The 72,089-nt window shown below is 52.8% G+C and overlaps 1 protein-coding gene and 3 non-coding genes across 4 annotated transcripts; all 4 read right to left on the reverse strand.

The window, feature by feature from the left end:
* Window positions 1-16,205: 16,205 nt before the first annotated feature.
* Window positions 16,206-38,071, reverse strand: LOC119090934 (transcription factor SOX-10-like). Its single transcript, XM_037213663.1, has 5 exons — window positions 37,948-38,071; window positions 19,036-19,206; window positions 18,194-18,324; window positions 16,954-17,157; window positions 16,206-16,303 (listed from the first exon to the last, which is right to left on the reverse strand). Exons 1-5 carry the CDS (start codon window positions 38,052-38,054, stop codon window positions 16,206-16,208), a joined length of 711 nt encoding a protein of 236 aa, XP_037069558.1. The 5' UTR covers window positions 38,055-38,071.
* TRNAT-AGU (transfer RNA threonine (anticodon AGU)) lies at window positions 28,925-28,998 on the reverse strand. Its single transcript has one exon. It is a non-coding gene; the product is annotated as a tRNA-Thr (tRNA).
* TRNAT-AGU (transfer RNA threonine (anticodon AGU)) lies at window positions 35,101-35,174 on the reverse strand. The gene has a single exon. It is a non-coding gene; the product is annotated as a tRNA-Thr (tRNA).
* On the reverse strand, window positions 36,920-36,994 carry TRNAT-AGU (transfer RNA threonine (anticodon AGU)). The gene has a single exon. It is a non-coding gene; the product is annotated as a tRNA-Thr (tRNA).
* Window positions 38,072-72,089: the final 34,018 nt, after the last annotated feature.

A 72,089-nucleotide genomic window follows, 5' to 3' on the forward strand; every position in this document is an offset into this window, starting at 1 on the left:
AACGGATGCAGGATGATGCGTTCAAACGACGCATGTCTCGGAGGAATGCCAGCTATTGAGGCAGCTGGGGAAGGAGCGCGCGCCGGGTGACGGGTCCGTCTGCCTGCGGCCGCCGCTCGTGTCACGCGGGGCTGGCTCAGGGGCGGCGCGTCAGCTGGCGGCGATGTGCTGTGTCAGCCGCGTTATTTACGCCTCAGCCAGCCTCAAACGTGGCCGGCCACGATGACAGACGGCGCCTGAGAGATGGCCGCCGCCGCCGCTGCGGCCGCGTCCGTCACCGGCGGCGAGTGGCGTCTAACGAGGGCGACCCCCCCACCTGAGGTCGGCTGCCGGGCGGCCGCCGCCGCCGCCGCCACCGACGCCGCCTTGGCCGGCGCACCTGTGACCAGAATAGGGCTCATCGGCATTCCGGGGCCGAGCAAACACGCTGAGCGGCCCCGACTCCGCACACTGGAGGCGCCCGCCCCGCCCCGCCCCGTGACGGGACGGACGTGAGCGCGCGCCGGCAGCGCCTTGGGGCGTACACAGGTCACTCCGGGGTCATAGCGTACGGACGGCCACATCTGAGGCAGACAGCGCCACATCTGAGGAGTTCGTAACCTCGGGGTCGCCGGCCGTGAGCGCAGCTAGGTGTCATACGAGATTGGAGGCGCCGTTGGTGTTTGGCTTTCATGGCATTATCGTCGTCTGTCGTGAGGTCCGCGTCTTGACTCGCTGGCGCGCGGCCGCGTGTCACGGGCGGCGGCCGGGGCTATGCAGCTTGCCAAACCGCTGAGTGGCTTGCAAAATGTCGCCGCCGGAAGCGCCGGCCCCTGGCGTCGCCACGCCGCGGTGTTACGAATGGCCCCGCCCTGGATGAGATCCTCGCTCGTTCTGGCGGAAAATGGCGTCATTTGTTCAAGTCTTGTCCCGCTTTGAAGCCCAGTCGTCGCGATATTAATTGCCTGCCGCCTGGCCTACCGTGCCGGCTGTTAATCCCGCTAGCTTTCAGCTGTGGCGACGGATGGGCGCGGTCCTCTGAAAGCCGCATCTGACCGAGGCGCGCCAGTGGCTGCTGGGCGGGCCCGGCCGGATGCGCCGCTGGCCTCGCGGAATCGCGCTGAAGTCGTGTCTGCAGCGCCCCATCACGTCTGAGCCGCCGCGCGGGGCGAAACTGACGCGTCTGGCACGCTTCAGTCGGCCTCGGGCGTGAACGCCGACACAGATCGCTGGTTGTTTGTTGACGAGAACGCGGCTTTTTGTTGCAGCGTGGGATTTTTGCGCCATTTGCAAATCCTGCGGGAACTGGAACGATCGCGTTGGTCTCGTTTATGGTGGTTGATTTGGGTTATTTGTTTTCGCTTGTCCAGCGGGCACAAGCCGCTGCCGTTCGCCAGTGAACGGAGGATTGAGAGCGCGGTGATCAGGGATTCCCTCGTCCATGGAGTCCTCCGTAACCAATACAGATGTCCGGCCGGGTTTATACACACGGCCACCGCGGCACGTACAAGCACCGCCACCGCCCGCCAGGCTGGTCCCCGGCCCCGCCGCCGTTTACCGGCGGTCCTCGCCGTCCATCACGCCATTCAATCTGCCACCTGTTCGCCATCGGCTCGCCATACAGGTCGTGAGCGGCGATAACAAACGGTCCGCGCCGTCCACGCCGGCCGCAGCGGCTCGGCAGCTCTGTGTATGCGCGGCCGACCCCCGCCGCTCACGGCCGCAAACATGGCGCCCGTAACGACCTCGGCCATCATTTGGGCCCTGATTGAGTTATTTGTGCAGGCCACGACGCGAGCCTCAAATAATCAGCGGCCGCGCCCGTCTTCAAACATTTGCCTTTCTGTGGTTGTTTTTTCGCAGCCGGCGGCCGCGCGTCGTCGCATCTGGCAGCCGGCGGCGCGGTGAGCGGGCGCTGCCAGATCGGGGCCGGGCCCTGCGCCGCGGGCGCAGCTCGGACGGCGGCGGCTCGGACAGCTGCGAGGTATCGCGCCAAACAGGATGATCGCCTCCCCTATGTTTATATATTTCCTGGGAAGATCTCTGGCCGGGCCTAGCCTCCAGGGCATGCGTTGATTAACGGTACACCTTAGAGCGTTTATGAGGATCGGCTTTTGAGCACTCACCGAGGACGGAGAAGCGACCGCTACATGTCATTCGGATCGTTGCTGGCCGGTGTTATAGCCATAGGTCCGCGTGTATTTACTGCGGAAAAAACAACGGCGAGTAAACATGAAAGCAACATAGGAGTGGCGACGGGATGCTGCAGTTAGTAACATTTTTATACGAAAGCTTTATGCATTTTGCTTCTCTGGATTTTTCGAACGCAAAGTATGAAATAGTACCGGTAGGAAGTACCGTGTGTGTGTGTGTACTGTGTGTTCGGGCGGTGTTACGTTGGGTGCCTTCAACGCGCTCAATCGTTGACAATTTGTCTTGCTGGCGCAGCGAGTGACGTGCGCGTGGCGTACCGGCGACCAGTGACGGGTGTATGGCGTGCCGGCGACCAGTGACGGGTGTATCGCGTACCGGCGACCAGTGACGGGTGTATGGCGTACCGGGGACCAGTGACGGGTGTATGGCGTGCCGGCGACCAGTGACGGGTGTATGGCGTACAGGTGCTCAGCAAGATGTCCGGTGATATGATAGCTCGCGTGACGGAGCTTTTGGCCTTGTATTGATGCTAGCCTAAAAGCACAAGCTTTCATTAGCTAGCAATAGGTGGCTTCAACCTTGGAGACAGCACGTCTGAACAAAACTGGTTTTCACAGTGATTTGCAGAATATTTGACTCTGAGATCATTGTGAAAGCTGATTTTGTGAGGGCAGCCAGCGAGACCCGGCTGTGAGACCAGCCAGCGAGACCAGCCAGCGAGACCCACCTGGGAGGGCAGCCAGCGAGACCCTGCTGTGAGATCAGCCAGCGAGACCCGGCTGTGAGACCAGCCAGCGAGACCAGCCAGCGAGACCCGGCTGTGAGGCCAGCCAGCGAGACCCGGCTGTGAGATCAACCCGTGAGACCAGCCAGCGAGACCCACCTGGGAGGCCAGCCAGCGAGACCAGCCGGTGAGACCCGCCTGGGAGACTTGCCTGGGAGACCTGCCAGCGGGACCCGCCTGTGAGGCCAGCGGGGAACGTCTGTGGCCAGCGTCTGCGGGGAACACAGAAGGCCTGCTGTTGACGATGTGGAGCGTTCGGCTGCCGAGAAGCTCTGACGCCCGAAATGTCCAGAGCTCTCTCTGCTGCAGCCCACAGCCCTGGCGCAAGCTCGCAAACCGGTGAATGGCCCAGGGGGAAGGTGGTAGGAGGGCACAGATGGGAACAGGCGCAACATACGACTGTCGGAGGTCGATGGCATTCAGGAGTGTCACTGCATATTTTTGGGGGGCCCAGGGACCCGGTAGCATCGAGTTTTAACACCAGGCTCATGGTGACGCATGGAAAACATGACTGAAAACGCATAGCAGTTTGGTTGGAGCCCATGCTATATTTTTTGACAGCTTATTGACGAGAAAGTTTGGTGAGTGGAGAAGTTTTTGATGATGATTTTTAACTCCTTGATCACAAAGACGTCAACATATTTCTGATGTTTCTATGACGGCCAGAGGAGGTCACTGACCTCAAATGAGCCTTGCTGATAAGCAAGAAAGTCTTCAGCTCTTGGTTTTCCGGCATCATAAGGTCAGAGTTCACATGCTGAGCCATCGACGCTCCATGTAAAAAACGGTGCTTCCATATAGCTTCCATATGGGGGGGGGGGGCTGGTTAATAAATGTTACAGGGCGATCATTGCCAATGTTATTGACGGATTATCACGAGTGCTGAGGCCGTGCTTCTGATTACCGCAGCCGTGCCGCAGCCGTACTGTGCTGATTATCACGAGTGCTGAGGCCGTGCCTCTGATTACCGCAGCCGTGCCGCAGCCGTGCTGTGCTGGTTATCACGAGTACTGAGGCCGTGCTCTGATTACCGCAGCCGTGCCGCAGCCGTACTGTGCTGATTATCACGAGTACTGAGGCCGTGCCTCTGATTACCGCAGCCGTGCCGCAGCCGTGCTGTGCTGATAATCACGAGTACTGAGGCCGCGCCTCTGATTACCGCAGCCGTGCGCAGCGTGCTGCTGATATCACGTGCCTGCCTCTGATTACACGCAGTGCCGTGCGCAGCCGTGCTGTCTGATTATCATACCTGCAGGCCGTGCCTTCTGATTACCGCAGCCGTGCCTCCGTGCTGTGCTGATTATCACGAGTGCTGAGGCCGTGCCTCTGATTACCGCAGCCGTGCCGCAGCCGTGCTGTGCTGGTTATCACGAGTACTGAGGCCGTGCCTCTGACTACCGCAGCCGTGCCGCAGCCGTGCTGTGCTGATTATCACGAGTACTGAGGCCGTGCCTCTGATTACCGCAGCCGTACCGCAGCCATGCTGCAGCCGTGACATACCGCACCACTGAATGCACGTAAAACACTCCACACTTCTGTCTGGCGAAAGGACTGGGACAAAATTAATCGTGGAACTGGACGGCATGGCTTGGGAAGTGGGTTCAGGGTATACACGATAAGATGTACGTAGCAGGCACTTAGAACCCAAGCCACCCTTGAAAACCATTCGGAATGAATTTATGGAAGGCGTTAAACCAGAACCTCATGGCTTCTAGTATGTCGTTAACTCAGCGAGACTCTGAAGTCATAAGGACTTGCCGCCAAGGGAGTTCTTGACGTTTGTTTCAAAGTGAAAGACCCAAGTGGTCTCAAAACACGTCGCGGAACTTAAATCTTTAAAAGTTCAGGTGATGCTACTCACCTAAAGTGACCTGGACTGACATTCCACGTGAGAAGCAAGTTCAAGTTGGTTGTGTGAGTAGGTAGGAGCAGGATACTGATGGTGTAGTGGTTAACGCATCCGCATCAACCACGAAATGTCTTGGAAGCCAGGCTTCAGGTTTCTGTTCCCTCGGGCCCCCCCCCCCGCCCCCCCTCCTTCCAGCCAGGTTGAGGGGCAGGCGACGCCCTATAGCCTCAGCAGCTGAGTGCGTCGTAAAGCCCCAAGGACGACGAGTGGTTCGGAGAGCATGTCCGACAACGATTCCGAGTTCGAACTTGCTTGATCTTGTTAACCCGAAGGTCACCACAAAAGCATACAGAATTTCACATAAGCGTGGAGAATTTCACATCATGGAGTTTATACAGTGTCCTCCATGCCATGTGGATTTTTTCCCTCTACCTTTTTTTAGCTCTCGATATCCCAGGGGATGGGGACAAACTGGTCCGCACCTCTAGGTGGGCTCGTCATATGTAACTGATCCCCCCCCCCCCCGGACGTGCGTTAGCCATTTTGAGCCAGAATGTTGCGAAGATTTATGGCACTGGAAGCAGACTTCGTCCACTTCTATCACATCTTGTAATGAACGATCGGCCGCTGTATGAACAGAGTGCCACGTCAGTTGACCAGTATCTTTGCAGGTACTGAGAACCTCGTGCAAGGGGCATTTAGTGGTAATTGTAAAATACTGCCTGTCTCCTTACTCAACGCACCGAAACCATATTTGATATGACTACTGCAGAGTAGTTTTAGACAATGAATTCTCACATGTAAGGTATCAAAATATGGGCTATATTTTATTTACGTAAAGGTGCTGCAGCAAGTACCAGATATGATGAAACAAACTAACTTATAGATATTGGTATACTTTTAAGTAGAAAGGATTGCTTTAGACGACACAAGCTGGCTGTTTGGCAAACATGCTCCTTAATGCGTCATCGTTTGTCTCCGTCACCATCTTTTTTAGATTTGATCCGAAACCTTTGCATAGATGAATTTCTGGGATCAGAGCTCACGCTAAGCAGCACTTGTTGTGTGAGCCCTGACTCCTACCATCCGATCGCGCAATTCCAGGCAACGGCAGAATTTAATGGCGAAAGTTAAACGCGCCACCATGTTCGGCTCCGTCGGTGCTGCCCTCTGACGTCAACTGGCCTTTAACGCGACCGCTGCCACCGGCCGCAGGCCATGCCTGTCAAGGGCAGATAGCGAGGGTCTAAGGCGACTCGAGCTCGCCCCGCCACGGGTGGGTGAATTGGAAGGCGGACGCTTTAACCAACCGAGCCACCGGGACGGACAGACGGATCACACCTTGCACAACATTGGTTGAGACCCAATTGACAGCCGTTATATGTGAAAATCGTGCTCATGAGCGCCGGATCTGAACAACTCGATCATGACTTTTTTGCTCGGCCTTGATCGCCGCATGATATGGAATGGTAGGATTTCAGTGACGTCATTATGCCGTCGTGACTGCCAAGGTGACCTTAAAATACTTTCCCCGAAATACTCTCCCCACTTTTGCAAGCGTGTAGCTCATGAACTAGAGGGGCTGAGTTTACTAAGAAGGACAGGGTTGTTAAATGCACCGAGAGGTCTTCAGGATAGCTATTTCACTTCAGAACCACATATGAATCTGGAACACGCCATTTAGGCTGCATTTAATTGGGGTGACAATGACAACTAAGTCCAGGTTATTACTGTAAGCAATGACGATTAATTTTTTAGTCTCCACTCACCGCGTCGTTCGAGCAGGTTTATAAATGAGTTGTAGTGACAGCCATATTACTTTACGGATACAGATCGGTGAGCTGCGTGATGAATGATGAATCAAGTTCTGCATTTGTATGCCTTCCATGTTGCTTTTTGTTAATCTGCCGAACGTTACCAGCCCTCTTCAAGTTAATGCTTTATTTGAAGTGAACATGAAGCTCATTCTGAAAGGAGCACGTTGTGTGGAAAAATGTGGGCGACACACACCCCCAAATTGAAGGTGACGTCTCACATCTACTCACCACGGTGTGTCACAAGACTGAGGTTGCAAACACCAATGCGCAGATTTAAACACCAGAAAACCCCTGCCCAGAACACATTTTAATTCGAAGTGGTAATGGAACTATGCAGCAAAAGGTACGTTATGAGTCGCTCACGTTGGCCTTCACTGTTTCAGGATAAATTTCGGTTCAAATTAAGTTTCGAAGAAATGTGATTAAGGGATCTTGACCATTACATTTTATATCTTAAGAACACCAAGCACATACGCAAACAAACGCAAACACAAAAACGAAAAAGTTGCAGAGTGGCTTAGATAGATTGAAAGAAACCATGGCGCAGTGTTAACGCGCTGCTCAGCGTTCTTAGAATCGGCCCATTTTTGCACTGTGACCCAAATCGGTTGGTTTTTGGTCAGAATGTGAGCGAGCAAACCGGCATAGAATTGAACAATATTTTGGAATTGGTCGAACGATCTGGTATCACTAGATGACATGGCAAATCAGGCACGGGAATAAGTCGCTTGCGGTGGGTATCTGCAGTTGACCGGTATACTTAACTGTCCGCCCATTGGCAGGCGTGTCTGACGTAAAAGTGCTCCCTCGACCCGTCCTTACCCTCCCCCTAACAAGAAATCTGAACCCCTCGCCAGGATATCCCGGATTGGTTTTCTGTTGAACGCCTGCTGTTGCGTCAGCGACCGGTTTTCAGAATCGGCTGTTGCCTGCTGGTGGAACAAATCTCACCAACAGCAAGACAAATAATCTATGCTAAACGTTTGTACGCTATGGCTTTGCCAAACGATCCTCCAAAAGACTTCTGACGTCGGCTTCATTGATGTCCGCATTCAGTTTGATGACCATTTAAGATCGTCGTCATCCCGTGTTGAGGCGCCAGAAACATCAATAAATACTCTGTCGGCATTGCTCTCCAACGTGAGGAGTTCTGATCATGGCACACAGGAGTGAGGTTGGAACAAAAGACAGCTGGATTCAATACGTTCAAGACTAACGTGGCCCGTATTTGGTTTGGAAGAGCAGATATAGGGCAAAACATCACCGTGTGTACTCCCATTGCCAAACCATTGCCAGACGATGCCGTACAGCCTCAGCAGCTGGGTGTTTTGTACAGCCTCAACGACGCACACATTTCTGATGACAGGAAGCTACGCTGCCCTCTTCACGCGAGATCTTTTCGCGAGATTCCAATCCCGCACGCACCGACTCTGATCCCGAACCGTAGCCAAATAGACTTGTAGGGACGCAGCAGCCTGGCCGTGGGAATGTACCACGTGAAGAAAGCTCGTAATCGCAAAATTCGCCAGATTGCAAATTCGTTAATTCCATCATCTCCGGGTGGACAAGATGTGTATATGTGAGCCAATCTACACACATTTCCTCCACCACCCCGATGTTTGGCTGTTGTATGTTCCCAGTTTTTGTTTGAGAGCCTCTGCGTCACTTCTTGCGCACTATATCGCGTTAAGCTTTACCTTTCCCAGGACTGCAGATCCGCTTATTGTGTAACATTGGCTGCTTTCCACATCAGTTAGAACCTGTTCAGCTCCGGACTTCTCTTCGCTCGTACATCTGCTGTCCGACGCGAGCTTGCCCTGTTCGACGGGACCGCTGTGACGACACTACAGGTCACAAACGTCCGAGCTTGGGGGAAGCCTGCCCTCTACTCCCCGCTGTGACGACACTACAGGTCACGAGCGTCCCAGCTTGGGGGAAGCCTGCCCTATACTCCCCGCTGTGACGACACTACAGGTCACGAGCGTCCCAGCTTGGGGGAAGCCTGCCCTCTACTCCCCGCTGTGGCAACACTACAGGTCACGAGCGTCCCAGCCTGGCGGAAGCCTGCCCTATACTCCCCGCTGTGACGACACTACAGGTCACAAACGTCCGAGTCTGGGAAGCTTGCCCTATACTCCCCGATAAAAGGCGGTTCGTGAAAGCTGTCTTACGGAGCCAGTTTGGAGGTAACGTAAAATAAGGGGAATATTCACACTGGTAAATGGTGTCAGCCTTTCTAAAAGACGCGTCAAATACATCCTATCGTCACTAGGTATAAGAAGCCGACATTTATACTTAAGTGCCCGGCATTACCCGATCTGCCCCTGCCCCACATAGCAGGGACCAGCTCTGGTCACAAGTGAGGTCACTGCCCCGCGGCCTCGCACCCGTCCACATGACATGGACCAGAGGGGCGGCCCGTCAGGCGGGAGGCTGCAGCGGCCCACGGCTGTCTCTGGTGCAGGGGACGGCGGCGTCCGGACGGTGCAGCAGCCGTCAGCACGTGAGACCGATGACGTCATTGACCTCCGCCGGCGACGGACGAGCATCGGCTGCCGCTGCCGGCGCTCAAACAGACCTCCGACCTTAAACAGACCTCGGACCTCAAACAGACCTCAGACCTCCGACCTCAGAACTCCGACCTCAGACCTCAGACCACTGACCTCAACCAGACCCCCGACCTCAAACAGACCTCCAACCTCAAACAGACCTCCGACCTCAAACAAACCTCAAATCTCCGACCTCCGACCTCTGACCTCAAACGGATCCCGACCTCAAACAGAATTCAGACCCTCGCCCTCAGACCTCCGACCTCAAACAGATACGCGACGTCAAACAGATCTCCTCAAATAGATGCCAGACCTCTGAAGTCAGACCTCTGACCTTAGACCTCTGACCTCAAACAGACCCTCGACCTCAAACAGGCCTCCGACCTCAAACAGACCTCTAACCTCAAGCAGACCTTGCACCTCAAACAGACCTCCGACCTCAAACAGTTTTCTGACCTCAAACAGACACCGAGCGGGCCGCGCGGCGCTGGGTGCGTCCTCTGCAGCACTGCCAGCACCACAGCATGATATTGCCATACCCCACCCCACTACAGCACCACCAGCCGATTCGCATCCCCCAGCTACACCTCGTCTCGTAAGGCCTGATGTCGATGGGAATTAGCCATGCTTTGATAACGGAAGCGAAGAGTGCTTCCATCAAAGCGGAGTCGGTTGAACATAGCAGATATTGTCAGGCCAAAATGTCGAAACATATTCCACCGAAGCTGGTTTACTCTGCTATTATAAATGCCTTTGTTCATGCCATTTTGTTTGGTTAAGTCCATAGCACGCGATATAAGCGCGCTGAATTGCCTTAAGTCCCGGAAGTAAAGCCGCTTCTCCGTCACACCAGGATCCCTCTTGAGTTCTTAAGGGCTTCCTATCGCTCTCAGCTCTCAGAGACGGATCCAGAGCGCCACTCTGATCACACCAAGATCCCTCTTGAGTTCTAAAGGGCTTCCATCGCTCTCAGTTCTCAGAGACGGATCCAGAGCGCCACTCTGATCACACCAGGATCCTTCTTGAGTTCTAAAGGGCTTCCATCGCCCTGAGCTCTCAGGGACGGATCCAGAGCTCCACTCTGAGGGGGGACGGGGAGAGGAAAGACAACCTGCGCAAGGGAAAGCAGCATCTAAAAACTTGTCCTGATTTTCAAAGCCCGATCGGGGTTCGGTCCCCTTTACCCAAAAGCTTGTTCTAAAACAAACTCTTGCTCAATCACAGTGAATTAATCAGTCACGGCGGGATCTTACAACTTCTTTTTCAAAGTGCAGTGGTGTGCCACTTTCGCCCAACTCGAGGTAGCTTCTGGCAGTGGGGCCGGTCTGACTGCTCCTCGGATCCGTCGCTGCCGGCTCGCCTTCATCATGACCTGCCGCGGCGTCGCAGTGGCCATTCTTCAGTAGCGCGCCGGTCACGACTGGACGAGATAGGAAGCATGGACCGTGTCAGGTTTCGGTAGCGGCGAGCGGCCTCGGTCCGTTTCTCCGTGACGGAGGTGTGGACGGATGCCGCCCAGCTGGCAGCGACGCTGCTCACTATCTGCCGCACCGTAACGCGACACGTGCAAAGATAGCCACTTCACCGCAATGCTCATGCAAGTCTGGCTTTGACCACGTGGGCACTATATTACGGCGGAGGGCTCAGGTTCTCCAGCTATTTTTGGTCAGTGTCTTCTTCAGCATGCGCGTTGAAAGCATTGCACTGCGCCGTAGGCGAAGTGATTGCTGTTTGAACGCGTAATGACTGCATTTTAGCGACCTTGACCCTGACAATCTTAATATTAAAAAATCTCTGGATCATTAGGAGCTATCCGGCATCAGGTTTTCTGCCACTGATACCACTGATTGTCGTGACTGGTAGCCAATGAGCTTCAAAGGCCGCTGAGCTGCCGGCTGCCGCTCGCATAATTTCGGCAGCAGAGTAGCTGCTGCGGCGCGCCCCGAACAGGAACAGGTATGCCATCATGGTGTCGGCACCGCCATCGTGGAAAAGCGGGCCAAGGCGCCCACCCTTGTAGCGTGGGGCTCATGGAGTCGATTGTGAGCCTGGCAGCCGTGGAACCCATGTACGTACGCTTGTTAACGCTCGGTGACGGATGTTAAAAATATGGGTATGGAAAAGCCACCGAAATAATTATCTCTCTATGATAAAAAGTGCTCATGCAGTACGGCCATCCAGCAAGGCTGCTGTGGTTCCGTGACGTCACCACCAGCTGACGACAGGGGCGACGGCGTACAATTTAAGGATATTGAAGGCGTTCCAGGTCCGTTCTTTCTACATGAAGCCATCGATGTCGTCAAACAATTTAGATAATGGGAGGACACCTCCCCTCGCCAATAGCCGCGGTAGTCCCGCCAGCATTGATGGTGGATACCCTCTCAAAAGGCAGCCCCAGGACAGTAACCAGACCTCCCAGTGCATCAAGGTGTCGCTAATGCCTCTGACTTCTTTGTGATGCAATACCTGATTATGCATATATACATTTCCTAGGAGTACTGGCCGCGGCGAATTAAGACACGTTTCCTCGTGCTCAAAGTCGTCTGCCACTTCTAAAAAAACAGGCAAGGCAGGTGCCACTTTGTGTTGTGTCTTTGGAAAGGAATGTGGGAACATGGTTGGGCGCGCATCGGATCCCACGATTGCAGTACGACCCCAGATTTCATATAGTTCCATAAAACGCCGCTCTGATCTCCTAATGCATTTGGATGTCTTCCTCTTGTCAGGAGTTTGCTTCGCAGTACGATAAATATGCAAAGTTTTGACCTTTGCGTAGGCCCATTTTAGGACGAAAGCGCGTTAGCGGCACTACAGTGATGACAGTGTTTTAAATACTAGGGCCAAAATCAAAGTGCATTTAGAGATGAGACTTCAACTGAGGTGTGAGATGTAAAAGATTCATTGAAACTCTTTTTTTCTGGTGGGAAAATAAAACCAGGGAGCTTTTCTGTAAGCCCGATTCCTGTGAGGATCATTTCGAAAAAAAACAGATTGTACGAAAAAACGTTTGTCCGGCCGGCCGTCTGACGCCCAGAATCGTCACAGATCACGTGATCTGGACTACCCATTGTTCGTCAAAGCTTAAGTGCCTTTGTCCCCAGCTTTCCCATTCAGATGGTGCTTCTGTCCCCCCCCCCCCCGCTTGGGCTGTCGAGCTTGAGAAGGAAATTGGCTAAAATTCTAGGGAGAACTTGCCTGCTGGTGCATTTCTGGAGGATTTTTCACTGCTTGGTCCCTCCCCCCCCCCCCCCACACACACCGACTCATGCTGTGAAACTACGCCCCTGCACGCAGGGACCTCGTGCCTCTCCGTGGTGAATACAGGACACCGGGACATTGGAGACAGCATGGAAGAGGAGAGTCAGAAGAGCGCCATACTCACTACAACATACGTAAACGTCAGATCAGACGAGAAACGCCTGACAAGTTTCCCTATCTTTCGCTCTCTGAGACGAACGTACTCAGCTGTTGGCCGGACCGCACGAGGGCAGGCGGACACCCTCCCCACAGCAATCCCGCGTGACCGGCTGGACGTGCACCTGACGCGCAGCCTCGCGCCGCCGCCGCGCCGCCGTCGCCGCCGCCGGCCCCGTGTTTTCGTAGCGCGCGGCTGTTTAGGCGGTCCATCGTCGTCTTGTTAGCGATGTCGACCCGATACAGTGCAGCCAGACCGGTGACAGGTACGGCCCGGCGCCGGCTACCGACGCGCCGCCGTCGACACCCTATCGGCCTCATTAGGTCATCGTTTACGCCCCGAGCGCCGTCGTCCCGGTGACGGGAGTGAGGGGCGCGGACGGGGGCCGTGAAGGTCGGCTTGCGTGTGTCGCCGGCTTTGCTGCCGCCTCCAGCCGGGCTGGGCGGCGAGGCCTCGGTTCGGTGGTGGTTAGAGGGCAAAGGACGGCAAGATTCGCCCGACGAACGGGCCAGTCGAGTCGAGCGGGAGTGACCGACGGCGCCGGGAGGAAGCCTACTGCTCGATAGGGCCTGCCGTGTGCACGAATGACAGAAATTGCACGCACAGCAGCAACTGCAGCTCACAGTCGCGGCTACTGCTGTGAGTAAGAGCGGTTGAACCTGGCTAAACGGGGAGCTGGAAGCGAAAGTTTCTTCCGTGTGCCTGTGTGCCGGCGTATGGACGGTGACGGTGTGTGTGTCTGTGTGCCGGCGTATGGACGGTGACGGTGCGTGTATATCTGTGTGCCGCCGCACGGATGGTGACGGTGTGTGTGTCTGTGTGCCGGCGTATGGACGCTGACGGTGCGTGTGCCTGTGTGCCGGCGCATGGACGGTGACGGTGCGTGTGCCTGTGTGCCAGCGCATGGACGGTGACGGTGCGTGTGCTTGTGTGCCGGCGTATGGACGGTGACGGTGCGTGTGCCTGTGTGCCAGCGCATGGACGGTGACGGTGCGTGTGCTTGTGTGCCGGCGTATGGACGGTGACGGTGCGTGTATATCTGTGTGCCGCCACATGGATGGTGACGGTGCGTGTGTCTGTGTGCCGCCGCATGGATGGTAACTATGCGTGTGTCTGTGTGCCGGCGTATGGACGGTGACGGTGCGTGTGCCTGTGTGCCGGCGAATGGACGGTGACGGTGCCAGCGCATGGATGGCGACGGTGCGTGTGTCTGTGTGGCGGCATATGGACGGTGAATGTCGAGGGACCACGATGTTGCTCGCAGGAAGAAATCAGTAGAAAGCGCTCCAAGATTGATGATAATCTGACTGCGAAAAATGGAGCTGGCTGCTTGGATGACCCGGTGGTGAAACATCAATGATTAAATTATCTCTGGGGCGTCCACTGGTGCTCAACTGACCGTAACTGTAACCCATACTGACAGCTCACTGGATGAATGGCTGGTATGTGTGTTTGCTAGACATGACATTCACTCACCAAAGAATGCCGCCTGCGGTACAAAAACGACGTAGCTCTCGCTGATATAAGTTCGATACGCCTAAGCTTATCACGCAGGTAGCGTTCACTCTTGCTTCGAGTGAGTAGCAAGTTTTTATTCGTACAGCAATAAACCTAATATAGTGGATTTTAAACGAAATATCCCGTGTCCCCAGCTCGGGACCGTCTATAGTCGATTAGCCGGCACGCTATTCTTTAAAGAAATTGAGCGATAAAAAGCTTATACACACTCCACTGGTTACACAGGGTCAGGCTGGCCAGGGCAGGAGAACAAGATTAGTTTGCACCGGTTGTCTTCATCTCTGCATTAAAAAACTATGCGAACTTAGGTCTGGGACAGCTTTGCGTACGACGTTTAGTTATATTAAAGGGATCAACAACAAAAAAATCTGAGCTATTTTCCTAGAACGAGCAATACGTTATGATTTTAGCATGCAGGTTCTCATAACCAACTGATCACGAATGGCTGAAATATTGCACCTTTCGTGCTCCGTACTCCACAGTGGCGATATGGACTAAAACGCCCCGTAGCGGAGGTAGCGCCTGGTCGTTTTCATTTTCCATTTGGGCCGCATGAAGACCTTAACATTGCAGAAGTTCTGTGCCGTAATGAGAAATCTTCTAGCAAAACTAAGGATACTCTGGGAGCACGATGTGATGTCGTGGCGTTTACCTGCTCAACTCAGTTTTACATGCTTATAACTGAAGGAACATCTCAGAAAGTGATGTGGTGGAAATGCTTGAGTCGATTCTATTTTAAGTATCACCACAGCCTAATGCTTGACATCTACGAGAACTTGGGGGATACGCCCCACCACCACCCGGACTTGCCTTTCTCTCCGTTTCTACGCCTACGCCTGCGGGTACCTCCCATGGCGAAGCTGTGCCCTGCAGTAAGTGGCGGCTGCACAGCCCTAGCCGGGGCTCACGTGTATTTGTGCGGGAGAGAAGACACCTGACAGGTGACAGAAACACCACCGGACGGACCCAGTCAGCGTCTACAGAAGCGGAGGTGCGAACAGCCGTCATCCACACGAACTGAGCATCACAGCTTGACGACACTGTATACAGGCACGTGGCGCGGATCAGCTGAGCGGCGGAGCGAGACTTAGAGCGCGGCTGACACAACCGGAGCAAGCGGCTAGCAATCATAAACGTAGGGCGCCGGTCTGAGTTCCTGTTCCTTGCTACCTGGAGTCGCAATTGTTCCAGATGGGAATGCAGCACACACACGAAACGCTTTCAGGGGCAACAGAAGAAGTACCTGCTTACAAGCTAAATGCGATGGCAACACGCGAGTGAAATTATAATGTAACGCATTACGCAGAGTCGTTGATGTCCAGGCGATAGCAGAGCACACGTGCACAGCAAACCAGCTTGACGTCGAAGGCCAGCCATTGGATGCGCCGTGGTGCGCTAAGGCAGTCGAAACTTGAAACGAGGAGGCAAAACATTAAATATTACGCTTGCTAAAAGCAATTTATCCGAGAAACGTTGCCCGCGAACGAATCGTCGGAATGATAAAACGGCTGAACTAAGAATACACTGATAAAAAACGATCCCACGGGGTTATTTTATCGCTTCATTTTGTTAGCCTTGACCGCGTGCAGACTGAAACTCCAAGGAGGGAAGCATATTTTTATAAATATTATACACGATGCTTGGATGGCAAACTTAACGGTCAAATGCGGCGAAAATATGCCTAAATACTCTGGCCAGCTCGAATCGGTTCTAGTTAACAAACACCAACAGGAGTCCGTCGCAACTTTATGTGGAGTCGAATTTAATCCTTAAAAACCATTTGCTCGCGCACAAATGGAGGCATCAAAGCCGTGGCGCTCAGCGTTAGCACACGTCTTCAAGGCACCAACGTATCACTTCCATCTGGGCCGTCCACACCAAACTTCTCCACTGCGCGCAACCTCTCCTTGTGACGTGTTTTACGGCCTTCAACACGCGCACCCGCCAGCGAGTCCATAAAACACATGATCACTCCGAAAACGCACCGCGCTGTCATTGTCTGCTTGTTGCTTGCGCAAAGGCGCCATAGCAAGCACCAGCGAAGCACAAAATACAACTGTTCTTTGTTGTGCCACTTCACAGTTCACCGACAGAACACCGAAAATGTGTTCTCGGTTGCGTAGAAACTCGCATGCCGTCACTACATAAATGTCCACGGGTCGTTGGCGTCGTACGGCCTCTGGCTGGGGTACTGATATAAATTCTGGTAGTACGCCATGTTCTCGGCCGTGTAGCCAGCTGACGGCGCAATCAGCTGACCACCGAACGGCTGGCCACGGTACACTCGCTCCTCGTGACTTCTGTAGAGGCGCTCCTCCTCCGGCTTGAACGCCGCCTGGTTATAGAAGCCATCGCAGGCCATCGGCTGCGGCAGCTGCGCCAGCTGGCCCGCGACGCTGCTGCTGCCGCTGCTGCTGCTGCCGCCGCTGCTGCCGGCTGCCGAGGTATCGCGGCTGTCACATACTGGCTTCAGATCTTATAGTGCCCGGCGCCGCAAGCAGTGGGCGGTGTAAGCTGTGCCTCACATTGGAATAGGCTATCTTTTTATGCAGGCACAGTCAATATTATTTTCATACATTTATGTGGTTCAGAGTCATGAATGGGGTAGCAACACTTAAAGCACGACAACTGCATGTTTCTTGCATGACAATGCCCGTAGTTATAAAATTATCAGCGTACAGAACAGCCGGCTGCAACTCTGCGCATGTTGCCTCGTAATGCAAACATTTCGGAACGTTTACGTCCCATGCTACATGAACACTGTGTCAATGGCGTTCTGTATGAGTTGCAAGAAAAATTAATCACATAATGTGTAGCGGCGAGCTATTTTAAGTAAGCTGCCATTGTCTCAGCCTATGTTCAAACGGCGCCCGCGAGCCTCCACTTACCGCCGGCGGCGGCCGCGTGCGCGCGGAATGCCTCGTCCCTGGCCCAAGAGACCTTGGCCGTGTCCTCCGGCGAGGGCTGACCCATGACGGAGCGACCGAGGGCGGCGCAGGCGGCCGGCGCCGAGGCGGCCGTGCACTGACTTCGGGTCAGACCGGCAGCCCGCTGCGGGTAACATCCCAGCCCGCCGCTGCCCTGCAAGAAACCTGGCGACACAGACCACCACCAGCGTCAAACGCGCTGGCGACACGCGTGGAAGGGGCAGGGGGCTCCGAGGGGACATAACCTGAGTGGAAGTAGTGGCAGATGGGGGGGGGGGGGGGGGGGGAGATAGAGTAGCGCTGCCTTCGCATATGGTTGCAAATCATGAAATCTTTAAAAAAAACTTTTTTATTTTAAAATCGTGCTGCTAGAAGGTACCATTTGGCTTTCAGTCATAGCAAGCACGCCCGTGTTTGTGTCGCATCCAAGTTCAATCAGGGGTCAAGGGAACACCTCTAAACTTTTTTTCCGGACATTACTCTTAACGCCGTGGGAATGGGATTGTCTTCAAAATAACCAGTGCATAAACAGGGGAATGGGGCTCAAAATAGCCAAACGTGCATGCGTTATTGATGGAAGTCCCGCAAGTGAGCTGCCGTTATTGATGGACGGTTCTGAAGGTGGCTGCCGCATCCACGCCATCTGCCGGACGCTTGGCTGCCATTAATCTGGCGCTTGGTGCGGCGTTTGACGTAAGCGACAGGCAGGCTATGGAGGTAACAAGCCAACCAAAAGCGAACCGATACAGCTCAAAACTAGCCATATGCTCACTGCCCACATAAAGTGATTAAGACCTGGACCATGTATCCGCCTCTATCACTTTGAGTAAAAGCACTGAAGCTTTTTCATTTGCTTTCAAGCCGGTGAAGCCTAAAAGCCAAATGCATTCGGTACCTTTCATCACTTTATGCGCACTCTGAACAGAGGGCGTCTTCTAAACTGAAGTATATAGCTCTGCTCCTATTCATTTCCGCGTCTTCAGTGCAAAATCAGATGAAAGCCATCCCACAAACAAGTACTTGATTCGTGAGCGAAACACTCATTTTCTTTGTCGGAGCTAACCGGCATGTTTTGGGAACATAATTCAGCGATGGATCGCAATAATAATAGATTCCACGATGCAAATGACGATACCTATAGGGCAAGCAGGCACCGGCTGCTGCTGGTGACAGCCCGTGAGGAGGCTGAACATTGACCTACCCATGGCCTGCTTGTTGTCCCTCATCAGCTCCCCCTGTGGCGTAGTTGGCGGGGTGGGGGGACCGTGACCTTGCCCCTGACCTTGCGATGACAGCAGCCGAGCGGCTTCCGCACCATCGCCGAGCTGGCGACTGGAACACAACACAGCTCACTACAACACGACGGAGCGACGAGCGTGCACAAATATTCGTACCCTGTCATTTGGAGGCTTAGAGTCTTACTTACATGTTTGAAACCTTTGCTTACCAGTAAAAGGAGCGATTTCAAAAGGAAAAAATTAGAAACAGCCAAATTACTTCACGCAAATATGCCTTACAGTTGTGGTGCTGAGCCGTAATAATGTAACGCATGCATGACCGATACACATGGCGGCGATCACCATTTCCAACTGGATATATCGCAAGTACTATACACTAAAGCTCCAATAGCAGTACCATTTCCCAATACTTTCGATGAGGTAGCACCTGCAGTTTTGTATTGCCTATCATCAGTTGCAAGGGCACAAACATGGGGAGTTGCAACATGTCGTTATCAGTACCCCCCCCCCCCAAAAAAAAAAAAGAAGTTGCCGTATTCTCATAGGTCTCTCCAAATGGCACACATCAGCAAGGCCCCAACCACTTACACCTGACCACCAAGACTCATTACACAACCATCAGCAATATTTTGCACTTGTAAGTTATGTGCTTGCAAGCAAGTTCTTGTACATGAGAGGGGAGGGGCGCCAAATAATCAGACGCACACCTTAACAGGCTGGCGCGATCGGGAGTCGAACCCCAAACCTCCCATTTCCTGCACCGATGCACTGTCCAGCCGTCAGCGGTGCAGTGCCGCCGACTGACCTGCTGTTGAAGACGACTGTGTTGCCCTGCTGGCTGGCGGCGCCGGTGGGACCCTTCAGTGCCTTCCTACGGCGTGGCTGGTACTTGTAGTCGGGGTGGTCCTTCTTGTGCTGACGCCGAAGCTTCTCGGCCTCCTCGATGAACGGCCGCTTGTCGGCGTCACTCAGGAGCCTGCCAGAGAGGTCAGGGGTCACCTCGGGAGTCTGCCTGAGAGGTCAGGGGTCACTTCAGGAGTCTGCCAGAGAGGTCAGGGGTTATTTCAGGAGTCTGCCAGAGAGGTCAGGAGTCATAAGAGGTCCCCGGGAGAGGTCCCGTCATGGGCTCCTCGGAGTTCGTGGAGCAGATCAGGATTCACGCAGAGGCTTGTGGGGGGGGGGGGGGGGGGGGTCAGAGACAACGAAGGTGTCTGTGGGGAACATCAGAAGTCATATCAGGATACTGTGAAAGAGGTTAGATGTCATCCTAGAGTCTATGTGATTTGTCAGGGATCACCCCGAGAGCTCACAATATTGCGCACCGCTCGTCTCGGTGTCACGCAGCGTCGATCAACAGTCGCCACCGTGTTCGCAGCGTCGGTCAACAGTCGCCACCGTGCTCGCCGACACGCAGCGTCGGTCAACAGTCGCCACCGTGCTCGCCGACAGAACAGTGCAGAGAAAGCTCGAAACGGACTACCCAGTCAAAACTCAACTGAGCGCAAGTAAATCATTAAATGTATATTTTCAACCTCGATAAATCGACATCTAATCTAGTTTCAAAAGAGACAAAAAGAGTTTTTAGAGAATGTAAATGCTGGAACATCGAACTAAAGAAGTGGAAAGTTACGACACCTTCGCCTGATCCATTTGCGACATATTTTGACCATGAGGTCGCTCTTAACGCTGCAGTACTTCTGCAATATCTGGCATTAGTATCGGCCGTATGCTGAGATAATGGTACTTTCAGGTAATGACAGCCGCATAAGTGGCATCCTGAACAGCACTGATACTCGTAAGTGTACCGCATGGTGGTTACTAGCTGATTACAAAGATGATTGTCTGTCCTGTTTTACATCTGTTCAGGCTCAAAACGCCTGGTTAAAGTCACATTTTGGAAAAAAGTAGCGAGCAAAATCCTTTTGCAGCAATTTTCGATGGGCAAGTTGCTTTAAACTGAAAGAGCTGTGGTTAAACGACAGCCGATGGTAGATAATGCATCGAGAGGACACTGAAAGGGCACTGAAAGTGCGAGTTTCTTTCTCCGCAGTGTGTTGGTACGACAGAGCTTAGTCGGCTGAACTGTCTGCCCAGTCCACGAGAGATCTAGAGTTGCAATATCGACGGTCCGAAAGCGGTACTACAGAGAAGCTCGGGCCTCTCCAGCGGTGAGACGGCGGACTTAGGCATTGCTGTTATCCTGTTCCTTCAGTTCTGTCTGAAAATCACACACAGCCCGCTTGGGAACTTTGCATTAAGCATTACAGAAAATCCCTGGATGTGACGTTGAAAAGGCAAATGACGTCACTTTGGATCAATATGTTTGAAGTGACAAACAAAACTGACTATGCCCTCAAGAACATTGGTCACACATCTATCCAGTTTGCATGTCAATGTATATCTTTATGACATTCCGACCGTCGCAAGCAATATACTGCACATTGTAGTGATGTTCTCCTCATGCCGCGCGTGTTCCGTTCAGGACCACTTACATTCCGTCCAGGATCACAAGAGGACAGGACATACAGGGCAAACAGGCGGACAGGTTTATTTAAATCGGACTTTCATGACATATATATCAAATGCAAGATTTGCAGGAATATCAACATCTATTAATAACGCTCATTTCCCGAGTCATTTTTACATTATCTTCCTATATGGACATATATCTTCCATTATCTTCCCAGTTCTAACAAGAAAACGATTGGAGCGGAAATGCCTATTCTGTGTCTGGCTCCCTGTGAGTCTGGCCCGAACTTGCGTCATTATCCGGCTGTATCCTGCTTAGCTATCGTGGTCGGAACAAGCGCCGTTATCCGGCTGTGGCCTGCCTAGCTGTCGTGTTCAGAGCAAGCATCATTATCCGGCTGTATCCTGCTTAGCTATCGTGGTCGGAACAAGCGCCGTTGTCCGGCTGTGGCCTGTTTAGCTGTCGTGTTCAGAACAAGTGCCATTATCCGGCTGTGGCCTGTTTAGCTGTCGTGTTCAGAACAAGTGTCATTATCCGGCTGTGGCCTGTTTAACTGTCGTGGTCGGAACAAGTACCATTATCCGGATATGGTCTGCTTAGCTATCGTGGTCAGAGCAAGTGCCACTATCCGGCTGTGGTCTGCTTAGCTGTCGTGGTCGGAACAAGCCCCATTATCCGGCTTTGTCCTGCTTAGCTGTCGTGTTCAGAACAAGCCCCATTATCCGGCTGTGGTCTGCTTAACTGTCGGCAAGCATTGATGCCAGCCGGGCTTACATGCATGATTTCCGCCGCCTGTGCCCACACGCCCTGCAAACAGGCCAGCCCTATCTGCTTCTTCAGGTGTGCGGTATCGTCATGCAACAGCGGCTATCGGGCCGCACCGTTTGTCTTGTCGATTACGACTGTTTGCCGTGGCTCCGCTCGGTGGAGCCCGCCCGCCGCAGCCGTGGGACATTGGGTCTCGGTGGGTCAAACGGCGGAACGTCCCAGCGTCACGTGGTGCCGAGCGGCTCAGCCACCGGGTCTGCGTAAGTGTGCCACTTTATGTGCTTTAGGGGGGGGGGGAGGGGGAATACTGAGCCAATGAAATGCGGACGATTGCTCTGAAATGCTGGTACATTTGGTACCTACGTGAAGATATGACTATTTGTTACATGTTGGTTTTATACCGTATAATATCCTGTACATACCCACCTGCACAGTATTGGTAGGTTTTCGTACATTAACATCCGGATGGTGGCAAGAAATGCACTGAAATGTATGGCAACGTTTAAGTAAAAGGTGGCTGCCCACATTAACGTGTTTCTTCATTGTTTGTTATCCTAAACATCGAAGCCGAAATCTGCGAGTGATCAGGCTTTGAGGTTAGTTTAGTCAACCTTACGACTGGGCACCCCCAGCCGATTTGAAAAATAGCACACATTTTTGCACGCCGCGAAAACACGTCGTGGTTCTTTCGCGACACCTTAGAGGGTCCAGCCGGGTCGAAAACATCTCGGGGCCTTACGAAATTGCTCACCTTTCGAAAAATACATTGTGGGCACGACATATTCGACGTACTGCACATGGATAAAAATAGTGAAGCATTTTTTTATCGCCTATGGTCTTGTCAATGACTTCCGAAAATGCAACGAATTTAGACAAAGATTTCACATTGCTGGACCCCGGGAAGGTAACCAGCCTCCACTTTGGTCAAAATCCTGGATTCGGCCCGAGCGTTCGTAACGCGATTTGAGGGTCAGTTTCCTCTTTTCTTTAGGTTTATGCTTTAGATTATCAAGTCTTCGTGGGCCGGGTACATTAGCGGATAACCGAACCAAACTGGTATTGTTAAGGACTGGGTTCTGAACTACACGCCCGCAAAGATGTGCAGACTATCCGGGGAGACTATTTCAAGGTCATCCGGACATCTATAACGCCTTAATAACGTCATTTAAATCCTGTCATTCGATTACGCATGCGGTAATCAAACCCGAGACAAATATAATTGTCAAGTCATTCATATCTGGTGTTCGTAAGCACGATTTCCGGACATAACGGCCGTTAACTGGTTCTCAACCAATGTTGTTGCAAGGTACGATGACATGATCAAACAATGACGTATTGAGCAGCATTTTCACTTAACAGAGAAATCGTGCTGTCTAGAACAGTTTTTCCACTTGAAGTATACTAATAGTTTAAGTGGGCTTATTCCATCATATCTAATGCTCGTTTCAACATCTTCAAACGTGGAACTTCCCCTTTAGCACTATAACGGGACCGTACCATACAGGCGGATGCGTCGTCGCTCTGGCCTATGCACGCTTATCCTTTCACGTCCTAAGCTAAATAAGCTCTCAATTCACGTTAACAAAATATGAATTATACCCTACTCACTCAAATTGGCGCCGCCAACATTGGCGTGCGCCAGTGTGGGTAAGCGTGGCGGTGCCAAATAATTGGGCCTAAAATGTTGATGTCTGACCGAGATGTTGGCGGAATCTTGGTGCTAGCCAAGACCTCTGGCCAAGTTTGGTTAGTCGGGTTATTGCATAAGTTGCCGGCGCGAAGCCAGGCTATGTTTCTAATGGTGAAAATTGAGTTAGAGGCAAATTAAACAAATTAAGACGGCTGCATAAGTTATTATGATCTAGATGATAACAAGGATAGTATTACGATATAGACGATTCGAAACTATTAAATGCATGCGTTGTAACAAACAGAGATTCATCACGATCTAAGTTTATAACATACTTTTAAAAACGTACTGAGGTGGGCATCACAAATTCGGTCAGACAGTGCATCAAAAACCCACAAAGAGGTGCCTTTTCTGAATGATTCTTCCGCATATTGCAAGAGCATGCCGATTTATAGTAAGTGGATGCAATTGTTTTTGGTGGATTTAGGGTTTAATTCATTGAGCACCAGCCCATTCTAAGCCTGCACCCAAATGCCCCTAACCGGTGTGCACACGGACAGAGGGTGCAATATTTCCGATGGGTAAGTGACTGAGAGTTGAACAAACGGGTAAGAAGCCGGGCGAAGAGGGAGGGTAGGCAATGCATGCATAAGATGGGGGGGGGGGGGGGGCACACCTGACATTTTTTTTGCTCATCACGGGCGGCAAAGGAGACACGTCAGGAGCATTTGCCATTACCTTTGACCATCAAACCATTACCTTTGACTATTACCTAACCATTACCTTTGTCCATTACCTGACCATTACCTGACCACTATCTTTGACCATCCAAGACAGTTCGATCGCACCGTAGACAAAAAGAGGACAAAGCAAACTTGTTCATGACCCCACAGCTGCTTGACACAACTGCCGAATCCAGCTGACATGTGCATCGCTTTGAGCACCTCTTGTCCCCGTCCACGTCCGCTCCATGTGTCACACCTCCGCCTCATAAAGCGCCGCCGCCGGCTCGTGCTGCCCGCGAGTCCGCCCGCCGCCGCCGGGACCTCTAACGTGGCTCCACCCCCGATGTCGCAACCCTCCGACGCCAGCTGGGGGCGTCGCAGCGCCTAATCTGGGCTAGAGAGCGGGCCGGACTGGGGTGAGCGGGAGAAGCCCCTGTCGCCGGCGCCCGGGGAGGGACAGCCCGGGAGGGACCTCAGCCCCTGCTGACCCTGTCTGGAGGGCCGGACTGGGGTATGCGGGAGCAGCCCCTGTCGTCGGCGCCGGGACGGCCCGGGAAGGACCTCAGCCCCTGCTGACCCTGTCTAGAGGGCCAGACTGGGGTGAGCGGGAGCGGCCCCTATCGCCGGCGCCCGGGGAGGGACGGCCCGGGAAGGACCCCTGCCCCTGCTGACCCTGTCTGGAGGGCGTCAGCAGGGCTACGCGGGCGGAGAGAGCTATGGCGCGGCGCTACAGAGCATGCGGTGGCGCCGTGTTGCTCAGAGGTGGCTTCTGTTCCCATTACATCACAAGCACCTGTGTGGAGCATCTGCGGATGGCAACTGAACGGATGCACTGAGGCTGAATGTGCTTCTTTTCTGACCAGAAAACCTTTTCATTACAATGGTTTCATGCTTGCCTTTCGTTTACCTATGCCACTGTTGCTGGGGTGCAAAGGAATCTGTGCATCCCTCGTGTTGTGGCCTCTGAAAACACGCGGCAACAGCCTGCACAAAACCGCACCACGCACAGAGTCACAGAGTGGTGAGCCAGGACTGATACATCGGCCGCGACAGCACCCCAGGCGAGAGTACCTGCCGCGACAGCACCCCAGGCGAGAGTACCTGCCGCGACAGCACCCCAGGCGAGAGTACCTGCCGCGACAGCACCCCAGGCGAGAGTACCTGCCGCGACAGCACCCCAGGCGAGAGTACCTGCCGCGACAGCACCCCAGGCGAGAGTACCTGCCGCGACAGCACCCCAGGCGAGAGTATGTGCTGCGACAGCGCCCCAGGCGAGAGTATGTGCTGCGACAGCGCCCCAGGCGAGAGTACCTGCCGCGACAGCGCCCCAGGCGAGAGTACCTGCCGCGACAGCACCCCAGGCGAGAGTACCTGCCGCGACAGCACCCCAGGCGAGAGTACCTGCCGCGACAGCACCCCAGGCGAGAGTACCTGCCGCGACAGCACCCCAGGCGAGAGTATGTGCTGCGACAGCACCCCAGGCGAGAGTATGTGCTGCGACAGCGCCCCAGGCGAGAGTACCTGCCGCGACAGCACCCCAGGCGAGAGTATGTGCTGCGACAGCGCCCCAGGCGAGGAAATCTGCTGCTACAGCATCCTAGGCAAGGGTGTCCGCTGCGACAGCACCCCCGGCAAGGGAATTTTTGAGACTAAGGAGAGTCTGCTGTTGCTTGTCGAAGGTGACAGACTAGTGCTCGGGCAGGAAGGCCGATAGTTCCGGAAGCAAAGCGATCACAGGAATAGGATCGTAACTGACAACCTAAAATATCAAATATTTTATGAAGACGATACTTTTCAGCGGTGAGCTATGCACATCTATATGGCTAGGAGACGCTTATGCTATAAAGTGAACGGCATTCATTACTGCGTTTGCGAATTCGGCAGGGGCTGTATTTTACTCATGTTAGACACGCCTCTGACGGCAACGTATTGTGCATTAGTAGGTCTTGAAAGCATACGCAGCTCTTGAAACTCTGAAACCAGCTATGACAATCAGCTTGGCTATACTTACATCCAGTCGTCACTCAGCTTGACTATACTTACATCCAGTCATCGCTCAGCTTGGCTATACTTATATCCAGTCATAGCTCAGCTTGGCTATACTTACACCCAGTCATCGCTCAGCTTGGCTGTATTTACACCCAGTCATCGCTCAGCTTGGCTGTATTTACACCCAGTCATCGCCCACAATGGAGCACGCTATCTACTTCATTCCGATGACGACTACACCTTCCGTCCTTCAAAGTCAACCTTAATTCGCCTATACTGACACGATCGTCTTTCACGATGACAATACCCGAAAACAGTTAGCTGTGTGATGGCTGTCAGGGGTTTGCTTTTAATTATTCCAAGGCCACAACACCTTCGACCTCCTGAGCATGGAACTGCCTCTGCAAGACGTATGGCTAAATCTTCCCGCGCCATCCCCTACGAAGATTGATCGACATCGTTTGATAAAGACCGTGTTAAGGTACTTGCCACAATCCCCGACAAGAGCCGGACGGTTCGTATCTGCCTTACGTTCCGTGCGCAATTACTCGATATTGGCCTCTGTGATGCGTCAGGTTCGTTGACTGTAAGCATGTGGAACATTATGCTCAAGGTAAGTAGCAACGCCAACGACACCAGCGTGCCTCACGGGTCGCCCAAAACAGCCAGGTCCACGGCATAAAAACAACCCGTCGTCGTGAAGAAACAGGCAGAGACAATGGTGCTTGGCTTTTCGACATGATGTTTGTGACTGCTCGTGTATAAACGCTTAAAACTGTTTTAATCCTTCTCAGGATGATGGACTTTGACGCCGTGCAAATTCCCTAAGAACCTCGCCAATCTACCAGCGCGGTGTGGAATCAGTATTCTTTGTCATAACAACCGGGGTTTAATGCTGTGACGACGACAGAGCAGCTGACCAACCACGGCTTGAGAATGGTGTCTGGATTAGCGAGCGGTCAGAGGCGCTGGACAACTGTGGTACGGGGGCGTAATTTCCTATTTAGTTGGGGGGGGGGGGGGGGGAGCATGAGCCATACCCGCCCAACTTGGGTTCCAGCCGCCCCAACTTTGAGAAGAAAATGAACCACGTCGGTTGGCGCATTTTGGGATTAGCTGAGTCATTGTCACTGTGCAATCCTCCCCTAACGCATTTTACGAAACTACGCTCCTAGTTCGTGCCCTTGGCCTTGCCTTCTCTGCTCGCCTCACGTGGCCGCGCACCATCGGCCAGTGGCGGCGAACTCTGTGAAAAGTTGAGCGGTGAGCGTACGAGGGCAAACACGGCTTTCTTGGTTTTTCGTCATGTGGCTGATGTCAAAGTTTGCAGCTTTGAAGTCCGGAGCACCTTCCGCCCCTGAACACCCGATCCTCGACCCAGATCGATCGGGCCCCTGATGCCACGGCCAGCGGCCTCTACCGTCAGCACGCGCTCCGGAGGCCCTGCTCTGCGGCGGTTCTTGTGGCCACCTGGAAGGAGCCAGGTCGCGGAAGCCCTGCTCTGCGGCGGATCCTGGGGCCCACCAGGAAGGAGCCAGGTCGCGGAGGCCCTGTTCTGCGGCGGCTCCTGGGGCCACCAGGAAGGAGCCAGGTCGCGGAGGCCCGGCCGGCTGATAGCAGGCTCCGCCGACAACGCGCCCGACGCCGAGGCGACGTCGGAGCTCCCACGGCGACGCCGGCTGTTGCCATGGTGACAGTGGAGCACCCGGGAATTTCCGAGACGCGGGTGCAAGATATCGGCAATCGGACTGGTGCGCCGTCAAGCTCGTACTAGTTTCAGTCGGCGTCGCTTCAGACCTGTTAGTAAACTGCATCGGACTGGTGTGCCGTCAAGCTCGTACTAGTTTCAGTCGGCGTCGCTTCAGACCTGTTAGTAAACTGCATCGGGGGTCAGAGGATTTCTCGCGTTTGATAACAACCGACTTGCATGACTGAAAGGTCGAAAGGCAGAGAGAACTGGAGGTATGATGCACGGACTGCGACAAGGAGCAATGCTTGCATGTCGAGGGGTGGCGCATGCGCAGATCAGCCGCCGTGGTGACGCCAGGAGCTCACCAGGCCGATACGGCCCCCACCGTCGAGGGAGGCCGTATTGGGGGCGTGAAACCTCTTGATCTGCATTGCGTAGAAATGCAAGACTCAAGCGCCGAGATAACCGTAACTGGTACTGCGTTAGTTGCAGAAGCGACGCCGTGTTTTTTAAAGCAAACAATGCACTGTCTGCAAAAAACCAAGCCATTGCAGTGGCTTGGCTTGTCAAGGGTAGCTTGTCAGCAGGCGCCATAACACCGCTCAGGTGTCTATGCAGGCGGTCCTCTGGTAGCACTTGGCTAACGATGTCGGGAGACTAAATAGCCCATACCAGCTAGTATCTGGACTATCTGGCTCGGAGGTTTAATTACTCGATGGATCTGTCAGACATCATGGCGCCTAACATGCAAATGTTCTGAGTCCCGGCAAAAGTTAGGCTGTTGTATTGAGGTTGAAGTCATTGAATAGGTGATACGTCACCTAAGGCCAAGAGGCCTGCAATAGATCGGCGCCATGGTCTGACATAGCAAGGCGAACAAACCCATCGCAGGTCACCAGAGCTATATGCTTGTAACAAGCCAAAGCTCCGAGGACAATACTTTAATACTTTGAGTAATCATGACATTTTACATGGCATAAAAACGTGAGATTTTGAAGGTTAGCCTCGTAACCGAATGGAAATGTTTCCGGCGGGATGTTTATTTGGTCAGTTGCCTCACCCGGTGTGCGTCCGTTTGAATGCGATTTAAACGCTGCCACGAAAAATGACGCACGTCAGGGTAACTTTACATAAGTGTATTAGTCAATCGTGCACTGGTGACGACTATGGAGTCCTGTCTCACAGCTTTAAGCAGGGATACCGCAACTTGGATGCTTACTTTCGCATTGCTTGATAGGATTAGCGTACGATTCGTTTTCTCACGGTGGAATGGGGACGGACACTCTTGGTCACCTGAAAATTGGTGGGGAGGTGCCTCGAGCACGGGACGAAGCCTCTCCGTTATGATGATCCCCTCTCACCAACAACAACCCGAACGAACGGCTGGTGGCCCGTTGATGGCGCTCAGGAAGAACATCAAAGAGGCACCACCGAGATTCGAACTCGGGATCTCCTGTTTACTAGACAGGCGCTTTAACCAACTAAGCCATGGCGCCTGACGTGCGGGACCAGTCGTTACCCAAGATAACGAGGAGGCCAGTGCTGACGTAACCCAGTGGACCGGTTCCGAGGTCTCACCTGGCTGGATCTCCCAGGCAAGGTAGGGAATCGGTGGGCATGCTGCGCCGCAGGACACATGGCATTGCGGCACAGTCTACCCGGCAGAAAAACGACCATCTTTTCGGCCTGGACTCAATCGCTGTCGAGCGCTGTAAATCGAGCCGAGGTGAGACAGCGCTCGCACCGACGCGGACTGGGAATCGCCGCACGTGTGGCGACGGTCTGACTCAGCGCTGTCGGCGCTGACCCTCTCCCAGGCCTTTCACCCGGTAGGAGTCGAAGAGTCGAGAGGTCAGGCGCCTGATCTGGTTCTCCCGCCCGGGCCACTCCCGCAGCCGAAGTGCCAGTCACGCCGATCCATTGCCGCCACTCCCTGCCCCCTGTCCCCTCCCCCCCCCCCACCTGCCCGCGGTCCGCCCGTGCCGCGCCTCGCTGCGGGCGGCGCCCCCGCCTTTCATCCCGCGCGCCGGGGCGCCGACGGAAAAAGGGCGCAAGCGGCGCTGAAAAATGGCGCGAACCGCGCCATCCACGCGACTATGGATGGCGCAGCGCGGCCAGCTGACGCGCGCGATTGAGACGTCGGCGGCGCGGTCGCTGATGAATCGCGCGTCGGAGCGCTGCCAGATCGCAGCGGGCGGGGCTGCCAGATGGCGCGGTCGGCGGGCGGCGCGGGAGCGGGCGCGGCGCGGCAGCTAACTGCAGGTGGCGTGTCAGCGGCCAGCGATGACCTCGGGGGCTGTGGAGGTGTGTGCGCTACGCGATATGGGTCATATCGACCATATAGGTGACTCGGTTGTATGGAACTTGGAAGCGGAATGTACTATCAAGCTCGGGCAGGAGAAATGAACCACATCAGTCGGGCGGGTGGGATACAACACTCACCACACCAGGGACCCTTCGCATGTTTTTTGTGATGTCATATAAATCGCGCGAATGTTTGGCTTCCGGACAAAACCAACGTCAATTTATGTGACGCCGGCACACCTTGTGCATCCTGCAGCACCTCAGACCCCCAAAACAGAAGGCACGTCCAGCTACGCCTGACCACCAGCCTTAGCGCAGCCAGACTGTCTGAGTCGGCTCAGCTCTGAGCTGTCTGTGAGACCGCCGGCTGGTCAGCAGCTGCTCTGAGCTGCCTGCGAGACCGCCGACTGGTCAGCAGCTGCTCTGAGCTGCTTGGGAGACCGCCGACTGGTCAGCAGCGGCTCTGAGCTGCCTGCGAGACCGCCGGCTGGTCAGCAGCTGCTCTGAGCTGCCTGCGAGACCACTGACTGGTCGGCGGCTGCTCTGAGCTGCCCGCGAGACCGCCGGCTGGTCAGCAGCTGCTCTGGGCTGCCTGCGAGACCGCCGGCTGGTCAGCAGCTGCTCTGGGCTGCTTGTGAGACCGCCGTCTGTTCACCAGCTGCCTTGAACTGTTTGGGAGACCGCCGACTGTTCAGCAGCTGCTCAGCGCGAGCCCAATTTTGCTTTTTTGCGCGCAGTTTCGTTCTACATCTCAAGTGGAAGTGACATCAACATTTGTTTGCTCATTCCCACAGTCTGGCCGCGCATGAAGAGCCACAAGCTCCGAGCAGATCTGGAAAATGTAACTTCATCTCAAGCGTGACTGCGGACCCTCAAAGCCTCCGCCGCGCTCTTTGCGGCCCGGGCTCGCCGTTCGCTGTCGCGGCGGCCGCCATCGCAGGACGTCCTCTCGACAGAGGTGGCAGATGTGCGTGTCAACAGCTGACAAACAATCAGCTGACAAACAGCGTCCAGAGCCGAAGCGACATTAGCGTGAGGTGCCACACGTCTGCCGCTGTCCGCCACACGACGCGCGACGTCTGATGTCCCATATACCTCCGTCCGTTCACAACTGTTCGCTCCTCCAGCTGGCTTGGTTCGTCCCTTCTCACCGACTGGTTTTGGTTTTCCCTCCCACCGAGGGATTCACCATGCGGGGGGAGCTGACCATCTGGCGGCTCCCACGCCTCCCCCATTCCCGCAGCGCGCGGCATGCCGCCCATGTCCATCTGACAGCCGAGACGACGGCACGCCTTCTCGCGTGCGTCACAATACGCTGACACGATGCCGGCATACCCCTCCGCATGCTGACTCATGTTGCGCCTCGCCGCATGACGCAGGATCCATGCCCAGTCAGGCACGCGCGCGACGACGAGAGAGATCGCCATCTCCCGCGGACATTGAGTATTGTTCTGAGATATGGTTGGTATAGCATTCAAAGCCCAGAAGCACAAATACTTTTGCTGGGAAGTGCCTTCGAGTCACAGTTGAAATTATTATGAATCGAGCGCCGCCATGTGGATAAGCTAATGCCACCTTTGCTTGCTTTTCGAACGCTTTCAAATTTGAACGTCTTCATCACGTGAAGTCACACTCAACAAGTTTCAGGCAGCATTCTTGTTTTCACGCTGATAATTCACAACATAATTGACCAAATGATGAATTGAATGAGCCCGATGTGAACTGCTTGCAGCTCATTCCGTTGCAAAGAAATTCATCTGCCATCATATTGAAAACCCGTCCTCATCCCTACAGCTACTGTTAGCGCCTCGTCCTCCTCTCCTGCTGCTAGCTTGGCGAGCTGACAGTGCTCACAGTACCATGGCGTGATGAATGGCAGCCATCCAGAACAGAGGAGCGAGTCTGCCCGAGACGCTGACCAATCGTGGATGTGCCGGCCGCGCGAGCGAGGATAGCGAGGAGAGCGAGGAGAGCGAGAAGAGCGAGGTGAGCGAGAAGAGCGAAGAGAGCGAGAAGAGCGAGAAGAGTGAAGAGAGCGAGGAGAGCGAGGAGAGCGAGAAGAGCGAGAAGAGCGAAGAGAGCGAGGAGAGCGAGGAGAGCGAGGAGAGCGAGGAGAGCGAGGAGAGCGCCGCTTCTGAGAGAAGCGTCTCATTCGTTTCTTTGGACGCCGGAACGGCCGCCGTCATGACCAACCCAGCGCTGTCCGTTCGGAACGCGAGGATGCAGAGCGCTCTGATGATGACACAATTCCGACAAAGGCGGCGCACGCACGGCGCGAGCGCGACCGCTGCTGCTCTAGCGCTGGCTGCAGGTGCTGGGGCACAGCGCGGCACCTGGCGTCTGTCACACGACCTCCGCAGCGCTGCCTGCCGCCGGCCCCAGCTATCGGCGGCCTGTCCCGCACGAGCGCAGCCCGCCGACGTGCACGTGACCTAGCCCAGCGCTTACGAGCCCGCCTGTAATGGGACCATCTGGCCGGCGACCCAAGTGGCGAGCGGACGCGGGGTGACGGAGATTATTTGGATTTCCCCTCCATGCAAGATGTGAGGAACAAGGCCAAGCAAGATCCATCCGCCAGAGTTTGTCCCTGCGAACGCTGGATCAACAAACGATACGAGACTGGGGCAAGCCCAGCCCGGCTCTAAAGAAGCCGCCAGAGCCAGAGCCAGAGCCAGAGCCAGAGCCCTTCCCGCCGCTCTATCGTCGAGAGGTGGCAGCCGTAAAACCCACGGCCATAGATACTTCACGGCGCCACAGGGGCGGTGCTAGCGGCAGTAGGTAACGCAGACGAAGGCTCGGAAGAGGTTAAGGCCCACCGCTTGTATGTGCGTGCGTGTGTGGTCACGAGCACTTGGCGGAAATTACACATATGTCCTCCCATCCTTCAACCGTCAAAAATGTCCTAGTGGCAAGTGTTCTGCTCCAGCCCCCCCCCCCCTTCCACAGACTGTGCGCGCCTCTGGCGAAGAGGCCGCCGTTGCCGCCGCTGTGTCGTGCCCAGCCCCTGATTGGGACCAGACCGTGTCCGGGACGAGCGCCCTATGGAGGGGAGGGAGGAGGGGGGGAGGGAGCCGGACCGCCGCGTAATGGTCCGGAGGCGCGCCCCTTCTCAAGTCTCGAGTGACCCCGTCTATGGGCCATGCCAAAACCTTCCGACATTTTCTCGACAAATGACAATCAAACGCTCAAATCTATGTAAGTTTTCAGTGCATTAGCGAGGAACATTATTCGCATAGATAAGACGGTAGTATTAGACGTATTCCTCCGTATAATGAGAGGCTAATACTACTGAAACACCAGGAGAATGGCTCCTTGGAAAAACCAGGAGAATGGAGATGCAGTTTGGTTAATATTTTGGCACATGCCTTTATCGAAACAAAAGCAAAGCTTCTGCTTTTGTTTCGATAAAGGTATGTTGCCGAAATATCAACCAAACTATATCTCCATTGTCCTGGTTTTTCCAAAGAATAAGACTAATACTATCGTCTTATCTAAACGCTCGAGTCTTCCGATCGGTGGCGCAGTTGTGGCAACAGTTGTTTACATGACAATTACCCACGGTTGGACCCTGAGGTGTGGGTGGTTATTGCCATCTGGTCTTCGCATATTCCTTTCAGAAAATTGTTCCACCTGGTGTGCCATATTTTGACACTTCATTGGTGAGCTTGCCAGTGAACTTTTGCTGGGTTTGTCCTATAATTTTCACACTTTACACGGGTTTTTCCAAGAGCAGCTTGCTAGGTAGTGTCAGTGTTAAACTACGAAGTGTGTAACTACAAACAGAAATACGTTAATGTGCTTATATCTTGTAGCCACAGCGTGAACACATAGATTATTGACAAGATAACCAATGTGTTCTTGCTAACTCCATTTAAGTAGTACTTCTCGGCATATGAAGAGATTGTTCCACAATTGTATGAGGTTTTGAACTAAAATAGCCATGTTAAAGATCTTTCGGTGCTGCTCACAAGTATGCCCCGCTTAAGACCCAAACCCGTCTAGTTTCTGAGCTACACGCCCGCAAAATGGGGGAAAGGTATACTCAGGATAGTAGTTCAAAGCCACTTTGACATTCATGACGTCATAATAGCGTCATTCAAATCCTGCCATTCCATAAGCCACGCGGCGATCAAGGCTAATAAATTTTATCGTCGAGGCGTTCACATCTGGCGTTTGTGAGCGCGATTTCCAGGTATAACAGCCGTCTATTGGCTCTCGATCAATGATGTACAAGGTACGATGACGTAATCAAACCATCGTACATTGAGGAGCATAGTTATTAAGTGTAGAATTGCGCTGTCTAGAGAAGTCCTTTCCGCTTAAAAAGAATGCCAATAGCAAGCTTGTTTCATCATATCTGATTCATGCTTCCATATTTTCAAATATGAAACATTCCCTATAATGGTCGATAACTGTCAGCGTTAGAACTCTGAACTCACGTGGCGAGTCAGCCTGGACTTCAGGGCCCTGAAGGCCCTGAGGGCCTTCAAATACATGTTGACGCTGTAATAGTTCTGCAAAATTTGGGCTCAGTGCGGGACCTGTGGAAGCCAAAAACCAAAAAGTGGTGATTGCTCGTGACGTGAGTTTATTTCACAACGTAACTGTCAAACATAAGGCCCCAATAAAGATAGAAAAGGCGTTCGAAGTTGCGTTGGGTTGAAATTGTCTCTCGTCCAAGCTGTCTGCTTGTCTCGACGAACACAAAATTGAAAAAGAAAACCCTTTGCGAGAGCCAGTTCCTTTAACGCACCACCCATGGCCATCCAGTGTCGGGCAAGGGCAATGGCGGTAAACGCAGCTTCAGCTCGCCTGATAAAGCTCCTCTCCGATGTTTTCAGTCCAGCGGGACGAAGCAGCAACATTATTGTCACCGTGGACTGCTGCGACAAGGCCGCCCAGTGCTGGGTCGAGCCTTTCTAACCAGCTGCCGGCGGGGCAGGCGCGCCCAGCGCTGGATTGTACCTCTTCAGCCAGCTGTCGGTGGGGCAGGCGCGCCCAGCGCTGGATTGTACCTCTTCAGCCAGCTGCCAGCGAGGCAGGCGCGCCCAGCGCTGGATCGTACCTCTTCAGCCAGCTGCCGGCGGGGCAGGCGCGCATCGGAGTTTTGATCCTGCCCTAACCGAATAAAAAACGACATCCGTGCGGCTGGGCGTTCTAAACTGCCGGCTATTCCAGTCCGCAGCTAGAGTTCCGCAAGTGTATGGTGGGCAAGAAAATAATTATTTAGAAAAGCGCCCGCACCATATGCCAGTTTGCCTGCTCTTGAAACCAGATGCTATGAGGGTTTAAAGAGGCACCACCGAGATTCGAACTCGGGATCTCCTGTTTACTAGACAGGCGCTTTAACCAACTAAGCCATGGCGCCAACGATTCTATTAAAAAAGCCTTTGAGATCAATGCATGTTTGACATATAACTTACGAGACTACATGACTTTGTGCCCTGCACCAAGGTCGATCACTTTTGTCCTGTTGCAGGCAAGTCTCTAAAAAAGTCTCTAAAGCAGGTACTTAGTCCCTGTTCTCCTCTGCTCAGCTTTCTTTGTCATTTTTTCATTTTATCCGCCTAGAAGCCAGTGATTCATGGCCTTCGCGTAGGGCTTAGCGATCACCTTCAACTCAAAGAACACAATAACAGGCAACAAACATCACAAACGTGAGTTCTTCGGTCTCCGGTTCGGTACCAGCGATAGTCATTTTGACCCGAGATTGCTGAAGGATGAGTGACGAAGTTTTACGCATTAAGAGATCTGCTCACATCACCCATCTCGGCTTTTTGTGCGAATACGTCTGCATCATGGTTCCAGCACCAGCCTTCGAAGCAGTCGCAGGCCTGGACAATGTTACCCCCCGTGAGACTTGAAGCCATGTCCTGTGAACCTCCCACGCAGCCGTGCGCCGACACCGCGGCAATCCTGCCGGTCAGCATCAGCACAGCGGGGCACTGGTGCCGCCTGGATGACCTCCCCGGAGCACCTCTCCGCTGAAGAGCCTCGGCGCTGTGAAGCAGCTAATCTGCCCTCACTGAGCCGGGGTTCCGACATCTGAATTAGCTCGTGAGAGACGGCCCCCTCCACGCCTCTTCACATTCCCAAGATGTGCTGTCCCTGAACACGAGCGGATAACCTGGAACGCCTATCTCTCGAAAATGGACCGCTCTTGTCCACATCACGACACTTTGTATGAGGACGCCGGCAGGGGGACTGCAGAACGGAGCCACAGACGTGTAACGCTGCCACTTCCGCCACCTGATGTTGCGTGGGAGGGATTGCAGGGGAGGGATTGCAAGAAGGCATTGGAGGAATGGGGATTGGGATGTATGCGAGGAGTTGTTGTACGTGAGCGCCCGAGCATCCGGCCGACAGCGTCAATATACCACGGGATTGGGCTAAGTGCTGTCCTATCTCTCGAGTGATCGACAAGAGGTTTCATTGATAATCGATCGCGGCATTCTCTGTGGTCTCGAAGGCCTCTGCAATGACATTTTTGCACCGATAGCGACAGAGTAGGGTCTCACCCGAGGCCTGTGAGCATCACGCACCGCGGAAGTGCATTGAAGGTGCACAAACATGCCGACAAACGCCCACCGTGACGTGGGGAAAGCTGGAAGCACTTGGCGGAGGTGGGACATTTACTGATCGTCAAATGGTGTTCAAAGTTTATGCAATTTTTGTTGTATCGTCACCTAGCCATCGGCTTTTGCTCGCTGCATGGCTGTAAGCAAACCTCATACCTCATATACAAGTCGACGATGACCTCATGCAGCAGTCCCATGCCAGCTCACACAAGTGGGTGATGCATCGGACGGCTATCAGCGGCATTTTGCGCCTCCCGTACTTCAGTGACGCACCATCGCCCGTATCAGGCACTGCACTAAGACAGTCATTCGTCTCCTTTGTTCACGGACGAGAAGGGTCCATTCAGGCACTGTGTGCACAGGATCGGAGCTGGGTGCTGTTGTCAGTTGACTTCTGGGCATGCAAGCTTTATTGCAAGTATCATAAGATACGGAGCATGCTGACAGAAACGTTTCTGTTTGGAACAAAGCGCTTCTTGGTGCGATTTTTCGTGAAACCAGACAAGATGGGGGCTTCAGATTCGATGTGCTAAAGAGGCACCACCGAGATTCGAACTCGGGATCTCCTGTTTACTAGACAGGCGCTTTAAACCAACTAAGCCATGGCGCCGATACCATGCTCTTCGAAGGCTAAAACTTCCTCCAGATTTGATATATTACCTACGAGTCTATGCAGCGTTGCACCCTGCATCAGGGCTGAGCACTTCCGCCCTGGTACGGGCAGCGGCGGACCCGTGCTTTTCAGGTGGACCGGGCTGATTTTACAGACGATTCTTTCTTTAAGCGACCATGTGCTTCGTGCCGAACATGTGCGAGGAACGGTGAGCCATAGGTCAGTCCCTTCCATACATCACATGTGGCCCGAGCTGGGCGAGCCTTTGACTGAGATCGGCTCACAGTCTCGCGCAAGGTCCGTCCCCTTCCACACAATACACGCGGCCCGAGCTGGGCGGGCCTTTGACTGAGATCGGTTCGCCAGTCTCGCACACGGCCAGCGTTACAGGATATCATGCTGGCAGTTATAAGCAGCCTTCTTCGCGTGCCACGTCCTAAGCGGAATGTTAGAATACTCGGCCCGTGTTATTAGACCCATTATTATTATTTTTATTTATTATTATCATTTTTAGACCTATTGCGGTGCCCCCCCCCCCCCCCCCCCCAATCTTGTGGTCGACAGTCAGTGTCTTAGTTCCCTATTTGTTGAGCCTTCCATGATACCATGTGGGTCCCAGTGTTTCTACGGCCGTGAAACACGCACGCAGCGCGAGTCGAGGGCTTTGATGGGTTTACTCAGACACAAATGCGCAGGATCCAACAGTAAGAAACCTCTTGGGCCCATCCATGAGATGTGACATGGCTTTCTGAGAGCTTAGAGCCTGAGAATGGAGCGAACAATCAAAGAACTGAGAGTTCATAAAACGCGTTTGGATGTTATTGCTCCAGGAAGAAGGGTATCGTTTGACATCTCAAAGCTTGCTAACAACGCCTTTCCATGCAAAAATAAAAAAAATCTAACATAAAAGTTCCTCCCGGCTGCTGCCTCCGGCCCCACAGGCGACCCACCTCCACAGTTTGCCGAGCGTCTTGCTGAGTTCAGCGTTGTGCAGCTGCGGGTACTGGTCTGCCAGCTTCTTCCTGGCCGCCTGCGCCCATACCATGAAGGCGTTCATGGGACGCTTCACGTGCGACCGGCCCCCGCCCCGACGCTCTGCGGAAGGGGCGGACGCTGAGACGCGGCACGCATCACCACTTCACAAACAGGCAGGTCACGAGTACCGCCTCTTCACAAACACAGGCAGATCACGGACACCGCCACTTCACAGACGCAGGCAGATCACGGACACCGCCACTTCACAGACACAGGCAGATCACGGACACCGCCACTTCACAAACACAGGCAGATCACGGACACCGCCACTTCACAAACACAGGCAGGTCACGGACACCGCCACTTCACAGACACAGGCAGCTCACGGGCACCGCCACTTCACAGACACAGGCAGGTCACGGACACCGCCACTTCACAGACACAGGCAGGTCACGGACACCGCCACTTCACAAACACAGGCAGGTCACGGACACCGCCACTTCACAGACACAGGTAGGTCACGGACACCGCCACTTCACAGACACAGGCAGCTCACGGGCACCGCCACTTCACAAACACAGGCAGGTCACGGACACCGCCACTTCACAGACACAGGCAGGTCACGGACACCGCCACTTCACACACACAGGCAGGTCACGGACACCGCCACTTCACAGACACAGGCAGGTCACGGACACCGCCACTTCACAGACACAGGCACATCACGGGCACCGCCACTTCACAGACACAGGCAGCTCACGGACACCGCCACTTCACAGACACAGGCAGCTCACGGGCACCGCCACTTCACAAACACAGGCAGCTCACGGGCACCGCCACTTCACAAACACAGGTAGGTCACGGACACCGCCACTTCACAGACACAGGCAGCTCACGGGCACCGCCACTTCACAAACACAGGCAGCTCACGGGCACCGCCACTTCACAAACACAGGCAGCTCACGGGCACCGCCACTTCGCAAACACAGGCAGCTCACGGGCACCGCCACTTCACAAACACAGGCAGGTCACGGACACCGCCACTTCACAAACACAGGCAGCTCACGGGCACCGCCACTTCACAAACACAGGCAGGTCACGGATGCCGCCACTTCGCAAACACAGGCAGCTCACGGGCACCGCCACTTCACAAACACAGGCAGGTCACGGACACCGCCACTTCGCAACACAGGCAGCTCACGGGCACCGCCGCTTCACAAACACAGGCAGGTCACGGACACCGCCACTTCGCAAACACAGGCAGCTCACGGGCACCGCCACTTCACAAACACAGGCAGGTCACGGACACCGCCACTTCGCAAAACACAGGCAGCTCACGGGCACCGCCACTTCACAAACACAGGCAGGTCACGGACACCGCCACTTCACAAGCGCAGGCAGCGCGCGGGCGCCACCACTTCACAAACACCGACAGCTTACGAACGTTTAAGTTTACGAGCAACGTTAATTGAAGATTAAGTCATTCAAAACCATCACTAAAGCAGAGACTTTGTCGTTGGCGCGCGCCACCAATTTGCAGATACTGTCACTACGCAGACATTCTGTGTTTACAAAACGCTTCTGCGTCACAAGCAAGCCGCCTTACAAAAATCGTCCGTTCTCAGGCATCGATAGTTTGCAAGCACCACCACTCCACAAGCATCGTCAAGTCACAACCACCATCTCTTCACAAGTATCGTCACGGTAAGAATACAGTTAGTTCACAGGCTAAAAGCGCCGTCAATTTACAACTACTGTCGGATCACAACCAAGCCACCTCTCAGTTTGCAAACACAAGGTGTTTCACATCACCAGGCGGTCACCAAAGCGTACCACACCTTGCCCTTATGAGCGTGAGAAGGAGCCGAGCTCTTTACGTGCTTACAACCATCTGATCACGCTCAGTTTCCACAAAATTTGCAACTCTTTTGGTACACTGTGCATGCATTATTTTTGTTGTTGATAGTGTTCACATTTCAAATACATTTCTTTCCAGTGGATCTCAACAAACCTTGGTGTACGCACCCACTAAAAGACTAAAAGCAATATGCTTGCAAAAGCACGGTAGTCATTTTCTAACTACTTCTCAAGCAACTGAGCAGAAACTGCGCAGTCTAGCCATCTGTGTCCTACAACCATAGGTGCCTCGTAAAGCTCGGTCTTAAAAATGGCAGCTATGACGCAACCTGCGCTAGGAATGTGCGGAACTAGAGGTCACCGCACCCAAGTCTAAAATGTACACCAGGCTCATCCAATGCACAGATAAAGCAGTCATTTGGTTAAATTTCAAGCGTGAAATTCTGGGAAAAGCTGCGAGCCGCACCACGTTGGATCAAGTATGGCCGACACCGCTGGTGCATCGGCTGCAGGCAAGCACAGAACACGTGGTTTGCTGATTTATCGCAACGCGCACCGTTGCTGTCCACATGGGAGAAACGCCATGTGCCGAGGCCTTTGCGTTGAAGGGCACTGCGCATTGACAAAGATCAGACTGGATTCGATTGAAGTAAACATTATTCTGAAATCAGGTACTACAGCCTGCCTCAAAGATTGGTATCTGCCAGAGTATTCAACGTTTTTGCACGTAGTTTTAATGCCATTTAAATTATCTCAAGATGCTTCACTGGAGGGCTTTTATGCAGAAAACAAACTGCGCAGAAGATGCAAAGGCAACAGTGTCTGAAACATTCCCTGTTACTAACAGCTATTCGGTGCGGAAATAAACCAAGAATGAATTTTGACAGGCTATAGCAAAATCAAGGAGGTATGCGCAGGGTTCATCACGGCTCCACTAGATTATCAGCAATTACAGCCTTTTGTCCTCGTGTTGATGCGGTTGGCCGTGCCCCGCGCGCGCTGACTACCATTATCGCCGATGACGGCACGGGTGATGCGACCGGAGCTACAGATACACAATCACGCGGCTGATTCAGCGCCGCTGTCACCCGGACGTGACATTCCCGGGGTCTATCGGACATGTGTCATGCAACACGGGCCGCTGTTGCTATAATACGGCTGCTACGAACTTACGAGTTATACACGATCTAGTCTAAGTTTCGGTCCTTTCTGTTCATGATTACAAGACATCGGATGAGCTTCAGCAATTTTGTTGGAAGTGGAGCAGCCACACACATGCGTGGAGTGGGGTTACTAGATGTCGGCGCATCTGCATCTCAAACATCAAAAGTGGGGAATGGTGTGTATGGTGAGTATGGCGTTGCGTGACAAGAGTTGGCCGAAAATAACAGCTGCATCCTGAATACGTCCGCAAAGTTTGCTCTTGATTATATAGACATTGCATGTTGAAAGAGAATCATTTGGATCAATTTCGGAGCATGCAAGGGCTTGCGGCTCACACGTTCGCAGAGCACCAGCTAAGGATAGCCGCCGTGCTATGGCTTCACATGGCTCACCACTCACGATGGCACCAGAAACCACTCACGATGACACCAGAAACACTCCTGATGACACCTGACACCACTCCCGATGACACCTGACACCACTCCCGATGACACCTGACACCACTCCCGATGGCACCTGACACCACTCCCAATGACACCTGACACCACTCCCAATGACACCTGACACCACTCCCGATGACACCAGACATTCCTCCCGCTGACACCACACCATTGGTCAAGCAGAGAGGCAGGGAATACGTCAGGTCGGTGTTGTTGGGGATTATAATGTTGATTATGGGTCAGAATCCCTCGCTGGTTCGCGAATTGAGAAGGGTATTGGGTAATGATAATGATATTGGGTAATTTGGACGGGCGGACATTGGGGAAGGGACATGACATCATGGCTACTGTGTGCAAATTTTCCATTGCGGAACGATTAGGGTGCGATTTGTTACCAAATACCCGGGCGTTGAAACTTTCTCGACTTGTGAATAGTTGGATCTTCCCAAAGATATCGCATATTTAACACGAAAACTAGCTAAGTCTATGCATAGTTACACTTGAGAGCCAAACTCTATTGACAGCATAAGATAACCTCCGCAGCAGTTAGAAATCAGCTAAACTGACACCATTTGGAAACCTCAGTGTAAACACAATGCCGCACGATTCTCGGCAGACCACGGTACGTGATCTCTGCTTTGAGACGCGGCGCACGTTAGCCAGCAACTTAGACACATGTTTGTTATCATGGTAATCACTTAATCAAGAGACAAGACGGCGGTACTCAACTGTGTGAAAAGCCCCTGACCTCAGATTTAAGAGCCGCCCCCCCGCCCGTCCCCCCCAGCCAGCACAGTTTCCTGTAACGCCCCATGTCATCAAGAGCACCTGCATGTCGTGCAACACGAACTGACATGAAATCTTGCTGCGCCTCATCCGAGCACGCCACACCACCAGCCAGCGGAGCAACCCAGCGCCGCGGGATGGCGGTGCTGCGCCTCATCCGAGCACCCCACACCACCAGCCAGCGGAGCAACCCAGCGCCGCGGGACGGCGGCGTCCACGGCCGCCGGCCAGCGCCGGGCCCGCCCGCGGCGCCGCCCACCGCAGTCACCCCCTTCCGGCAGTCGTTTGACTCCGGCGGCCGACGGGGCGCGACCGCCGCCAGTTTACACCTGCAGCGGGCGTAAACGCGCGCCGTTTTATGCGGCCGCCATTACTCAGGCGTCCGAGTGTTTGCGGCCGGATGACAGACGGCCGCCCGTCGGCTGCCGTCCGCCACTCCCCCGGTGGGCCGGAGGGGGAGGGGCCGCTGGGGGCACCTGCAGAGGGCGCCAGCGCCGCAGCCGACTGATGTCATCATCCGGGTCACGTGCGGCTCACGTCACGTGACCAGGTGCGAGCGTCCTGGAAAACGCTGCATGGACTGCTGGCACGCCTGTGCGAATCGGCGCACGCTTGATATATGTCACGTGTCTGGCTGCTTTGGAGCCAGGCCCCAGCGCTCAGTAACATGGTATTCGTGGCAACACCATGCGATCATTCGGACCGACTTTAGTGCCAAACTGTGGCGTCACTCATAGTCATCCACCAATCAGATCGGACCAGACCAAACTGTGACCTCAATCATAGTCATCCACGGATCACATCGGACCAGACCAAATCACATTGAACCGGTCCGGACCGGTCCGGATCGGATCGGATCGGATCGGATCGGATCGGATCGGTCTCACCGATCCAATCGTCCGCCGCTCCCAGCCCTGTTTTGAACAATTTCAACACCACGCGATATTTGACCGGGCGACATACAGCGCACAATGAATGACCTGTTTATGTTGGTCACTGAGGAAGATAAGATGCTGAAATGAACGGCGTGGGAAGAAACTGACCGTCGCCTGCGAGGTACCCACACAAGGTCTTGCAAGCACTATAATTGCTAAGTCAGTAGACTCAGGTCAGACGCAGTCGGGATCCGGGCAAAAACGAAATATCAGCAAGTCTGTCCATGTGTTAATGATATCCAGCAAACATTTGTGTTAATTTTCACCCACCACTCAAGAACCTTGTCCCAGACTTAACTGGGGCACGTGAGCAGACATGCTGATGTTTCGTTTTGCCAAGACCCCATCGTGTCTGCCCTTTCCCTTCCGCTACTTTACTACCATTTTTATCTACACTGTTGTCGGTAAGATAGGGCAATCTGAGTGGAAAAGTCAAGTATGGTGGGTTGTCCACTCGTTTTCAGCGGAGGCAGATGACGCGTCATGGAAGGGGCCAAGTCAGATGGTGCAATTAATGTCGTTCTACTGCTATTGCACGAAATGTTCGAAACAGGTGAGCGCTTAGTGAGCGGGCTAATTCGAGCTGCAGGTCGAGCTGGAGATGCAGCGAACCGGATTGACGCTGGGTGCGGCGTAGGATTTGAATTGGATTTGGATTGGGTTGGATTAAAGAATTTAACTTGGAGCTGGAATGGAACAGGTTGGAGCCGGAGTTACATGATATAGTCGAAAAAACACCAGCTTGCAGGGAGATCCTTTCCTCAAGTTATCTTAGACACGTCAGCATAACGCAATATAACACTTATGCGGCTATGCAGATCTGTAGTGATACAGTTATGTAGTTATGCAGCCTTCAACTCAAACGCAGCTTTCAATCACAGGTGAAGGACACTTAGCGACAGTCGGAGTTTCATCTGGATTCCCTGGTCCGAATCCAGCCCATGATATGTGACGTCGCCCGTCAACTCAGTGACGACACACGGCCATCAGAGGAGCTCAGACCGTCCAGCACACGGCCATCAGAGGAGCTCGGACCGTCCAGCACACGGTCGTCAGGGGAGCTCGGACCGTCCAGCACACGGCCATCAGAGGAGCTCGGACCGTCCAGCACGCGGCCATCAGAGGAGCTCGGACCGTCCAGCACACGGCCATCAGAGGAGCTCAGACAGTCTAGCACATGGCCACCAGAGGAGCTCGGACCGTCCAGCACACGGCCATCAGAGGAGCTCGGACCGTCCAGCACGCGGCCATCAGAGGAGCTCGGACCGTCCAGCACACGGCCATCAGAGGAGCTCAGACAGTCTAGCACACGGCCATCAGAGGAGCTCGGACCGTCCAGCACACGGCCATCAGAGGAGCTCAGACAGTCTAGCACACGGCCATCAGAGGAGCTCGGACCGTCCAGCACACGGCCATCAGAGGAGCTCAGACAGTCTAGCACACGGCCATCAGAGGAGCTCGGACCGTCCAGCACACGGCCATCAGAGGAGCTCAGACAGTCTAGCACACGGCCATCAGAGGAGCTCGGACCGTCCAGCACACGGCCATCAGAGGAGCTCAGACAGTCTAGCACACGGCCATCAGAGGAGCTCGGACCGTCCAGCACACGGTCATTAGAGAGGCTCGGACCATCCAGCACACGGTCTTAGAGGAGCTCGGACGAGTGTTGTAGAATTGCCCACTTTGGGAGTAAAGCAACACCCTACGATGAGAAAGTTCTCACTCCTTTTCTCCATATTTTATGTGATTTTCTCACTTATAGCTAGCAGCTGTTGTCTAACCACACATATCAAACCCCTATTTCTCTTTCAGAGGTTTTAAAATGTCATCCAAAACAGAGCTATCTTGAAACCAGTAAGCATAAACGAGGCTCCACAGAACCTGGACACCTATGGCTATATCTTGTCTCATCTACATCTGAATAATGTCCGTGTATACACAGAGCAAGAGCTTTAGATACCTTCAAGCAAGAGAGCCCCAGCGACTCCATCCGCTTGCATGCGTGTGTTTTTGTTTATTTTTAAAATATATCACAATCTATAGCTGTGTGCCAAATACGGGTGTTCCCGCATTCCCCTACTTTTTGGGTGACACCACGCAAACACGACGCCAAGAAAGCAAAGCCTGCTACAAACACCAACAAAGCCTGGTAGAGAATTTCACTTCACGCTTTTTTTTTGCTCCGAAGAAGCTTGTCCACTAAATTGCACTACTTCCGAAATATAGGAGTAAAAATTCAAGAAATGCCATCTAAATGAAATCTAAAAGATGAACGTTGCCATTTGAGCGCTCATTTTCACAGTGTTTTAGTCAAGTGGGTTGAGTACAAAATTGGACCACACAGTCCAAGTCTTTATACTTGTTTTACACTGCTTTTTTGTCTCATACGGATGTGGTACAAGGCCATTTTTTCTTCCATTTCGATAGTCTTTAAAGATGCCATCATGGCCAAAATTGTTAAACAGTTTCTCTGTAATATATTCCAACCGCAAGCATGCACATATTTCATAGATATATTGCAATAATTCGCCAGCGACCCAAACATGCTTGATATGCACCCAAAAGTGAACAGTTCATATGGAATAAAGAAGACCATTTGAAGCAAGGAAATTACTTTTACCGCCATTTTTAACTTCTTAAACGCCTAGTTAGCCTTTTTTGGTTCATGGTGTGGTTCAGCAATGACAAATCTAAGTCATGCCAGCTTCACCACCTCCTGACGTTATAGTATCCTGCCTTGCACATCTTTGGGACAGATCTGGCACAGCTAATACAGAAGTGTTTGGTGGTGAAATTATGCCCTTTTGAAACTGTTTACTCGTGCAAAGCTCTTCTAGCATATTACGCATTTATATCTTATAGGTGGTTGGGCATGATTAATATCTTTATTTCGCGTGTAAGTTGGGCGACCCGGTCTGCCAGCAAACGATGCAGAGGATACTGACTCGTTGTTTGAGGGAGCAGAAAGAAGCCTGCCCTTAAAGAGCCAGGAAGTTCCTCCTGTGGGGCACCTTATTGCCAGCCGTACCTGCTTTCAAAACATAGTTGGTAACAAGATTCGACTATTTTCTGTTTAAATCTATCCACTTCTGTTCATAGAGCAAATCATGACGTCACAAGACTTGTAATCAAACTATTCTGTTTCAGCTGTTGACCATTTGCTCCAAATTTGTTGAAGTGGTCCCTCATGTCTACTTTCACAAGACATTGTCCAAAGCTGCCGTGGTTTGCTGTTTGGTAAATGACTGTGCTGTATATACGCACTATATTTTTAACACAGGAATGCTCTGAGCTGTATAGCAATTGCAATGTGAGGTAGATATAGGTGTTCAGCAAAGAGCCAGATCTTGCCATCTTGAGTGTGAAGCCAGCATCTCAGCCTTTTAGTCATTAAATGTGACTAACCAAACCCAAATGAATGCTTTCGCTGCGGTTGAAAGCGCAAGTAGATTTGGTTTTGTGGCTATCTACAAGTTATGCCACGTTTGGAGGAGAGATTGTGCTGTGAAGTATACCCACAATTACCCTTGACGGAGCCTAACCGTGACACCCGAATGAGTTATTCAAAGTGATTTAAATAGCTAGCGAACATTCCTGCCCTCTCAGTTGGCTCCTCGGTTTTGATTTGTGTGTTGTCGCCTTTTTTCTGACGTTAACAAGCGGACACATACGAACTCGACCAAAACGCGAGTTAAGACTAGCCAAAAATAAGCTTTATCATGTTTCTATCACAACTGCTGCTGTCAAGAAACAGATGAGATGAGTTAAGATGATATTCACTAAATGGGCTACTATGATTTAGGTTAGGTTGGTTACTTGCATGGTAAGTAGCAGTAGGAATTTTGCAAGGGTCAGTGACTCACAAATGTTGCTGTGATACAAATAGGTTGGACAAGATGATATGAGGTAAGGCTTCTTTAGGTTAGGCTGAGTTAGGTTACTGTCATCGAAGTGACAGACGTGTTTTGCAAGAAACAGCGTCATAGTATTTGTATTTCTGACCCCATATTAACAGAAACCAAAAGCATGTCTGTTGTTTGCTTGATTCGGTGATGTGTTCATGTGCAGGAGTGTTGTTTTGTATTAAAAATCCTGTGGAAAGGAAGTACAAAGTACAGCATCAAGGCATGTCCAGTGGTGTTGAATGGCTTTGAGTTCTCATTACACTTTCATAAAATTATTATCCCTTAATGTATTCTGTGTCAGTGTAATGACGTATGATGGAAAAACTGCCATGTTTTTGATATTACGCCCATGCCAGAGTGAAATGAATGCCGTTGCTTGCCTAAGCATCTCTCACTGACTCTGAGTCCCAACTTTTGTGACTTGAATTTTTCCCTCCTGTATGGTCTTTTCGCAATGGAATTTTTCACTCCCACCTTAGCTCAAAAGTGATTCTAGCTCACTGGCTCGGGGGCGAGGTACAGAGCAGACAGCCCGGCTCGTTTCACGCGCAGCTAGAGAGGGTGCCGCACGTCACGTCAACTAGGCCCAAAAATGTGGTCGGCAAAATTGCATGTGTAGGCCAGTTTGATTCTTGACAAATGGCAGCGATATTCGCAGACAATGCATAACATAAATGCAAGACATGTTTTTCTCTGTGATATGTGTTACAAAACTCAGATATATTGCAATGATGCACGGGTTTCGTGTTACATCCAAGAGATGATGAAACTTGGAAGCGCCATTTTCAGTTTGGGAAGAACTTTTTGAGCAAATTCAACCCCTTAAACAAGTCCTGACGACATCATGCAGCAAACTTTGTCCTAGTTAATTGATTGTTGCCACAGCCCATCATGTTTTCTGTGGCATAACACCAGGCTTGATATTGTTAACAATGTTATGGAGTCAGTATGAACAAGAAGTCCCCAAGAACAAGAAGTAAGCAGTCCCCAGAAGTTGATATGGAAAATTGGAAAATTAACCAATATCTAGGCGTGCCGTTTATATATTCTAAACGTCATTGTCTGCTGTATTTCCTCCAAATATACCCAGCTATTTCCACTAACTGCTCTCATTATTCTCAATGGAGTTGATATATATCTTCCTGATCTATTTTTGGATGGTAGGAAGCTTGCTCTGTTAAGATGGACACATTCGCCTCAAGAATTGCATTCGTTGTGCACCTCAGAAATTTAAGATGCTTATCCAAATTTCAATCACTGCTACGTGCAAACCATTGTCTGGTTCTGTGCTCGGTAGTCTTTACAAGAGGATTAACAAGCAATGCCAACACCAGAAAAACCATGCGTGCATTCATAATCAAAAAGAAGCTGTACATCACGGCTTTAAATAAAATAAATTTCACCAGCAACCTGTGCTGGGCCTTTACTGTTCAGAATAGCTAAATCTCCTTGAATGAGTGGTGGTGTGGTTTTTTTTTGCCATGCGTTCGATTTTTTTTCAACAGCGTATGCCATAAAGGAACATAGAAACGATTGCAGCGGCCTTAGTTTCATGGACTTTTAAAATTTCCAAATGCAAGCAGCCTGTCTATGTGTATCTTAGCCTTCGGTTAATATTTGGGGGATGAACCAGGTCTGGCAGCATTCGGTCACAGCTTCAGCACGTGGATTGCTGTCAGCTTTGACAACATTTTGAAACTGCTAACATCCGATTTCAGTAGCGTTAACAGAGGCTAGAAGACAACGGTCAACGGACAGTGGACAACGAGCAGTGGACGACGGACAGCGGACGACGGGAAGTTGTCAGCAGACGGCGAACAACGGACATTGAACAACGGACAGCAGGTGACTGGAAGTGGACAGAGGACTGCGGACAACAACAGTGAACAGCAAACAGCGCATAACGGGGAGTGGGCAGAGGACAGAGGACGACGGGCAGTGGACAGATGACAGAGGACGACGGGCAGTGGACAGAGGACAGAGGACAACGGGCTGTGGGCAGTGGACAGAGGACGACGGGCAGTGGGCAGAGGACAGAGGACGACGGGCAGTGGACAGAGGACAGAGGACAACGGGCAGTGGGCAGAGGACAGAGGACGACGGGCAGTGGACAGAGGACAGAGGACAACGGGCAGTGGGCAGTGGACAGAGGACAGCAGGCAGCGGACCACTGACAGCAGTCACGACCGGGTCCAATGGTGCTCTGTTTTCGAGGTCTCCGGCTTGTTCCTCAATCGCTGTTGATTCGGCGGCATGGCTTGTTCACACCACGACATAACATGCCGACCGAGGTAAGCGAATACCGAAGTCGCCCACCCTAAGACCATGTCAAGGACCACAGACTGGTCGGAGGCGAGTCTATGGTCCTTGTCATGGTCCATATGAAACCACAGTGGCATCACGCGACGGATCCCAACGAAAATGTGTGGTGCACCACTCTCACATAAATTGCCTGTGTTCCTCTTGTCTGGCAGTGGTGACAGCATGCGTTCGGTTGGAACGACACTGACAACAGACATGCGTCTACCTAGCCGACGCATATCGACGTCAGCATCACCAAATCGATCAACATCAGCCTGCGAAGCGCGGTGTGCTTCAACGGAACACCCCGTACCACGTCACCCGCGTGAAGGAAATCATGCAGCTGAAGGGGTTTAACCTGCAGAATAATGTGTCTGAACTGCATGTGTACTGTGTGGGGAGCTCGGGCTTCTCCGGGCTGCTGTGATGTTCTCATTCCCACCAGCCCTTTGCTGTTTCAAGGAAGGGGATATAGAAGTCTGGGCTTCGAGATGGGGACGAAAAAGGGTGGGCACGAAGTAATACATCCTAGTGGTTTGAGACCCCATTTACACATGTCAAGCCCGAAACTCTGGAAGTGTATCATAACCAAGAGAATGAACGGCCACCAACAACAAACATGCCAACCGCTTCAAAGGAATCGCCGCAACTGTGGACATGCGTAACTCAACAGCTTGTCATGATTATCCAGTCTCTAGTTCAGTTAAAAACAGGCAATGAATGGCTGGCGCTCCGTGGCTGACCTATCTCACGTTTCTCGCATAAAGAAAAATGTGGAACAAAACCCGGGCTTCGTTTATGATAGGGCATATTTCATGACCATCGATAACCCAGTCCGTTCCAGCGCAACTCACACAAGACGCACAAATCACATGTTTGCTCATACTGTTGGCCCACGAATCGAGTGAATATTGCCCAGTACCCGAAGCTGCCGGAGCTCTTCAGACACCAGGCGAGCCTAGCAGAGCCCATCACGCCACAACACGCAACAGAGAGAGGACAGTTACACAGTCGTGGCGGCACCCCGGCGGCACCCCAGTGGCACCCCAGTGGCACCCCAGCGGCACCTCAGCGGCACCCCAGCGGCCCCCCAGTGGCCCCCCAGTGACACCCCAGCGGCACCCCGGCGGCACCCCAGTGGCACCCCAGCGGCACCTCAGCGGCACCCCAGCGGCATCCCAGTGGCACCCCGGCGGCACCCCAGTGGCACCCCAGCGGCACCCCAGCGGCACCCCGGCGGCACCCCAGCGGCACTACAGCGGCACCTCAGCGGCACCCCAGCGGCACCTCAGCGGCACCCAAGCGCGCAGTAGATCAGCGGGTTTGAGAGAGCTGTCGTTTGGTGACACCTGACGGTCCATGGCAGCGCACAGGCCAGTGACGTACACGTCAGAGGGAGCAGAGGGGCATGCACAGGTGTAGGGTGTCAGCGCCACACAGCGCCTCTGGTGTTCGCATAGCGGAACACAGCTCAGCACAGCGGAACACCGCTCAGTGCAGCGGAGCACGACTCAGCACAGCGTAATACAGCTCAGCGCAGAGCCGTCCCAGCACAGCAGAACGGGATTCAACAGGGACAATACTCAGAACAGGATACAGCTCAACAAAAAGCATATCTTACAATACTGAAACACATCCGAGGATAGCAGAACGTCCAACGGACCCGAGCCCACACAACTGCATTACACGAGGTCCACGGGGGTGAGAGCCACGGGAAGCGGTCGGCACGTTGAGCTATTTTAATCGTTTCACAATATAAGATTGCACCAAAATCAGGCTGGACGCGAAAAAATTGCTAATGGCCCTGGTACCATTTGGTGAATGGTCCTGACCGCGCCCGGCTCTACTGGAGGGTACGGGGACGGGCGGTCACCCATCGCCTACCTATCAGGGCCCAAATGTCACGCCTACATCACAGCCTGCCCCAGCGCGAGAAACAGGAGACCAGTACAGCACAGCACAGCACAGCAGAATACGGCACGTGCTGCCGCACAACAGAACAGAAAACAGCGCGCGACGACGGGCCTCGGTCGCGGCCGCCACCTACCTGTTGAGCATGGGCACTAGGGTCCAGTCATACCCCTCCAGCACCTTGGAGACGGCCTCGTAGATGCCCTTGTCGCCGTCGTCGGTGGCCTCCTCCGTTGGCGCAGAAGCCATGGCGGCGCGCGACAATCGTGCGGCTCACGAGCGGCGGCGGTGCGCGGCGGTCGCCAGAGAGCGGCGATTGTAGCGTGTCACAATGGCCGGCTGTGGCGGACACTGGCCGTGCGTTGTTGACGTGGTGGCGTCGGTCAACCGCGCTTTGTGTCGCGATCGTGCGCAGAAGAACGCGCTCCTGTTCACTGCACGGCACTAAATAAAGACGGCCTTTCTCCCGTGCAGTTATTTATTGACCGTACGGCCGACCGGTGGACTCCGCCTCCCATCGCCCGTTGCCCAATCAGCAGCCAGTGCAGGCACGGAAAGAAATCGGTGGCAGAAGCGCGGTGCGGATTGGTTGGCGGGGGAACGGCAGCGACCAATCACAAGGGAGATGCGAAAGAAAGGGGATTACGGTTGTGCGGCGTCCGGGTGAGTAGGATTCTGCTGTTATCCGTACAGCGTCCGGGAAGTTTCCCACGGCGCTAAAAGATGTTGCCACCGTCACCGTGTGATAAAGGACAACCAAAGAGGGGCCAAGCGTATTTGAGTTTGCCGTCGAGAGATAGCGGAAGTATGCACTTGTCGGAGTTTGTACGATAACTGTGTGCTAAGGATCGCGACAGTATGGGGTGCTTGAGTTAAAGGTAGTGGAATTTTCCGCACGCAAAATCCTGGGCCATCGATTAACACACCCAAGAAAAAAAAAACATGAACAGCAAAGGTAATATTCAGAACAGATTGCAGGATTCAGAAATTGCAGCCCTCGCCTCCTGCGTGCTTCGCGTAATGGCTAACACTAAGATAAAATCCCATCAACAACACGGCTGTAGCCACGTTTCTGAGAGTTAGGGGACGAATCAGTGTTATCGTACCCGCTGGGTACGTGTCGGTTGGGTTACGCGTCTTCTGCACAGAGGGAGATGATCGGGTGGTAACAGGTGATCGGGTAAGCGTGGCTGGGCTGGCCTGGCAGGGCATGCGTGGCTGCTGGATTTCTTCCCCACCCAAAACTCAACGTATCGCCATTTATAGCCACTGGGGGCAGGCTGCGTAGGACATATCCCCTCAAAAGATAACGAAGTGTCATTGTATTTGTTCTATTGTGCCCGCGGAATGCACATTTTTAACACTGTCACGCTCAGAATGTTACTTTCATGTCAGGTTGTCTCCTATTTATTTTATAAAAAACGTACATTCCATGGGCACGATTTTAGAAAAAAACGTACATTCCACGGGCACAACTGAAAAAACAGAATAACACTTCGTGATCTTTGGAGGGGATATGTCCTACGCAGCCTCCTCTAGTGGCTATAAATGGGGACAGCCTAAGTTTGGGGTGGAGTGCCCTGCCAGACCAGCCCACCGACGGTTCCCCGATCTCCTGCCATCCGCCGACCATCTCCCAGTGTGGAGGAGGCGCGTACCCCAGCCGGCCAATAGCGTACTATGACGTCCAGGAAGACCCCTCGTCCCAGGAGTGTTGGCACGGTGAAACAGAAATACTGCCTGCACAGCTAACACAGCTAAGACGAGCACAGCTTGTCTGAAGAAGCCTCGGACAGAAATACTGCATGCACAGCTAACACAGCTAAGACGAACACAGCTTGTCTGAAGAAGCCTCGGACAGAAATACTGCATGCACAGCTAACACAGCTAAGACGAGCACAGCTTGTCTGAAGAAGCCTCGGACAGAAATACTGCATGCACAGCTAACACAGCTAAGACGAGCACAGCTTGTCTGAAGAAGCCTCGGACAGAAATACTGCCTGCACAGCTAACACAGCTAAGACGAGCACAGCTTGTCTGAAGAAGCCTCGGACAGAAATACTGCCTGCACAGCTAACACAGCTAAGACGAGCACAGCTTGTCTGAAGAAGCCTCGGACAGAAATACTGCCTGCACAGCTAACACAGCTAAGACGAGCACAGCTTGTCTGAAGAAGCCTCGGACAGAAATACTGCATGCACAGCTAACACAGCTAAGACGAGCACAGCTTGTCTGAAGAAGCCTCGGACAGAGATGCTGCTCGCACAGCTAACACAGCTAAGACGAGCACAGCTTGTCTGAAGAAACCCCGGACAGAAATGCTGCTGGCACAGCTAACACAGCTAAGACGAGCACAGCTTGTCTGAAGAAGCCTCGGACAGAAATGCTGCTGGCACAGCTAACACAGCTAAGACGAGCACAGCTTGTCTGAAGAAACCTCGGACAGAGATGCTGCTGGCACAGCTAACACAGCTAAGACGAGCACAGCTTGTCTGAAGAAGCCTTGGACAGAAATGCTGCTCGCCACAGCTAGCACAGCTTGTCTGAAGAAGTCCCGGACAGAAATGCTGCTGGCACAGCTGACAAGCCGACAGCTACCCGGCAGAGCACGGTACAGTTAACATGCACGCTGCCCAGGTGTCCACGTTTTTTACAAAGTGAACAGTAGTTTCTCCTTGTAAACGCTGTGGACCATGCACGAATCGCTACAACATGTGGACGACTTAAGACGTGCAGATTTTAAGCGAATATCAGGCCAAAATAGTTCAAGGTGCTCGTTTCCTCCGCTGTCTGGGAACAGATCGGTGGATGAGCCCGCTGTAATGATGAGCCCGCTGTAATGATGAGCCCGCTGTAATGATGAGCCCGCTGTAATGATGAGCCCGCTGTAATGATGAGCCCGCTGTAATGATGAGCCCGCTGTAATGATGAGCCCGCTGTAATGATGAGCCCGCTGTAATGATGAGCCCGCTGTAATGATGAGCCCGCTGTAATGATGAGCCCGCTGTAATGATGAGCCCGCTGTAATGATGAGCCCGCTGCGTGAACACTCCCGCCGTCGCATCACTCTTGCAAAGACATTCAACGAGTGTTGCATGACATCGATTCACTCGTGGATACATAGCGTGAATCGCAGCTCCATAACACGGGTGGTAAGGGTTTCCATTCTAACGGAGGATTCATGCGAATCGATTCGGCAGAACTTAGCTACCAAGCCCCGCTCGTACGATGACGTAATACCAGCCAGCGTAACACCGGTCCTGTGTCAGGTCTGTGTGACCAGCTAACGTCACACCGATCTTGTATCAGGCCTGTTTGACCAGCCGATGTAACACCGTTTGTGTGTCAGGTCTGTGTGACCAGCTAACGTAACGACGGTCCCGTGTCAGGTCTGACGTAACGACGGTCCTGTGTCAGGTCTGTGTGACCAACTTATGTAATGCTTAACATTCATGTGTTTCCATAGAATCGTGTGCACTTCCTATTTCTCAGCTGAGAACTGCGTCTTCTAAACGCATGTTCATTCTGACCATCGGTTGCGAGCAATTGTTATGGTGCATCGGCAATAACCAAGGACGGGTCTAGCAAACTTCGCGCCTGTTGTGTGTGTGGAGCTGGTGATACGGCGCTGTCAAAGTGGCAAAATCGCTTGGAGAACTAAACATCATCATCGCATGTCCAAACCCAAACAGCCACCTAGTGAACATGCCTGCCATGCATGATTAGGTGATGCTTTCCAGCTTTTCCAATCTCGCTGAGAGCCTTCAACTTAACTTGCCTCTTCAGACAGTTTTCGGCATCGGCTCCTGCCATTAAAAGGCGTGTTTGTGGGATACAGTGGCAGCGTGCAAGTGGACCTCACTTCAAAACTTGTCCTCATGGATTGCGTGCATTCTTTTCGAGAAAAAATATGCTACGTTTTCCTCATGGCAAGTAGGGCTGTACCAGTCATCCCCTTTCTTAAGTAACTGCATTCCTTCCTTACTCCTCCCCCTTAAAGGGGGAGGTCGATGCGACTCCCGAAGGCTTTCTGAGGACAGCTCTCCGGTAGATCGCGTAATCGCACCCGAATGTTGAGTAGCTTTTGCGGTATTCATTGCGGGTGTCGTGTTTTGTTTTGTTTGTGTTTATGTTTTCCACTAAGATCCATTTATTTCACTTTGGGACAGGAGCTTAACTTCTGAGAAGGAACTTTAACCCCGCATCGACCCCCCTCCCCCCTTGATCGCCTGATCAGTCTGCGTTATGAAAATGGCGAATCAGGGCGAGGATTGAGAGTCCTGCTACAAACCGGGCCACCGGGTGTCGGACCACTAGGTCACCAGGTCACCATGACCCTTTTGCATGCCTACAAGTATTTTCGGGAAGCGCTCAGGCTACAAACGAGACGGCTCGTCAAACGAGTCCGATTTTAAGACGGAAAATATTCGACTCCAGCGTCCCCGCTGTCATGCGCGACAGCACCATGGAGTTTTAATAGGCAAACAACGCAAATTTTAGATGCTATATTGTTTAAACCGCATGGTGTTTGCTTGCGCCGGTCGCTTACACGCCATTTCCTTCCACATCTCATTAATCCTCGTTCTGATTCGCCATTTTTCATAACGCGGACCGATAGGGGGAGGGAGTTTTGATGCGACCCCCTTGCTGTTTCCAAAGTATAAAAGATCAATAGCAACGGAGAACATCAGTACATTGGTCTCAACTAGACCTAGCGAATGGTAATGAGTTTCATGCTGGCAAGTTAATGAATTAGGCCACTATGCCAGGTCCGGGGCCAAATTAGGCCACTATGCCAGGTCCGGGGCCAAATTATCCCGAAAATCGAACCTTTTCAGCTTAACATGCTGCTTTTTACGAGGGCCCTGCAGGGACACTCAACCTAAACAGACGCATTTATTGTACAATTCGAAGCACAATGTTGTCAAGGTTGATTTGTTTTCTCTACCTATTTATTATATACGGCTCCGTTAATGTAACACTGTCGGCCTGCCGCGCGTTCCGCGACGTCGTCGCCCGCCGCCACCCGCCCGCGCCGGCCGAAGATCGCCGTACTGTGTTCCTAAAAAACCGCCGCTGCTCCGAAACCAAAAACGTTAGGGATACGCTCTTGGTGTTACCACACGTGCAATGAAACCCAAGGGCCACTAAAAATTTAGCCATGATTGCACGACGTGCCAAAAAGGTAGCATCAGAAAGCCTGGGGAGGGGTATGAGCTCCTCTACCGTGGCGAGTGTTAATCTGCCTCAAATGTAGTCTCCCAAATCGATTAGTATGGAGAGCTAGAGCTGTGTTCATTGCAAAAAGCCTGCACTGCATTGCTCCGAACTGGACCTGTATTTCCTGGCCCAAGCACCGAAACGACAGGGATTCATCGCCGTTGGGTGGCGGACAACACGGAAAAGTGCGCTGGCGACAGCGTTTGTCGCCACGTGCAGCCGACCGCTCGCACTGGAGTGTCATGTGCAGCCGACCGCTCGCGCTGAAGTGTCATGTGCAGCCGACCGCTCGCGCTGAAGCGTCATGTGCAGCCGACCGCTCGCGCTGATGTGCCATGTGCAGCCGACCGCTTGCGCTGAAGTACCATGTGCAGCCGACCGCTTGCGCTGAAGTGTTATGTGAAGCCGACCGCTCGCGCTGAAGTGTCATGTGCAGCCGACCGCTCGCGCTGAAGTACCATATGCAGCCGACCGCTCGCGCTGAAGTACCATATGCGGCCGACCACTCGCGCTGAAGTGCCACGTGCAGCCGACCGCTCGCGCTGAAGTACCGTGTGCAGCCGACCTCTCGCACTAGAGCACCAGCCAAAAGTAGGTCCGTTTTCCGTGTTTTTGTACGTTTGGTGTTTTTGAAGAAACATATCTGATCTCGGCAGCCACCAGACGTAGCCCGTGAATAGGGGCACGGAGGCCCCATCTGTCAGCCCTGCCCGCTAGACTCCCGTGGAAACGCCTTTTGGATGCAGTGAGATTTGGGTCCACAATAGCTGCCGACTTCCTCGCAACACAGACTACCTATTTCAAAATGGCGATCGCGGTATATATGTGTAAGTTCTCTATTTGCCCCACCGATATTTGCCACGTCGATCATCAGAGTCCCGTCCAGGGACGTCAGGAGCGTTAAAGTAGGCGACGGCTGCCGGCAATGAGGCTGCGATGTGAGGGAGATCCTTAAAACGAGTTGGCATCCCTCTGAACAAATCGGACACATCAATCAATAAAACGAAGGTGTTTAAAAATACACACACCGGGTGATATATATGCATTAGCTACAAACGTATGTGATTTCGTCTTCTTTTGACAAGCGTCCAAAGGACAAGTCAGAACGGTGAGGCAGTCAAGCAGGACAGTTTAACCCTGCTGGGTCCGTATCCGGACAGGAAACAAAATGGAAAAAAAATCGAACGGAAATAATCGACAGCTGAACAAAAGTGGACAAGTCAGATCGGAAAAGCCGAAGGACAGGAAGTAAAAAGGAATGGAGTTGGCGGGGACAAAAGTTGAAACGCACAGCCTTGTATGCTTTGCTTGCGGCATAATTGAGGAGTGGGAAATGCTCTCAAGTGCTACCAGATTTGGAAACATATCATGACGTGTTTACAGCGTGAAGGGAGACTTGGGTGCATCTAGTGCTTAAAGATATATTGGCCCGTCCTCTGTGAGCCGGTATATGGTGAAAATTCGTCCTTGCGACGACAGTAGAACATGAGATGCGGGGTTTGAACGCCAGAATATGCTTGGATGTAGTGATAAAAAAAAATTGCCTCGAATATTGGATAACGTATATCTGGTTTATATATACATATATATATATATATATATATATATATATATATATATATATATATATATATATATATATATATATGTATATATATATATATATATATATATCTGGTAAATATACATCTCGTTAATATATACCTGGTTAATTTACATCTGGTTCCAGCCAGATAATATATATCTGGTTGGTCAGAACGAGAGGCGTTGTAACCAGCCAGACTATCGGGACTGACGTGTATGCGACACGCGCGTCGTGCATATTTGATGTTCATCAATAAATATTATGCACCTACCCATTTATTGTCAAGATGTATCTATTTGATGTGAGTAAACAAGCCCATAATCTCATGTTTTTGAGGGTATAACATCGGGTATCGCATTATCACTTCCGGTGTTGAGATAACCGACCTTCAAAAATCCAGGGTGGTTAGAACATCTCGCCAAGGCTAAACATGGGTACAATGGTCCTGGAGCTTGCTTTGGGCGGTGCATTCCAAGTAAGGTATGCACGTATAGGTCTGGATGGCCAATCGTTGTTCTGAGCACTGATGTCTCGTAGCTAATAGCTTTCCACCCCATGCTCGGCGCGGGTGGCCGCGGCGTTTCGGCTTGATCATCTGTGTCTGGGCTGCCCTCAGAACGCTGCATTGTATCGGGTGTTAGGAGCTGTGAGCCAGAATAACTGCAGCAACGTTCTTGGTATGAGCATTCCTGAACTAATATTTAGTACCGGTTATCGTGAGCTTTCGGCTTAGCCGTCCATGTTTGGGGCATTCCTTAGTGTAGAACCGCGCATCGCGTGTTACGGTGTGGAGGCTTGCATCCCCGGTATCTGTTTGGGAGCAGACTGTGCACACGCTGGAACCATCTTCTGTTACACGTACTTTAGCTTCATAAGCACTGATTTTTGCTTGACCTTGCTCATTTGTGACCAAGAACACCACCGTCAACCTTAACGCCTTCTGATAATCATACATTTCTTGCCCATCGGAATCTGCTTGAGAAATGGTCGGCATTGCACAACGGACCCTTGATCGGCAAACCCAGCTTTCAACGTTCGCACACAAAAAACAAAACAAGCCAGGTATTGACGACACAATTTTTGGCACGTCGCCAGAAACGTCACGGATGAAATAACCCAGGCCTCGTTTTCGATTTCGTCATTATTTTCGTCCAGGCGTTGGAGTATTATAATCAGTATTTAATACACTGTCCCCGCTGTCCAGCGATACAAAACTACAGCTTCTCGCAGCGTTCTCCATCGGCTTTTGCGTGAGACAGAAGCCTGTGACTGTACCTGAGACCCGGTTTTATTATCTTTATGCTATGATGAATATTAACTAACAATGCAAGGTCTGCTTTCCCAAGATGTCATTGCCAAGCATGGACGTAAGATCAGTGCATATATTTTGACCGTTTGCGATGCATTACATCAATATCTCAGCTTGTGGGTTACGCTCAGTATTTGAATGTCACCCAGCGGCATTGTGGCTCGTTTGTACGTAACGGTGGCTGCGGTTTGTGGTTTGTACGCTTGTACGTTGTACTTTATCAAAATACCCAACTATATCAAAGATTATATAAAATTCCAACACTCCACGCGCTTTTGGCAGCCGGCTTTCGCACCTCCGTTCACAATTTTGTAAAGTGAAATGCGCGCCTGTTGAAGGATGGAGATTATGATAGAAACAATGAGCGCCTTTGCGTGCCTTTGACGACGACGACGGCTGCGACAACAACAACGACGACGGCGCAAGACCGACTAAGCAACAGAACGACGTGGAACATTGCAATCCACCATCTTCCTCGTCCTGAAACAAACGGCTATCAACACTGTCCCTATCACTTTCCCGTTGCCATTACCACAGCGCCGTTCACCTTCATCGCCTCCACCATTAAGACCACCATCGCCATCATCTTCACCATCATCATCATGTTCATCATCATCATCATGCTCCAACACCGCGTCCGAGCTGGACGCTAGCCGGTCTGTTTCGCTCGGTGCTGTGCTGTGTCGTCGTCCGCCGCCCGCCGTCCGCCGTCCGCCGTCGGCTGCGGCGCGGCCGCCCGGCCCCGCCGGCCGCACCTCATTAGCTCGGCCCCACCCGGCGGCACGAACAACAGGACCGCCGCGGCCCCCGCGCGCGGCCGTTTGTATCAGTCACCGCCGCTGACGACGGGAAAAAATGGCCCCGTGTCGGAACTGAGCCGAGCGGCTGGCCCGGGTTCACCGCTGGGTCGACAGGTGAGCGGGGGGTGGCGGCCCGAGGTCACCGCTGAGTCGACGGGTGAGCCGAGCGGCCGGCCCGGGGTCACCGCTGGGTCGACAGGTGAGCGGGGGGTGGCGGCCCGAGGTCGCCGCTGAGTCGACGGGTGAGCCGAGCGGCCGGCCCGGGGTCACCGCTGGGTCGACAGGTGAGCGGGGGGGTGGCGGCCCGAGGTCCCCGCTGAGTCGACGGGTGAGCTGGGGTGCAGGCCCGGGGTCACCGCTGGGCCGACGGGTGAGCCAAGCGGCCGGCCCGGGGTCACCGCTGGGTCGACAGGTGAGCTGGGGTGCCGGCCCGGGGTCACCGCTGGGTCGAGGGGTGAGCCGAGCGAGGCGGGCGGAGGAGCGTCAGCACGAGGATCAGCGGGTGTCTGAGCCTGGATGCTGGCGTCATTCCCGGTAAGCAGTTCGAATGCAAACGTCACGTGCTGGCACCAGTGCGATGCTGACGTGGGCCGACGACCAGCATCGGTACAGGGGCAGTGTGTTGACTGGGCCGGCAAACGCCAAAACGCTCACCACTGACCATGTCAACGACCCATTTTAAATCCTCCATGAGACGCTGGTGGCAGCAACAATCCCATGACAGCCCCATGACAGTTCCATGGCAGTCCCATGGCAGTTCCATGGCAGTCCCATGCATGTTGAGCAGTCACGCGGGGAACTGAGTTGAGCCTCCGCCGAGCCTGGACCGCGATACAGGCGGCACCACCCACGCCTCCCACCGGTCTCACCGTCGTGAGGCAGCCCGAGCGGTGACGTCACCGCGGGTGACCGACAGCGGAGCCAGTACAGCCGGCCCTGCTCCCGGCCGCTGATCCAGTGCTCAGCAGCGGGGCACGAACCGCAGCGGGATGCCGCTATCACGCCGCTCGGCCGGCAGCCGGCCCTGCTCCCGGCCGCTGATCCAGTGCCCAGCAGCGGAGTACGAACCGCAGCGGGATGCCGTTATCACGCCGCCCGGCCGGCAGCCGGCCGCCTGTGACGTCACAGCGCGCCCCGCGGCGGAGGCGGCGGCGGCGGAGAGCGCGTGAACGGCGGCGCTGTTGTTGGCCTCATCAGATGAGGCCAGCCGCGGCACGAGCCGCCCGGTCTGTTTCGGGAGTCAGCGCCTGGAGGCGGGGGTGGAGCTCCACCGAGGGTGACGCAAGACGTGTAACGCCGCCCGATATCGCGCTGTCTCAGAGGATGCTGATCTAGGGCGAAGGAGACGAGTCTTACCGACCGGGGGTAGAGCAGCACGAGCCACGAGAAATGGCGATAAATTGGGCTTGGGACACCTGGCAAGTCACCATTTTGTCTTGTGTTGTAGTATTAGCATGCGTAGGCTTCTGTCCTGGACAGGTTACGGCTTTGATAACATTGTTTTGGAATTCTGGGCCGATGAAATGCAGGAAATATCTTAAATGCTTGTACACTAGGCGATTAAATACATCGTCCTATCATCATTATCCAAATCACATCGACTTCAACTGAGATGTCATTTATCGACATGCAACAGTTTCCGAGCCGGCCAAACATATCATCTTTTATCTGAACATTCGGGACGCAAAACAAAGTGGCCAAAATCCGACGGCTAATCGGGACTGTGGGTAGGTTAGGTCAACTTTATTGGTTCAGCCCCTCAGCCGATGTTAGAAAGTAACACCCCTGGCCACCACACTTCCGTCATTGTTCCGCACCTGCGCACACGCAGTGCACAGTCAACAAGCCCGTCCGAGAACGCGAGCAAACAGCGGAGGACTGCACGGGTCGGCGAACGTGAAGTGAGGCGAGAAGAGGGATCCTCTCCTGGAGGTCATACTCGCTGGGACGCGCCGTGGGCTCCAACAGAGGCTGGCTGTCCTGGTCGGCCTCCTCCTCCAGGAGCTGTGTATGGACGTGACGAGAAGGCTCCGAGTGGCTGCCGAGTGCGCTGCCACACCCGGCCGCAGGCTGGAGAGCACGTGGAACTGGACCGGCTGCTTGACCGAAGCCGGCCACCTTGGTGCTGGGGCACCGGCTCTCGGGCGACACTCGTGGCTCTGCAGCCCCTCCGGTACTGGGACGCCGACTCTAGGGTAGTGATCGCGGCTCTGCAGCCCCTCCGGTCCTGGGACACCGGCTCTAGGGTAGCAATCGCGGCTCTGCAACCCCTCCGGTCCTGGGACACCGGCTCTAGGGTAGCAATCGCGGCTCTGCAACCCCTCCGGTCCCCCCCCCCTCAGCTCGCACCGCTGCCGACGCCGCCCGCGTCCCGTCGACACCGACGCGCCCGCCCCGCATCTCCGCCGCCGGCGGCGTCCGCCGGTGGGCGGGCGGCGGTGCCTTTGAAGTGGCCGGGCGGCGCCTTTGAAGCGGCGCGGCGGGTGGCTGCGGGTCACAAGCCGCCCCCTCCCCCCTCCAGCGGCTACGGTGGCCCGGCGGCAGTTAATGAAAGGTCGTCCTCGCCGGAAGCCCCGGTGGCCGCCGGGTGCCGACGACACCGGAATTGAGACACATTCTAGCCGACCGGCCGGTCACGTGACCCCGGGAGCGGGGATGCGAGGTGGTAGAGCTGGCGGATCGAGCGGCTGGGAGTGTCCACTTTGGGAAGATGAACATGGTCTTTTAGGAGTTACGTGATAGAAGTAACAGAACATTTCTTTGCTTAATGAGGGTGGCACTTCGTTAGAGCGTTAGCGCAAAGTCGATTTGGAAGTTATTCCCTTTCATGCAACGCTATAGCTTTTAAATAAAGCTTTTCCAAACTTGGGAAGAGGGAACCTCCTCTGCGCTCCCAATCTGCCACCCCTGTCGGGCCCCTATCACCACTGCCCTGAAGCCCTTAAAAAAAAAATACAGAAAAAACGCACCCGCAAAATACGTAACGAGTTTCAATCCACACTTGTAACACTTCCTTCTGAAAGTTCGGGGCTGGATGCCCCCTCCGCCCCCCCCCCACAACTGAACAAGAAACTGCACCAGCTGCTGGTACCTATCTGTCATCCGCACACCTTAGGTATTGCTAGAGTGCCGTGATTTTTTTTTTTAAAGCGGTTTTGTGATAGTCGTTATACTCAGCGCGGTTGTGAGAACAAGAGGCTAATCGCTGGGCGCCAGGTCTGTTACCTTGCGACTTGCGGCTGATCTACATGGCAATGTTGTGGCGGCTGTAATAGCGGCCATACGATCTTTGATCTAATATAACACCGTGTTGTCAGTGTCATTGGTTTAAAGATGGCCGTTCCGGTTCCGTGACAAACAGTCAAAAGACGAAAATCGCAGGACAAAAAGTAATATGGCAGGAAGTCAAACGGTAAGAAGCCAACAAGGTAAAAGCGGAATCTCAAAGTTTCAAAAGGCAAGCAGCCAAAATAAAAAAAAAACAGACAAAAGCCAAAAGTCAAACTTATGAAATTCAGCTGCAACAAGTCAAAAGTGATGAGTCGGATGGAGAGAGCTTAGAAGCAAAGAATGAAAAAATATTGACGTTGGGAATGCGGATATAATTTTTCAACGAATTAAAAACGAATGGAAGGCACAGTCAAAAAAAGCCTTTTCTTCTTTTAAAAAAAATAAGGATCAGCAAAGGGGAACCAATCAATTCCACCCCGCGGCTTCTTCCAGGACAGTCCTAAATAAGCCACAAAGCGCGAGCGAAAATGACTTTTGCGCACTTTTTATATTTCGAGCAAAAGTTATTTCTTACTTCGATTATACCTCATTCATGTGACTTTTATGCCTTCTGACTTTTTGTCATTTGAATTTTTTGCATTTACTTAATGTCTTTAAACTTCTTGGCCTTTAACCATTTTGTCCGGTTAGCGGCTGTTCCGGCAGTTCTGCTCCAACAGGCGCTCTGGATATAACTGTGCGATTGTTCGTTGTGACCGCGCAGTCATGCCGTTATTTGCTGTGGCATTCCAGACATGCCGTTATTTGCTGAGGCACTCGCTGTGGCTATTCACCAGCGTACCTCGACAGGCACCTGTAACCCGAGCGGTTCATTGTACGTTGTGTTCATGAATGAACTAACAATTGACGCTGACTTCCAACGGTATGGAAAGGGTCATCGCGCGTGAGAATTTGTCTTTTGGTAAAATACGGTTTGGCAGCTGGAACAGTTCCGACTGGGAAGCGCCAAAAAAGGTCCGTAACAATTCAGGCATGTTTATGTGCCTGACAAGCTGTCGTACTCCATCTTTCCTATTCGTTTCGATGTTTGTTTTCCTTTTTACATGTGACCGTTGGTGCCAAACAAAACTTCCTTTGTTGCCAGACTCCCCGGTCTGTTTTTCTATAGTTCATATACATTTTAAAACCGACTAATCTAAGAATAAAAGAGGACAAGACCGCATTTCAAATGCTGCTAAGAAGCCGTCATCTGTTGTAACACATACGATGAATGCTGTAGCACTCAAATCAAACATGATTGGAAAACAACTATGTCATGATTAAATCAAGGGTTACCCTGTTTAGTACTTCAATAAAAAAGGCAAGCAAGTTGTGTATTTTGTGGAAATGAAGCGCTGAATGGATGGGAATGGGAAATATTACCAGGAAGCAGGGGCTTGCTTCGCAAGGTGAGTTAGGAGGAACGAGCCGCAAAAAATTAAGAATCTCTTTTCCAAAATTCCTCAACAAACGGGTTTCTCCGCAAATTTGGCACAAGTTGGGGGGGGGGGTTAAGTTTCTCCTCCAACTGAATGGGAAACTACATCGCTGCAGGAGATTTTTCAAATACAAAGAGAAAGGGCTAGTTTGCACCTTGTGGATGACTGCCGAGTCCGGCTCATGTTTTGCAGCCGTTAGCTGTTGCGGGCTAGAGATGCCAAATTGAAGCCAACAGACCATTAAAGGGGGGGGGGGGGGGTTATAAAAGAGCTCAAGAGTGGCACCTCTTCTGTGCAAAGGTCGACGACCGTAGAATCTGCACAGAATTCTCCGCCATCAGCTGTTTCCGACTAGAGCTCAGCTGTTGTTGGTTGGAGGTGCACGCTTGAGCTCTCACTTTTTCCCTGCACTTTGCGGGTCTGTGGGCTTAGATATTGTACCTCTAGCCTTCTGACAGGTGACGACTGCAGAAGAACTGCGGCGACTTCAGTAGGCACTCCCAAAGCGTGAACAGGCCTAACGAACTTGTCACGCCGCGCAGTGCGTAAGGAAACGCTTAGTCGAGTTACGTCTGATTTCAGTTCCGTAGAACCGATTCCGATCCCTGGTCAGTACGCATTGGGCTAATCTCAAGTCCAAAGAGACACGACCAGACTTTCAGTCGACTCCGATTCCGACCGAAAAAGGTGTGGCTTGATTTCTGGGCTGAAAGTCGGTTCCAGTGGCAATGGGTTACGGTATGAACCGTCCATGGGCAGCATAAAGCCCGTTTTGGACGACTTTGTTCATAATAAGGCGGTGAGTCGTGCGTTTTATTTGCTATACATGCAACTGCTACAGGGAGCCAAATGCCCGCTGTTAGTCGCTTTTCTTTTCGATCGACGCGTTCGTGATTTCCGCTGATACGATTGACTTAACGACTACCCCAGAGTGCACGAATAATGAGAGAAGCTGATTCTCGTTGACCCGTCGAAAGTTTGCCTGATTTGGGTCCTCATGCACTGTGAAGCAAACGTCTGGCGTTCTCTAACTCACGCGCCGATTTTCTTGCAAAAAAAAACAAACACAAAAACGCACCCACTCTACTAAATGCATATTCAGGCTTTCTAGTTCGTTCGTTGCCTGGAACTAATTCCATGAATACTGTATCGTGGGTATTGCGGCGCTGCATGATACTTAGTCAACTACCAACCAATAGATCTGGACCTGTCAGCTGGGACAGCAAGCTTGCATTGATCGCGCGTTGGGTGCGAACCGATTGTAGATTAGTATGCCTGTATATTTTTGACACCGCTGGCTGTAGGCACGTTTCTCGACTTCTTCATATTATTCTGTCTTAGAATCATAAGGGATCAAGGATCGTGTATAGCTCCATTTTTACAACACGACTTGACATCTCGTAAAAACGTGAGCGTTGACGCGCGATGGCGCTCCATAGGCGTACCGTAGCACGTGTCTGGACTCGATAGCTCTGTCGCGACAAAAAAAGTAGAGAGCGAGCAATGGGGCATCCGAGGTGATGTAAGTGCCACGTTTCATGCGACACCCACGTAAATATGCATGCCATTAGCGTTACGCGGCGCAGAAACCGAGCGGGGACAGTGCCAACATCGCACGTGGGAAGCTCCATCCCCTTCGAACTGGCCTCAAACCAGGGCACCTGTCATTATCGACGTGGCGATCAGCTGTTCCGCCGGCGACGAACAGCGGGCTGCTGTTCCCACGCGGCAGACATTTTTCCTCCGCCGCGTCCGCCCGCATTAGTCAAAACCTGTCCTCATCAATAGTTCCAGGTGTCGCCGCCAGGTGATGGATGAGCGCTGCCTGCCAGCCGGGCGACTGTCGACCGGCCGCCCGGGCGGTTCCGAGTGCCCCAGCCGCTGCACCTGCCCTCCCCCCTCCCACACCCCCCAGGTAAACAGAGCACGCGGGGTGCTGGTTGGAACAGCAGCGGACGTACGATGGCGAGGCGGGATGCAAGGGCCACGATTGCAGCGATGATAGAAAAAGCGTGATGGGGATTAGGGTGCTAGACAGGAAACAAAGAGTGGTGCTCAGTTGTAAAAAATCTCAATGGGAGATCTCAATCTCAATGGAAGTTGTAGATCTCAGTGGGAGCCTGTAGAGAGTGGGGTTTCACAAGGGTCAGTGTTAGGCCCTTTGCTCTTTATGATTTACTGTGAATAATTTTGAGGTAGGCTTGGGGACTAAGATGCTAAACTTTTCTGAAAAATATGGAATCGGCAGAGGTGTCGAAAAATACCGACCAGGTGAACCAAATTCAGCTTGACCTAGAAAAACTAGTGAGCTGGGCTTCTCTGTGGCAGATGACGTACAATTACGATACGGGTAAGATGATGCATTTCCGTACTTTGGCAGTGAGGGTGTTACGACCAGGTGGGAGGCCGGAAGTTAGACCAGACCGAGGAAGAAAGGACTAAGGGGTTATAATTTTCAGGGATTTAATGGCTGAAAAGCAATGTGGGGGTGCTGGGAGTAAAGCATTTTGGATGCTGGAGCTCATTAACAGGGGTGTCCGTTACAAGAGAAGGAATGTTGTGAAAACATTGTACTTAGCTTATATCAGACCACTCCTGGAATATTTCGTATAGGTTTGGTCGCCATGCTTCAGTGTATGCATATATATATATATATATATATATATATATATATATATATATATACAAATATAGACTGGAAAGAGTGCAGCGCAAAGGAGCTTGGATGATCGATAGGATTGGCAACTTAGAATATAAGGATAGACTCAGAATCTTGGCTTTGTATACAGTGAAATATCGTAGACCTAGTGGGGATCTGAAAGAGATATTCAATATTATGAAAGGATTAGGCAAGGCAATGGGGGACTGAAAATTTGCTGGGACTTAGAGGAAACCAGTTTTATTTACCAAACGGTATGTGTAGAACCATGAAGGGGCAGATGTCGCTTAGTCGAAAAAAGTGAACCATTGGAATGGGTTGACGAAACGAAGTTGTGGGAAGTTCTTCTCTAGCAGCATTCAAAAACCGTTTTGACCTCGATGCCAGCCGGCCTCGATGGTCCCTTGTGGCTTTTTGTTGGCCAGGTGTTTTTATGTTTTTGTGTGACAAAAAATGTTTTTGGAAGGAGTAATGGTGCCATAAGACACGATAAATACCTGATTCATGTCAGAATCTTCATAACGCCTTAGTAAATGGGGTTTTAGGCAAAGCAAGCACCACAATGGTATGCAAACAATCAGACATAGTAGGCGCAGCGAATGCTGCTTCGAAGTTTTTAAGTCATACAGATATATAAATGTGCTAACCCTTGCCCTGTAAAGACTATTCATAGACAACCAAGAAATTACAAAAAACAAACAGAAAAAACAACTCATCAACGGCTTTCAGCACGGTGGTGATATCCAACTATCTCGTAGTACACCATTTTCACATATTCCCTGAAATTTTGAAGCTTCTGATCTCAACGGCGCAAGATCACTGACTTTCTCAAGGCCATGTCGATGACCAGCGAGAGATACATTTCTCAACGCCATCCCCCTGGGACTTTTAAGGCTTGATATAGGTGGGACTTGCTTAGCTGGTCTTAAAGAGAATGTTTCACATTTGAAGATATTGAAGCCAGCATCAGATGTGACTGAAACAAGCTCACTTATAACTTTTGGTGTTATTTTTAAGTTTAAAAGACTGTTCTAAACACCGGAATTCTCTGTTCAGAAAATGCTACTCCTCCGTGTATCATGGTTTGATTACGGCATCATACCTCGCACAACACTGATTGAGAGCCAACTTGCGGCCGTTATGTCTGGAAATGGCGCCCAAGAACGCCAGGCATGAACGCCTCGATAATAACCTTTTTCTTGGTCTTGATCGCCACATGGCTTATGGAATGGCAGTATTCGAACGGCGTCATTATGACGTCATGGATGCAATAAAAGCATTGACATGAACGCAATCAAATTGAAATAACCTCTCCGAAATACCTTCCCCATTTCCGCGGGCATGTAGCTCAGAAACTAGAGGGGCTTAGGACTTAAGAAGAGCATGGTGGTGAACAGCATCAAAAGGCCTTCAAGGCGGCTATTTCAGTTCAAATCCCCGTTAAATGCGTTATACTCCCTTCAAGCGAAACGTACTCCATGCTCCCATTGAGCCCTAAATAGATTGGTCAATGATTTGGACGTCACTTTGAAGCCCACGGCAGGAATGTGCGCAAGTGTGACTTAGAACGACGGTGACCTCTGTTCATCCCTGTTACACACTGTTCAACCTTTAATGACCAGCTCCGCTTTTATTAGGACCCATTACTACACCTGTAACTTGTCAGGTTTATGGAAAACTCGGCAATATATCAGTGTCAGGTTCGTGAGATACACACGACACCTCCAGGTCGCATGATCCTTCGGGCTTCACATGCTTGCGCGGCACGGGCTGCGCCCATACCAGTGTGCCCTGTCTTACAGCATTTACCAAATTTGCAAAGGTAAAGAAAAAAATACTTCGGAAGGTTTCGGAAATATTGACAGCCTCTCAGTTTAAGACGAATTTACCGCCTTACCGCCTATGGCGCGGTTCGCAGATAGACCATTTTTGCACGTGATCACGTCCTTCGCGGTGTCAGGGCGTCAGTGTGTCAGCCGCTGCGTTCCCGATCGCACATTCCACTTCTCTCGCGCTCAAGCGAGGCACTACGCTACCACTCCACTGTCACGTGTTTGTCAGAGGCGTTCCTCGCGGACACCGACACCGTTCTGAGAACTGCAACAGACTCACGAGGTGCTCCGAAGAGGCGGGGAGTCAGACACGCCTGACCACAGTCCGGCTCAGACATCACACCACCTGGTGTCATGGTGATGCGTGACTTCCCGAAACAAGCAGCACGCAGCTTTCCAGTGTGCGAGTGGGGGCGGCTGTCGCCCGCCTCCTCCTCCTTCCTTCGCCCGTGGGATGGCAGTCCCCCAGGGCGGCGAACGGTGACCGGCCACCGGCCGCCGGCCCGGCCCGGCCCGGCCCGGCCCGGCCCGGGGTGTATTTCGGGGCCATCCGGCGGGCCGCGGGGCGTGACCCGGCTCCTGAACGCCGCCTTGTTCGCGCCCAGCGCGCCAGGAAAGGTGCGGCAGCAAATGAGGGGCCGGCTGCCAGCGGCGCCCGGGGGCCGCGTGCCGGCCCTCGGCGGCGCCCACACCGCAGAGAGTCCGGTACTTCTACCGGTCCTACCGGCCCCAGCGCCCACACCGCAGAGAGTCCGGTACTTCTACCGGTCCTACCGGCCCCAGCGCCCACACCGCAGAGAGTCCGGTACTTCTACCGGTCCTACCTGCCCCAGCGCCCACACCGAAGAGAGTCCGGTACTTCTACCGGTCCTACCGGCCCCAGCGCCCACACCGAAGAGAGTCCGGTACTTCTACCGGTCCTACCGGCCCCAGAGCTCACAACGCAGAGTGCACGGCACCTCTACCGACCCTACCGGCCCCGCCACCCACACCGACTCATGAACCCCAGGACTCGCACCGAACACAAAATCCCAGGACACTTAACGACCCCTCGCCCCCGGAAACTCAGACAGACCACAAACACGCAGGCAATCGCACCGAACACTGACACGCTGGTGCTGATACCGGCCCCCTGTCATTCATGATCTCACACTGATCCTGGACCCAGCACGCCCGCGCCGACCTCAGACACTCAGGCACTCACACCGTCGCCAGGCACACAGGTATTCACATCGGATCAGGGGCACTCACACTGACACCATACTTACGGACAATCACCGAAGCCAGATTCCCGGGTACTCTCACCGATACCAGACTACCGGGCACCCACACTGACACTGGACTCAAGGGCACTCTCACCGACTCCAGACTCCCCGGTACGAACACGAGCACTAAGCCGCTCCTGCCGCGGCTCCAGGCGCTCGGGCGCACGTGCTGTACTGTGTGGGCGCTGTGCGGGCGCTCCAGTGACTCAGGGGCTGGGGCCCGAGTCACTGGGCTCTCGGGGAGTGACTGGGGATACCAATCAGAGCTGCTTATCATTCACTTGGACTCTGAGAACACTTACGGCGCAGTGTACCTAAGATAACGTCCCTCCTTAAAACTAGAGAAGGCTGAAAATTTTGCGTGTAATTGCTGGACAAGCCAAGCACACACACACACACACACACACACACACACACACACACACACACACACATATATATATATATATATATATATATATATATATATATATATATATATATATATATATATATGCAAAAAAGCGTAGGAGGTGACTGCAATGACCCTTTGCCCTGCCGCGAGGGTGAGCATTTTTACCGATGTCGGCAGGCGGGGCCAGGGCAGGCTGAGATAGTTTTGTCGGCAAACCTGCCGCGACAGGTTAGTTTGATTTTTTTCTCGCTACGAGACGCTAGTACAGGGCTGCCAGGTGGCGCTGTGATCGACAAGCGTCCCGACTGCCCGCAAGCAGCTTCCTCCCAGCTCAACTGGCTGACGTCACCTAGATGATCGATAGTAGCGGAGTGCAGCAGAGAGTCGGTGTCCGCTGCCGTTGCCTACCTTGCCGGGCGGATACATCGAATACGTCAAAATTCAAGCGAATTTATCACGAATACGGGTCCGACGGCGCAATCAGGCGTTTTACCTCCGTGCTAGAAGTGGCCGCTTGGTCTGTGCCGTCATTCAGACACACCATTTTTGCCACCCACTGTATTTGGGATTGACCGGTAGCGTTCTGGAGTGCGGCCAAGCAGCGGCTCGTGGTGCGTGGGTTCGGTTCTAGGCTCACGGAAGATTTGGAGTGTGGAGCCTATTTGAGCCGCAGCGTTTGACAGAGCACGGAGGTGGCCAGAAGACAGTCCTGGAGCCGAGAGGTACTGACGTTGATCTAATCTTCAGGTAACTATTACTGCACTGATTTTCTAATGGTAAGTTTCGTCCGTATTGCATGCGAAGAGGGTGTAATCTCTTCAAAGACCTGCTCCAGGACGGGAGAACATCTTCGAGGTCAGTAACGACAAACTAGTTACCTGTAAACGACGACGAATGCATTATTACAGAGGTTCCTAACTGCATCACCAGTTAGCGGAGGCTGAGGACGGACGCATAGGTAAGCTTTGTGGAAATCTCATCTTGTAAGATATATTGTTGGGCATTGATTCTGGCTTCCACCATGACTTAGCATCAGACGCAAATT

Source organism: Pollicipes pollicipes, unplaced genomic scaffold (genome assembly GCF_011947565.3).
Source record: "Pollicipes pollicipes isolate AB1234 unplaced genomic scaffold, Ppol_2.1 Scaffold_3216;HRSCAF=3773_pilon_pilon_pilon, whole genome shotgun sequence".
Lineage (NCBI taxonomy): Eukaryota > Metazoa > Arthropoda > Thecostraca > Pollicipedomorpha > Pollicipedidae > Pollicipes > Pollicipes pollicipes.

Excerpts from the sequence above, each read along its gene's own strand:
- LOC119090934 (XM_037213663.1), bottom strand. The coding sequence starts at position 38,054 with ATGAACGCCTTCATGGTATGGGCGCAGGCGGCCAGGAAGAAGCTGGCA. Across the intron at positions 19,207-37,947 it reads ACGCTCGGCAAACTGTGGAG|GCTCCTGAGTGACGCCGACA; the intron begins GTGGGTCGCCTG and ends CCTCTCTGGCAG. Across the intron at positions 16,304-16,953 it reads GCACGCGGCCGCCGCCGGCG|CTGGCTACACGGCCGAGAAC; the intron begins GTAAGTGGAGGC and ends TTGCGCCGTCAG.